This window comes from Anolis carolinensis, chromosome 1, assembly GCF_035594765.1.
Source record: "Anolis carolinensis isolate JA03-04 chromosome 1, rAnoCar3.1.pri, whole genome shotgun sequence".
Taxonomy (NCBI): Eukaryota; Metazoa; Chordata; class Lepidosauria; order Squamata; family Dactyloidae; genus Anolis; species Anolis carolinensis.
Genome location: NC_085841.1, coordinates 208,885,893 through 208,957,981, shown reverse-complemented (window position 1 = coordinate 208,957,981; position 72,089 = coordinate 208,885,893). Strand labels below are relative to the sequence as shown.

General features: G+C 40.9%; 1 protein-coding gene and 1 long non-coding RNA gene across 5 annotated transcripts; one reads left to right on the top strand and one right to left on the bottom strand.

The window, feature by feature from the left end:
• Nucleotides 1-13,077: 13,077 nt before the first annotated feature.
• Nucleotides 13,078-51,948, bottom strand: sp3 (Sp3 transcription factor). 2 transcript variants are annotated; one of them, XM_008118116.3, is made up of 7 exons: nt 51,608-51,948; nt 50,995-51,143; nt 50,670-50,819; nt 30,042-31,392; nt 16,083-16,275; nt 15,345-15,541; nt 13,078-14,786 (listed from the first exon to the last, which is right to left on the bottom strand). In XM_008118116.3, the coding sequence occupies exons 1-7, from the start codon at nt 51,612-51,614 to the stop codon at nt 14,473-14,475; spliced, it is 2,361 nt and encodes a 786-aa protein (XP_008116323.2). In that variant the 5' UTR covers nt 51,615-51,948; the 3' UTR covers nt 13,078-14,472. The 2 variants fall into 2 exon arrangements, with proteins under 2 accessions (XP_008116323.2, XP_008116322.2); XM_008118115.3 differs by lacking the exon at nt 51,608-51,948 and having other exon boundaries at nt 50,995-51,302.
• LOC107983306 (uncharacterized) lies at nt 50,658-69,615 on the top strand. 3 transcript variants are annotated; one of them, XR_010001146.1, is made up of 3 exons: nt 50,658-50,781; nt 62,664-64,091; nt 68,010-69,615. It is a non-coding gene; the product is annotated as an uncharacterized LOC107983306 (long non-coding RNA). The 3 variants fall into 3 exon arrangements; XR_010001147.1 differs by having other exon boundaries at nt 50,661-50,781; nt 62,643-64,091; XR_001730742.2 differs by having other exon boundaries at nt 50,745-50,835.
• The last annotated feature ends 2,474 nt before the right edge of the window (nt 69,616-72,089 follow it).

Here is a 72,089-nt window from a genome sequence, read left to right as displayed (position 1 = left end):
ACATTCTGCCACAAGGGCCAGCAACAAATATACTATAAAAACAAAACAATCAAAACATGATAAAAACATGATAAAAACATAATAAAAAGTATACAAAAATTAAAACGCTGCAAAGCAGCGATATTGCACCATCCTCAGTCATTCAATACTGCTACAATTACAGATTTGCGACCCGATTACAACAGCCAATGAGCTTATTCGCTGAATGCCTGGGCGCAGAGCCAAGTTTTTAGTTTTCTTCTAAATCCCAGGAGGGATAGGGTTTGCCAGATATCGCTGGGGAGGGAGTTCCACAGCCGAGGAGCCACCATCGAGAAGGCCCTGTCCCTCGTCCCCACCAGCCGCGGCTGCGAGGCAGGTGGGATCGAGAGCAGGGCCTCCCCGGAAGATCTTAAGGTTCTAACGGGCTCATAGGAGGAGATATGTTCGGATAGATAGGCAGGACCAGAACCGTTTAGGGCTTTGTAGGTCAAAACCAGCACTTTGAATTGGGCTCGGTAGCATATCGACAGCCAGTGGAGCTGGCTTAGCAGGGGGGTTGTACGCTCCCTGTAAGCCGCTCCCGTTATTAACCTGGCTGCCGCCCGCTGCACCAGCTGGAGCTCACGGGCCGTCTTCAAAGGCAGCCCCACGTAGAGTGCGTTGCAGTAATCCAGCCGGGATGTGGCCAGAGCGTGGACCACCGTGGCCAAGTCAGACCTCCCAAGGAACGGGCGCAGCTGGCGCACGAGGCGGAGTTGTGCGAAGGCTCTCCCGGCCACCGCTGAAACCTGAGGCTCCAGGCTCAGCGATGAGTCCAGGATCACCCCCAGACTGCGAACCTGCGTCTTTAGGGGGAGTGCGACCCCGTCCAACACAGGCTGTAACCCTATTCCCGGTTCAGCCTTGCGACTAACCAGGAGGACCTCCGTCTTGTCTGGATTCAATTTCAATTTATTGGCCCTCATCCAGTCCGACACAGCGGCCAGACACCGGTTCAGGACCTGGACAGCCTCCTTAGTGACAGGTGGGAAGGAGTGACAGAGCTGGACATCATCTGCGTACAGATGACATCTTACCCCGAAACTCCGGATGATCTCTCCCAGCAGCTTCATGTAGATGTTAAACAACATGGGGGACAATATTAAACATTAAATTAGGTTATGATTTTACAAATTAAGCACCAAAACATCATGCTATACAGCAAATTTGATAGAAAACGTAGTTTAATACAAAATAATGCTATGTAGTAATTACTGTATTTACGAATTCAGCACCAAAATATCACGATTTATTGAAAACATCGACTACAAAAATGTATTGGATAATCCAAAACGTTGGATAAGTGAGTGTTGGATAAGTGAGACTCTACTGTAATTTTATTTGAGCCATACACCTGCGCTAAACTACATTTCCTAGAATGCAGTGGGCTGTAGCAGCAAGCCATGGCATTTAGTCGGGCTATAATAAATAAATTCATGGAATTTGCAAAGAGGGGTAAAGTAAGTAATGGTATAAATCTGTGCTAAATTGTAGTTATTTGGTTGTGTCAATAGGGGAAGCATATTAATTGGACATCAGGAAAGTTTGGATTGTGCCTTTCTGCTTGGAAGAAGGGGGTGCATCTAGGTATGGGCAAACTTCGGCCTTCCAGGTGTTTTGGACTTTAACTCCTACAATTCCTAACAGCCGGCTGTTAGGAATTGTGGAGTTGAAGTCCCAAACACCTGGAGGGCCGAAGTTTGCCCATGTCTGGTCTAGATGTCCCTTGATGGTTTCTGTACTATGATTTTTGTTCCTGGTTGATAAATGTCATTTACTAATTGGTTCTGTCATTAAAAACATAGTGAAAATTTATTACACTGGAAAAACACTGTCTTTGCTCAAGGGACATCATCCTATATTTTGCTTTGTTGAGTCTCCACCAATTTAATTCAGTTTCTGCCACAAAGACAAATTTCTGAATTAGAACAACTGCTTTCAAAGTAAAGACCACACAATGAAACAGGGAAAAAAAAACACTTTCAAACCAGGAACAGATTTTCTTTATTATTAAAAATGTTGTTTATAAAAACTTTGAAAATTCACCAAAAATCTGCGGATAAGGCAAACATTCTGAAATGTGGTGAGCTAATAGTGGTAAATGTGTTCTAAAACTGTAGCAGGTTTTATCAGGATGGCTAAAAATGATGGAGAAAGAAGCCCCTTAAGTTTCCCCACTGACGGTAATGTTTTCCTTAATGTCAGTAATGTCAGTCCTTGGAAGGCGTAGGACACAAAGCAGGCTCACACAGGTATTCTGTGGAATGTCAGTCTTTGGAAGGTGTGGGACACAAAGCAGACTCACACAGGTATTCCGTGGATACACTTTATTTAAATTCTTCTTACCAAGATGAAAGTGAAGCTACTACTGACTGAGATTTGTCCATACCTCAGCATATCAAACTACTACTTCCCCCCCGAACCCCTTCCACATCCACACCTATCTATGGATAGTCCTTTCCCAAGCTCGGAGGCCAGAGCAGGCCACAAATCAATCCTCCCAGCCAGATGGCCCTTATCATTTAGATTATCTCCATTCCAATTGCTCTGGCAGGATGAGAACAGGTCAACTTAGTGTGAATGTTGGGCGGTCACATCCTGACATGTGCATGTGTGACTGCCATTAATGAAGTACTTACAAATATTCGGAAGTTTCGTAAAGTTTCAAAATTTTTACCCCTAAAAATTTAGAAAGGACTTTAGAAATGAAGCACCAGTACTCCCTCCTTTTGAACACAATTTAGAACAATTTTTTAGATCACACATGCCTGCTAGTTACAATGTAGCTATAATTTAACTCCCTGTCCAATTGCAGAAACATACCTCAATAGCCAGTCAGCACTCCAGAATGAAAGAGGTCTGCTCTGATGTTAAGCTGGGTACTGCGGGGCGATATGAGCAGCCCCCTTCTGCTAGCTATCAAGACTGTGAGGATAAACAGGCACTCCTGTAGTATTCTATTCTAACTCTTCATTGTAGGCAAAAGTTATCACATTATCCTTCAGCACCTTGCCTGCCAGCAGAACAAATCCTTCTTCCTTCCAATGACTGACTGGAGTTTAATGTAGGTTTCAGGATCATTTGCAGCTGTGGCAATTATATCACAATTGAGAAGATGAAGCAATTTCAATAGCCTAGGTTTATTAGATGACATCGTAACGGATTAATAGGATTCCCACCTTTAACTTTTAAGTTGGGCACAGTGTACTAAACTGAATACTTAACTCCTCCAGTATTCTGTTCAACTAGTTGTCTGTGGTAAACTTTTCATGGGGTCCTGGATGGCCTTGGGAGGATATAACATGCTGGCTGATAGAGTGCATGAGGGCAATTACACCAGAAGGATACCACCTCTCACACTGGAGGTAACATACAGTAATCAGGACTAGTTTCTCCTGCTTGAACTTGTCTAACTCCCTTTTACGATTATCCAATTTGACATTCATTGTGTGTTTTATAAACAAATTGTAATGTAATATTGTGTGAAGAATTTTTCTCCATCTTTCCTCTATTTTGCTTGATTAGATGAGCCTAGAGCAGGGGTCCTCAAACTTTTTAAGTGGAGGGCCGGTTCATGGTCCCTCAGACTGTTGGGGGGCCGAATTATCATTTGAAAAAAAACCAACAAATTCCTATGCACATGTCTTATTTGTAGTGAAACCCCCCCCCCCAACAACAATTATTTATTTATTTACTTACTTACTTTCTACATTTATACCCCACCCTCTCTCACCCCAAAGGGGACTCAGAGCGGCTTACAAGTTTTATGTACATACAATATATTGTATTATTAGCATAGCACAATATTAGCATTATATATTACAGTAGAGTCTCACTTATCCAACATAAACAGGGCGGCAGAACGTTGGATAAGCGAATATGTTGGATAATAAGGAGAGATTAAGGAGAAGCCTATTAAACATCACATTAGGTTATGATTTTACAAATTAACACCAAAAACATCATGTTATACAACAAATTTGACAGAAAAAGTAGTTCAATGCGCAGTAATGCTACGTAGTAATTACTGTATTTACGAATTTAGCACCAACATATCACAATGTATTGAAAACATTGACTACAAAAATGCATTGGATAATCCAGAATGTTGGATACGCGAATGTTGGATAAGTGAGACTCTACTGTATTATATTGTACTATACCAATATACTGTAACATTGTTAGTAATATTACATTTAATATATAAGATATAATTAATATTATTATATTGTATTATTATTCGTATTATATTGTATTACATGATAATATTGGTATCAATATTATATGTATACATAATATATTATATTATTTACCATAGCACAATATTAGTAAATGAAAGAACAATACAATATTTAAAAATAAAAACAATTTTAACCAACATACAGTAAACCTATCAGGATTTCAATGGGAAGTGTGGGCCTGCTTCTGGCCAATGCAATACTCAAGTTAAGTAGAATTGTTGTTGTTGTGTGCCTTCATTTCAGACCTTGGGCGAGCCTAATTCTAAAATTGAGGTCGGGGGTCAGGTAAATGACCTTGGAGGGCCGTATCCAGCCCCCGGGCCTTAGTTTGGGGACCCCTGGCCTAGAGTCTATGTTGTGAGAGAGGAAGGAAAATGTTACCATCCATTTTCTCTAAATCAAGTGTGAGAATCGTGCATCTGTCCAGATGTTGGTCCACAAGCTTATACTATACCCAATTATGACGGGTGCTGGGAGCTGAACCCAGGCTTTGAGCAGGTGTGGGTGGGATTGGGGGAGGGAGGGATATGAGTTTTTATGAGTGTATTTATTGTATTTTAATCTGTTTTTAACCACACTGTTACCATTTAATTGTTTTTTTAACTTTTGCACTTTATAAACTTGACTAAGTGTGGGATTGTTAGCCATCTTGAGTCCCCATGGGGGAAAAGGTGGGATATAAATAAATATAATAATAGTTTAGTTTAAGTTTTATCCGATGCTTAGACCATAGGTCTTTCACATATGAGGCAAACAAATACATCCGTTGGCTCTGTCATGCAATGGATAGCGCATTGGATATTATTAATAATAATCTGGATGGCTACACAATTCTCATCATCGCTCTGCATCCTGCATTTAATATTAACATTTCTATCACGGACTTTGGTTTTCTCCCTAAGCAAAAGATATTAAATCTTTGACATGTGGAGTGGTTATGACCACAGTACACCGTTCTCTTGGTTTGTATTTGGATAACAATTCTCTTCCCTATTATATTAAGTTTCTGTTATGCTCACCAAATAAGCAGCTGAATTATTCCAAATGAAAGAGAGGTCTAGGGTATTGCTCAGATATGTGGAGGAAACTTCTGTCATCAAGATTAATCAACACTAAAATTTGCTGACATCACAAGCAGTTCTTAAAGGGGGTGCTTTTATTCATGTTCATGTGTAGACAATGTGCCCATATTTAGCTCCTTAGGTGGATAACTGTCTTTTTCCAAGAAATTGTTTTGCTATGCATTCCAAATCTTATACAAAACTGAACAGACTTAAATATTGGGTTGCTGTGAGTTTTTCAGGCAGTATGGCCATATGTGGGCTGTATGGCCATACTAGAATATGGCCTGCTGCTCAGTCATTTAGTCGTCTCCGACTCTTCGTGATCAGTCCACGCCAGAGCTCCACCCCCAGTTCCTTCAAGAATATGGGCATACAGCCCAAAAAACTCACAGAAATACAGTGATTTAAGATTTCGACGACTTTAGTATTTCTAGAGATGTTTTGGTTGAACCATACTTGCATTCAATGGCTGTGGAGTAAAGGCCCTCATCCAATTCTAGAAAATTGTGGGAAGCTATAGGTAGAACTGAGGAATCTCATAAGGACAGGTTGCTTACCTGTAACCATGTTTCTTCGAGTGTACTCTGTGAATTCACACTAATGGAAAAGGCTGCGCCTGCGCAGGCTCCAACGGAAACTCTTGCAAGCTAAAAGTTTGAATTTTGGAGGTAACCCCGCCCCTCTCCCCGCAGGGTATATAAGGCAGCCCTGGGCATCCGCTCCCCAGTTCCTGCGCCGCAAAGGCGACAAGAAAGGAAGAGATTTGCCAGTGGTGATGGAAGGGCGGGTTTGTGTGAATTCACAGAGTACACTCGAAGAAACATGGTTACAGGTAAGCAACCTGTCCTTTTTCTTTGTGTACTCTGTGAATGCACACTAATGGAAACTAGCAAGCTGAGGTCCAGGACGGTGGGACAGAGCAAACCTGACGAGTTAAATGTCCAAACCCAATATTTATTAGGTACATAAAAAGAAATAAGATAGAATGCAGAAAAAAGGTTGCAGCACCGACCTAGTGCATATATAGTAAGACATATCAGTGCCAAAGTGGACCCCTTGATACCGTGGCCACCCGGTATGGGCAAAGGGTAAGTGCAAAGAGAGATAACATCTCCACAAGGAGAAACAAGGTGTAACCCGTCCCTGAATTCGGGACAAATATGTAAACAGTACCCTTAAGAGCAAACTGTGTTGCGAAGGATGATAGAGGTGCAATGTAGGCAGAGTTACATCACAGCAGAAACACCCAAACATTGAAATTGTGGAACAGAAATAAAACAATTCAAACCAATAAGAACACTTGGTGTGGTCTTTCCTCCCCCAGAACAGACGGTAAGCACCTCAAGACAGGCAGAAAGACAAGACCGATCTAGCGAATGCAGAGTCCTTATGGGCCTTAGAGTCCATTCTATAGTGGGAAAGAAATGTTAGGGGGTTTGACCAGATCGCTGCCTTGCATATAGAGTCGAGAGGGATGCTCCTGAGGAAGGCAGTAGAGGTGGAGAGACCACTCGTAGATCTCGGACGGACCGAAGGAGGAGGAGGGCACTTAGCCAGCTTGTAAGCGAGTTCAATAGCCTGCGCAATCCAATGGGACAGTCTCTGGGAGGAAACTGGGTTGCCCAGTTTGTCCGGGGCATAAGCGACAAAGAGCCTCGGCATCTTACGTGTTGTTCTAGTCCTGTCTCTATAAAAAAAAGAGCCCTCCTAATGTCCAGTGGGTGGAGACTCTGTTCCAGCGGAGACTAAAGATTAGGAACGAAGGCTGGAAGCACAATGTATTGGTTAAGATGAAAGGCAGAGACCACCTTTGGGAGAAAGATGATGTCCGGACGAAGGACAGTACGATCGTGGTGGAACCAAAGATAGGGTTCATCCACCCTAAGAGCCGCCAGCTCAGAAAGCCAATGGGCCGAGGTAACTGCAACCAGGAAGGCTACCTTCCAGGATAGCAAGTGGAGATCTGCTGACGCCAGCAGTTCAAAAGGGGAGGTCATGAGTTGGGACAACACGAGCTCGAGGCTCCAACCAGGTGCTGCGTCGGCGGGCAGAGGTTATTGTAACCCTTTAAGAAGGTCTTTATGAGATGATCCGTAAACAAGGTTGGCCATGACGCTGAAAATACCAAGACAGGGCAGCTAGACAGGACTTCATGGAAGCCAGAGATAGCTTTCTTTCCGCAAGAGTAAGGAAGAAGTACAAGACCACTGGTACTGGGGTGGGAAAAACGTCGATGTCCTGGGACCTAAGGAAGACACTGAACCGAGAGATCTTGTAGGCGTATGCCTTAGACGTCGCGGGCTTGTGGGCCGCGCGGAGAATAGTCTGGAGATCTGGATGGAGAGAGTTCAGGCAAGAATGCTCCATGCAGTGAGATGGAGAGACGAAATGTCCGGGTGGAGAACCTGTCCAGTCTGTCTGGTCAGGAGGTGAAGAAGAGATGGAAGTGAATGAAAGATGTAGGAGTGCCGGATACCAAGATTGGCACAGCCATGCAGGGTCTATAAGAATCGCCATCGCTGAGGCAAGGCGGAGTCTCTCCAATACCTTCAGTATTAGGGGAAAAGGTGGAAACAGGTGAAGGGGTTCCATCAACCAGTCCAGAAGGAAGGCGTCCCCGAGACACCCGGGGACCGATGCCGGAGGAAGTCTCGCCCTGTATCGAGGTAGCTGCGCGTTGTGGGCAGAGGCGAAGATATCTAGAGTCGGCCATCCCCAGTCATGGAAGACGGAATGGAGAGTCTCATGATCAAGCTGCCATTCGTGGGAGGAGCTCGTCATCATGCTCAGGCAATCGGCTAGTCCGTTTTGGAGGCCCAGGAGGTGGAGTGCCACTAAGGAGACGTTGTGGGCTCTGGGCGGAGTTTTCTAAAACCTGTGCCCTGTTTTCTCGCCCTGTTTGTTGATGTAATACATCGCCAATGTGTTGTCTGTCTGAACTTGGACAGTCTTGTGAAGTATCAATCGGGCAAATGCCTTCAGGGCTTTGAAGATGGCAAGGAGTTCTAGAAAGTTCTTGTGATGGGCCCTTTCCAGGGGAGACCAAAGGTCTTGAACCGTGAGGCCATCCAGGTGAGCACCCCAGGTGTAGTTTGATGAGTCGGTCGTTATGGTGACCAACGGAAGAGCAGGGTGGAATGGTAGCCCCTTGAAGACATTGGCTTGAGACTTCCACCAGAGAAGGGATCGGCGGACGTGTGACGGTACCGAGAGGAACCTTGAACTCAAATGGCGAAGCGGCTTGAAATTGTCTATGAACCACCTTTGTAGGGATCTGAGACATAGTCTGGCGAAGCGAATGACTAGTACTGTGGACGCCATATGACGGAGGAGGACTTGGACGGATCAAGCCAGGACTCTCCGGTTGTGTTCGCAAACTGCTAAGTGATGACGCAGGGCAAGGAACCTGTCGGCCGGGAGGGAGGCAGTTTGAGTGATGGAATCAAAGAGAGTGCCGATGAAGTGAATTTTTCTCGACGGGGTGAGGTGGGACTTCTCAGCATTGAGTTGGAGACTGAGCGAGTCCAACAGCTGAAGCGTCTGGGCGACGTGGAGCTCCAGCATGTCCGGATCGGGACCAACAAGCAGCTAGTCATTCAGATATGGGAAGACCGTGATGCCTTGCTTCCTTACGTGTGCCGCGACGATGATCACAACCTTGGTGAACACCCTCAGTGCCGTCATGAGGCCGAAGGGCAAAACAGTAAACTGGTAAGTTTGGTCGAGGACCTTTAAGCAGAGCCAACATCTGTGGGCTCTCCGTATTGATATGTGCACATACGCATCGCATAAGTCTATGGATGCGAAGTAATCTCCTCACTGAAGGATTGGGAGAATGGACGCAACAGAGACCATCTGGAACTTTGTTGAGTGAATAAATAAGTTCAGAGCACTTAATTCCAAGATGGGATGGAGTCCTCCCCCTCTCTTCGGGACCGTAAAGTATCTGGAAAAGAAGCTTTTCCAGATACATTCAGATGGAGAAGGCCGAATAGCCCCTTTGGTGAGGAGGGAGTTGATCTTGGCGTAGATCTCCGGGTAGGGATCGGTGAGGAGGACACAGCCTGTAGGAGGCAGTTGTTCAAATTCTAAGGCATATCCCTCTTGGACAATGCGGAGAACCCAGGCATCTGAAGTAATGGCCTCCCATTGGTGATAGAAGGAGGCTAGACCAGGGGTCCTCAAACTTTTTAAGTGGCGGGCCAGTTCACGGTCCCTCAGATTGTTGAGGGGCCAGACTATGATGAAATAGTCCAAAATTAGGATTGTTGTTGTGTGCCTTCAAGTCGTTTCAGACTTAGGTCAACCCTAAGTCTAAAGTTTAGGACAGGTAAATGACCTTGGAGGGCCTTAGTTTGGGGACCCCTGATCTAGACGATCTCATAAGACCATAGGTAAGCAAAGAGACCTCCAAAGACCATCTAGATGGTCTCATAAGACCATAGGTAAGGAAAGGGACCTTCAAAGGCCATCTAGATGATATCAGCAGGCCATCGGAAGACTATAGGTAAGGAAAGGGGCCCTCAAAGACCATCTAGATAGTTTCATAAGGCCATAGGTAAGGAAAAGGGCCCCCAAAGGTAATCTAGACAATCTCATAAAACCATAGGTAAGGAAAGGAACCCTCAAAGGCCATCTAGACAGTTTCATAGGACCATAGGTAAGGAAAGTGACCTCCAAAAGCCATCTAGATGGTCTCATAAGGCTGTAGCTAAGCAAAGAGACCTTCAAAGACCATTGAGACGATCCCATAAGGCCATAGGTAAGCAAAGAGACCTCCAAAGACCAGATAAACTTAGGTCAACCCTAAGTCTAAAGTTTAGGATGGGGGCCAGGTAAATGACCTTGGAGGGCCGCATTCGGCCCCCGGGCCTTAGTTTGGGGAACCCTGGGCTAGACGGTCCGTGAAAAGGCAGACATGTAGGGAGAATGGAGGGGAGAGTTCTAGAAGTAGCATGGCGGCTGCAGCGGTACCGGAGGCTGAGAGCGTACAAAGGGGCGTGGTGTCAGTTTCAGCGGTGAGCTTGTGCAGGGGCAGAAGTAGCTCGACCTCGTTGATTTGTCGAAAGGACTGAGGTGGGAAACGGCTAAAACGGTGAGGAAACCAACGGGTCCGCTGAGCGTGAGACTGTTCAACCCCACACTTCGAAGCTAAAATCTTAAAGTCATGGTTAGATTTGAGCTTGTCATCAGTCCCAGCATTTAAGAGTCCCAACGCATTAAAAGGTAAGTCCTCAATGACCTGTCTGGAGGATGAGGAGAGTCCTGACGACCTCAGCCAGGAATGCTGGTGAATGGCGCTCTAAGTCTGGCTGCCCTATTTTTCCTCGCTTGGGCCGTGAGGGCTACGCAGAAGCAGCAGGTACCGACAACGTGGGCCTCGCCAAGGCAAAGGAGACACTTGGCATGGCCATCAGTCAGGAATCTTAGTGGCACACTGAGTGCAGCGTTTGAAACACGTGGTAGACATCAAAAGAACGAAGGGTCCAAAGTGAGCTTTGTGGCGGAAAAAAAGGAACTGGGGAGCGTACGCCCAGAGCTGCCTTATATGCCCTGCAGGGAGAGGGGTGGGGTTACCGCCAAAATTCAAACTTTTAGCTTGGAAGTTTCCGTTGGAGCCTGCGCAGGCGCAGCCTTCTCCATTAGTGTGCATTCACAGAATACACACAGAAAAATGATGCAGACAAAAAAAATCAGAACATAAAAATACAAAATCTTCTCAATAACATAGACAAAGTAGAAGACCACAGGAAGGAAAAGTGTCCTGTAAAAGCTGCCATTTCACAGACTTCTATCCATTCAATTGTTATGTTTGAATATTGGAAGCAAACCCCACAATTTTTCAGTTAAGACAAAACACTTAAAGGGACATCCCAACATTTCCCCACAAGTTGGACCTGTGCCACGATCAAGGAAATAATTGTTCAGCCCAGAGGCTACTAGAGAGAAGAAAACTATGAATTAAGAGAGAAAAATCCCACAATTACATTGTTAATGCTGTGTGCCTTCAACTCATTTCCATTTTGATGTCTGATTTGCTCAGAGGGAGTTTGCCTCTCCCTTGGGCTCAAGTTATAGTTCAATTCACTATACCACACTGGCATGATTATATATTAGTATATTTCAGAAATCATGCTAAGCTCTCAGAAAGCACATGCTAGGAATAGGATGTAATGCAAGATACATATACTATGATTGGAAATAGTACCAAACTATTGGTATTGGGTTCCTCAAGCTTAAAAATTTTGATCCATGCAATTCCCTCACTTCATCATGACTATGAAGAAATCAAATTTCACACCAGCATACTTGAAGTTGGAGTGACTGAAACAATGTAAAGAAAGAGGAGTGGGTTAAAACTTAAATACACACAGCTAAATGTGATGATGGGTTTTTTTTGCCTACAGGACTGGACATTGAACTCATCCCTAATAGAGTTTATTCTCCATTCCCCTCCCCTTGTTCTCTCTTCTCTATTAAGTGTTTCTCTTCAAATGCGTTTCAAGAGTAGACATGCTTTCTGGCGGAAAAAGAGACCATATGTACATTTGTATGCTCGCTGATTTAAAAAATGGATAATATAATCTATAGCTAGAAATGGGAGCATTTGGGTAGGGACTCCAAAACCTAGGTGGTAAGTAGGGGGTCTCATCTTCTCACAAATCATTTGACATTCTTGTCCTGGAAAACAGGACCTCCTCACCTGCATACAAGAGACGAAGAGTAGGTTTGCACATGAAATAATGGGGAGCAAAAGGTTGCTGAATCCGCTTCAGATGAGGTGACTGACTCCTTTGTTGAAAGGCCTATGATCAAAACCAACGGTTTCTTCAATAATGTAGTTCGGACAAGGTAACAAGTAAAATAAAGGCAGTGACACCTTGGGGAAGTTTGGGACTGAAGAAAAAAGCTAAGCTTTAAAAAGAGTTATGTCATCCATTTTCCTTTGTATGGTCCAACATATATTTCTGTACATTTATTGTTATATTTGTTCTGCTTTAAAAACAACTGGCCTGGATGCCATTGGTAGTCTCAACCAGGGGTGACCTACTGAATCAATGGAGTTCATGGAACTGTTCTCTGACCAAATGGTCTTTACAGTTACACAGCCAAAAAGGGTGGAAAATTCAGCATGGAATAAAGCTGAAAGTTAAATACAAAGCAGCAAAAACTGGCTATATAAAATTTCAACTTTAAGCCAATAAAGATGCTCATTAGCATGCTGAAGAGCATCTTTTCTAGATCAATTATTTTACAAAGCAAGATCTGACATTGTGTATTTGGGTTAGAGGGCATGAAATCCCCTCAGTGTCTGTGTGGAGCCATTTGTGTAAAATTGTTTCTCCAAAGCAACCTCTACTGAGCCACGAGATTTCTACCAAGTCTGGTGCTCTTAAGGACCAGTTGTATGAAAGCTTCTGAGCCTGTTACAGAGGTGTAGATATTCTGGAAAACAGATGTGTAAGTGCGAAAAATGGGTGTCCAATACAATCTAAGGCCCAGAATATAAACTCATTATGCTCTGTAAGAAAATGAGAATTACATTCTAATATATGCATTGCAATGCTGCCTATGTCTTGAGTAAATTTGGAAAGAGAAAAGACAGTCTGGTCAATACTGACATTTCAAAAGACTTGTTTTGCTGGAAAATTCTAGAGAAGCCTAACATCTGCTGCTGCCATAATTTGTACCAAGTCACTCGTCACTCTTATGGTAAAAGGAAAAGGCCAAGGAAAACCAGAAATCCCAAGTCAAAAGGAAAAAAATAGTGTTTTATTAACTACCACACTGTTATAATACACTTTAAACGTACAATAAGGTAGCCTTTAAATTTGAGGTGGTTTGAATAAATGAACAGATTTCCAAATGTTTGAAAAGTGTGAACTGCTGTAATTATTGTATGTTTTTCTCTCTCTTGTTAAATTGGCAGAGCAATTACAGACTGGTTATGTAAAGTAAAGTGTGTACATTTTTCTATATTTGAAAATATAAACAGTAATTAAAATAAAAAAGAATTCGGATTAATAAAAAACATAAATGTTTATCAGTTAAATGTACTGGATACATACAATTCAAGGGAAGCGTAAAGGAAAAATGTGGACATTTAAATGCAGCTCAGCTAACCAAAAGCTTGGCAGACAAAAGCGCTGTAAAACCCTTATTTCACTATGACTAATATTGAGTATTGTCTTTATAAAGCAGGTTCTCTACTTGCATGTGTGTGTGTGTTTATATTTCATTGGTAATTTACACGATGGCTTTTAAGGCCATGGCAGAGTAATGTGGTTTTTTGGAGTTAATATTAGATAAAAAGCCACTGCTGAAATTGACACCCCTTAGTTTTTGGTCCTCCAATGTTCAAGAAAAGGGCATCTCTTTATTTTTGTTTCACCACCCAAAATCTACAACTTCTTTTTTAAGCCTTTGAATAATTTTAAACATTGGTTATATTGCCCAAATTAGTTACTGAAAGAATATTAACAAGACATTATTTTGGCAAAATTAAACTTTAAACATGGCTTTTCAATAGGATTTAAAAGGTGACTATCCCTAGAGTTCCATGTTAAAATGTAGTTTTCAAAATCTTACAAGAGTAATGCTTAAAATATTGTACATTGTTAACCTAATTAAAATAATTAGCTTCAAAATGACAACTTGATGAGCTAAGTAAAGCCTATACAATGAAACATTTGCTTGGAAACTTGATTTGTCAGTTATGCATAATAAAAATTCCAGTCATCAAGAAAATTACAAAATTTCTTTTATCATAACATGATTTCTTTTCACCAATCAACTTTTATCTTACAATAGATAAATACCAACATGTTCTCATTTTTACACTAAACCACAAAGGATTGATGCATTTGATTAGACTACCATTTCCATCGTTAAATTTTTTTATACAAGTTGGTAAAATTTAATCTCTTCTAGATTCCAAAAGTACCTACAAAATTCATGCAATTTTACCATTTTAATATACTATGGAGTATCATACAAAGTAAGGCATTTCAGTGTCATGTATAACCAAGTTACTGTCAATCCAAAAATTTTTGCACATCAATAAAAAGATATCTAAGAACTTAGGAACAATATTCTTCTCACTACTGTATAAAAATAACCACAATTAATAGGTATCTTGTGTATATTTATTCCATTGTCTCATTTCCAGAAACAGTAACAAGCTGTAAAGGTATTTCTGCGTTGGTAAGAATATCTTGATTGCTGGTGCCAGTATTTACAGTTCCTATCCCTGAAACAGAACCTTGTTGAATATTAGCAAGGATAAGTGTGGTTCCACCTGCAGTGATCAAAGTATCCTCTGGGGTTGCTTCTACAGAGGCCAGCACTGTACTGCTGGCATGAATAGCCTTTTTATTTTGATGCGTCTTAATGTGTTTGGCAAGATGGTCGCTTCTCATGAAGCGCTTGGAACATTCTGGGCAGACAAATTTCTTTTCACCTGTGAAAAAAAGGACACTCATAAAAGGTCACAAAATTTAATACACCAGAATCAAACTCATCTTTATATAGAACTTATGGAGCAAACAACCAAATAAAAGTATATTGTAAACCCTTATGCTGGCTGAACTGCTGACCTGAAGGTTGGCGTTTGAAATCTGCGAGATGGGGTGAGCTCCTGTCTGTCAGCTCTAGCTTGTGGGGACATGAGAGAAGCCTCCTAGCAGGATGGTAACACATCTGGGCATCCCCTGGTTAACGTCTCTGTAGACGGCCAATTCTCTCACACCAGCAGTGACTTGCAGTATGTTCTCAAGTCGCTTCTGACACAATTAAAAAAACCCCCAACCACTCACCTCCCTAAGGATTAACTTTTTGGAAACATTTAAAACTTAGCAACAAGAATAAATAACTATATTTTAAAACTAGTTTACCGTTCTCTCTCTCTCTCTCTCTCTCTCTCTCACACACACACACACACACACACACACACACACAGAAGCATGCTCTTAACCTCTTTTTTTTTTTTTTAAAGGACATGGAATCTAATCTTAATAACCTGTATGTGTTCTTCTGTGTCTCTGTAGTTCATCACTGCGGGTAAACCTTTTGCCACAGAACATCCAATTACAAATAAATGGACGCTCCCCAGAGTGCCAGCGAAGGTGAGCCCTCAGATGCGACGTCTTTCCATAAACTTTTCCACAACCCGGTATGTGACAGATATGTTGCTTCTTCTTCCCCAGGTTGGTGCCCCTGTTAAAATGTACATGAAAACAAAAGTTACCTGATGCTTGAAACCTTAAATAGAGGATGTTCTCAGGGTCGGCTACTGTATGTACCATAGTTGTTGGCCCTGGGCACATAATGCTGCAGTTACAACCATGACAGAGCTCAGCAAACAATAAAGGCCACAGGCAGATGTTAACTATTGTCAAGATGGAGTTGATACATCTCACTAAAACAGATCAGCATGCAGCTGAATCTTTAATTCTTATTTTTCGCCAACAGTCTCTTTTGCTGAACTGGAAAGGGCTAACATCCAAATAACTCAGTAGACATTTATACCCATCAATGGCACTAATAGGTTCAGGAGTGACAGGAGCTGTCACAGCTGAAGGGAAGAGGCACAACACAGGCCACATCCCTCTGTCAGTCACTTGCTCATTTGCACCGTAAGGACCAAAAGCAGAGATTCCTCACAGTTAGCTACAGGCGCAGAAAGTAATGAGCTCTCTTACTTTTGCCTCATTTATTTCAAGGACGATTACTACATAGGAAGTCGAGAAGTGAATACCTTCCACCGCCTTCTTTACAATTAGGACAAGTGCAAGCGACTCTTCGTAATCTTTTCCCTTCTTGATGTGGCTGGTCCCCTTCCTCGTCTACCACCTGCACCCGCAAATGTGTCAGATCATTGGTATTCAGGGTAGAATCACCCCCAAGCTGCCACTCTTCTGGATCGGGCTCTTCTTCTTTAATCCTAATATCTAAGGACAAGTAACAAAGATCAGTAGCTAGCCCATTAAACTGAGGGAAGCAGTCCAAAATGATCTTACACCTTTTAGCATGTCTTGTACACCACAGTGCGGCAGTTGAAAAACTAGGTTCATAGGTGTTACTGTCAATCTGTGTTGTGGTTATATTCCTACTGGCGGTTCTGTAATTAGACGATATGTCTAGCCACAGGTTTCAAACCCACCAATGCAAATTTTTAAAGCACTATCAAAACTGTTACAAAGTGCTAGAAAAGGGTTTTTTAAATGCATGCTGTGTAACAGAATGGAAATCAACTTTAACTTAATTCAAGTGCTTACCTCAACAAATGCAAACATTTTAATCAACTACTGAATAGTAAGTCAATACTTGTATAAACCCCATTGAGTCCACAGGTGTACTTATGTCTTATGCTGCCAAAAGGCAGTTTTCCTAGAAAGATTTATGCAGAGGGAGTTTGTCTTCCCTTTAGAGTGTGACTTGCCCAAGGCCACCCACTGACTTTTCATGGGTGAATAGAGATCAGAACCTGTTCTTCAGAGCATTCAAACTATTACACCATACTGGATCTCATGACAGATTTACAACTAAGTATTTTTAACCTTCAAGTACAAATAATAGTAACATTTAAAATCTTAACACTGAAATATGAAAATTTCTTTTGCTAGAACCAGTAGTTTTTTTAATCCTGTAAATTACTATTTTGAATAGGCATGGGAAGTGAACAAAACTGTCTATCTGAACTGTTGACACAATCTAACAATGCAACTTTTGAATAAAGTATGCAAACAAAATAAAAATTAGATAGTTTATAATTAGAAAGTTTGAAATAACATTTTAGAATATAGGACAAAGTTGATATTTTTTGCACTATATCTCTTCAAGGGACAGGTCTTCTAGTGCAGGGCTGTGAAACTTATGGCCTTTTAGATGCCTCTACACAGCAACTCCCATCAGTTTTAGCCAACTTAAACTCCCAAGGGCTGACCGGGACTACAATTCTGCAACCTTTAGAAAGCCAAAAGCTGGTCGGTGCTGGTCTAACAATCGCCTTCTTATGCCTGACTTGTCTGTTCTCTGCTAGCTGGAGCCCTACAAAAGCCCATCCCAACACAAAGGAAGATTAAACACTACTTTCATGATTCTAGTATCTGGAACAGAAAGAAGACCAACATGAATGCTGTGAGCTGCAAAGCCAGGCACAGGAAAGAGACACTACTGCTCCTACATAGGAATGGACAAATTCTTGGATACCAATAGCAAGTTTTCAATGAAAATGTTTGGATTTTTCCACACAAGATCCAAGGGAGTTTTAAAAAAAAGTATTATGGTACAAAAGTCACTTCCTTTGCTCACATTTATAGAACTACGGTAGCATTTGCAATTGTCACAATGAGCCTATTTTTGTGTAGTATCCATATTTACCTTTAGCCCCATATCTATTCTGAAATTCAATAATATTTGCTTAATACATCTCTGTGTGTATCTGCACTACACAGTCATAGCCACTGCCATGCTATGGAATCCTGGGATCTGGAATTTGCAGAGAAACTTAAAATACTCTGCAAAGGGCAAATAGATGCCTGTAAGAAAGAAGTCTAAGCATCTCTCCAAACTACATCTCTCAGAATTCTACAGGGTGAAGTCATGACAGTTAAAGTGGTACCAAACTGATATAACTGTGTGGTGGAGATGCACTACCCGAATTCCTAAAATGTATTTCAGATTGTAAAAGTTCCAAGTGTTAATTGTGTCTTCTTAAAATAGTTTAAAGTTTGAGTTATTTAAGGCACCCACTAACAAATGGCATGGCAGTATTAATACAACTTTAGGGATTCAAATGCAAGAAATATTAAAAGAATAACAAACAGTAGAAAAAATACAATGTACAGTAGAGTCTCACTTATCCAACATTCATTTATCCAACATTCTGGATTATCCAACGCAATCTGCCTCCCGCCCCAATCCACAGCTATTTCTCTAGGCAGCAAGGACAGAACTTTTTACTAATTTAATTTCCAACAAAGTTGTTACTGTAAGTTCATTTTATGCAATTCTATTTTTATTTGTAGTCATATTGTTAGTAGCCAATGTTTTTGTAGTCAATGTTTTCAATACACTGCGATATTTTGGTGCTAAATTTGTAAATACAGTAATTACTACATAACATTATCATGTATTGAACTGCTTTTGGTGTTGATTTGTTGTAAAACATGATGTTTTGGTGCTTAATTTATTATTTATTTATCTCATTCCTATCCCATAAAAATCATAACGTAATTTGCGGTTTAATAGGCTTTTCCTTTATCCCTTCTTATTACCCAACATTTTTGCTTATCCAACATTCTGCTGGCCTGTTTATGTTGGATAAGTGAGACTCTACTGTATTGAAATGTTATTATGGTCTGCTCAAAATTTGAACAAATCTATTATTTGCATGGTCACAATGTCAATTGTCTTTTCTACAATTATAAAGATTTTTCACCCTACCCCTGGCACTAATTCACTTCACTTCACTTTATTCACTTCACTTTATTTCTTAATTAGTCGCTCTCCAGCAGAGTGCTCCAAGCGACTTACAATTTAAAATATCATTCCACAATATAAAAACATTCAACATAAAAACATTCAACCTAAAAACATCCAACAGTGACTATTTGGCAAATTAGATCTGATTTACTTAAATGCACAACCAAACAGCCAAGTCTTGAGCGCTTTTCCAAAAGGTCGCAACTCCGATATTGCTCTAACATATGGAGGCAATGAGTTCCACAGAATTGGAGCATGGGTCGAGCATGGGTCGAACGCCTTGTAGCTTCCAGGTGTGCCTCCCTGGAGATTTTCCTGGGAGAGTCGAGGTAACCACTAATGGAAGAAAGGAATGAGGCGGTCCCTAAGATATAATGGTCCTTGGCCATTTCGAGCTCTAAATGTCAGGACCAGTATCTTGTAAGAGATCTGATGTTCTATTGGTAGCCAATGCAGTTGTTTCAGAATCGGTGTAATATGGGATCTGGATTAATATGGAATAATTCAGACTGCTTTTTCATTTAATTTTTTGTGTTTGACCAGTGACCTAAAATTGTGTTTTCCCAAAGATGTGTCTTCAAATTAAATACGATTTTATATTACAAACTTAGTAGAGATACAAATACCATCCAATTATAGGGTCACCAAACAACATAAAACAGCAGTGTCCTCCCTTCTGAACCATATTTTCACCTTCCAGGGATGGTGATAAGGATTCCTGAATACAAACCCAGAACAAAAACCCTATATACATGTGTAATCTTGTTTGACTGCAGCTACTTTGCGCCATTAAGTCTTGCTCATGTCAAATATCTACTTTGATTGATGTTCATAATCCAGAGTAATTGATTAAAATCAGATATACAAGTGATTCTTTTACATAAAAATCCTACCCATGTTTCCTCAAGCTTCCCTTCATAGGGCACACAACCCATGTAAATTAGGTTAATACTACCGCCTTAGAGGTGGCCAGAGACTCCCTCTGTACCCATTTGCTGTTAAGTATGAGTTTAATAGAAATCCAGATAATCAGGATTTTACAATGGCCATGTGGTGCTTCCATGTGGACCCAGAATAGCTTTCCCTTCTAGCCACAACATCTCACAACAGAACAGCATACTGCCCATGTCCCTTGAAGCACATGAAAATCTTGGGTATCCCAGTCTATACACTATTCAGAATGGTTGTTCTGTGTGACTCCTGCGCAAGAAACACTTGCATGATACAAAGTGCAAGCGACTTTGCTATCCCCACCCTGGTCTGATACATTTGTGTTTAAGGGGAAATTGAGAAATTATTTTTACAAATAAACACTGTTATCAACATCATTACTACAGCTGCAGCAGTAAGTTTTGGGAAATCTCAAATCTATGCAATTAATTATGGGATATAAGGGTTAAAAACCATATGGTTGTTTCAGAGTGGTCTGTAAGTACTCATCCCAGAAGTGTGAAAAATCCAAGAAACCTTTTTACTCTTATAATGGATCTTGAGTATTTTGGAAGCCTCAATATTTTTTTTGTTAATTGCTACAGATAAATCTCATTTTATTTTTTCTAGGCATAAAAGTTATTTTGGTAAATGAATGTGGGCTTTTCGCAAAGATTTCTTGCATTTTGCCTCCCCCCCCCCCCCCAGCTGTCAAGAATCATTAACAGACTGCTTTTGGAAAGTGCAGAACTAGTGTGTGCACACCACTGGAACCCAGAAAGTCCTAAGCAATGTGATACACACTCCAAGACTTATACACCTTATCTTTAGGCTGCAGGTGTTTGTACTGTAAGGTTTTGCTGAACTTTCAGGAGTAGTTTCTCAGATACCGCAAGAGTTGCAAGGGGGGAAGTGTTTCCTGTACAGCTCTTTCTCTGAAGTTACAAACATGCCATCTGTACTTACCATGATGAACTGGGTTATTTGTGTATTCTAGCCTGAAGTCAAGGAAAACCCAGACATATTTGCATATTCTTCTTGATAGTCTGCACAGACTTTGATTCAAATATGTGCTTTACAGTTTTCTTTTCTGTAAAGCCTAACATCTATTTTTCTAGCTCTATGATTTATTATCCCACTAGATTTTAAGTAGTCTACAACTAGAACAATTGCATTACCTATTTTGTTATTCCCAATGGTACAAGTTATATCTGCCAAAAGATGCCATCCCTCTGCTATCCTTACATGTACTAACATTTGAGCCTAGGAAAACAACAAATCCTTCACACCCTGATTTGCATCTTTCTATTGCTATCCACCACATGCATTTAAAAAAGGGCTCTCTATTTGAATCTACTTTTCTTAGAAATCTGGAGTGCAAAATTACTTTTAATGTCATCTGCTACACTCCAGATAGGCAATCTGCTTCCTGTCTTCTTGTTCTCCAGATGCCAGTGGACTTTAACTCCCCAAATCTCAATCTTAGCGCTGCTGCCTAATAGGAATCAAAATCAAACAGCAGCTAAAAGATCATTTACAAATCTGAAACACCTGTTTACCTAATATGCAAGATAGAGGCTATATCCACTATTAATGGATATCAAAGTTTTCCTGTCTTGCTTGACTAATTTCCTGGTCGCTACTACTACGCAGCAAATCTGGAGGGGCATAAGAGATCTAGAGGGGAGAAGCCAAAAATTATAGAATCACCAAAGTGATTTCATGAGCAGGAGCCGCAGTGGCGCAAGGGGTTAAACCCTTGTGCCAACTAAACTGATGGCCTGAAGGTTGGGTTGCTGACCTGAAGGTTTCTGGATCAAATCTGTGAGACGGGGTGAGCTCCTGTCTGTCAACTCTACCTTGCAGGTATATGACAGAAGCCTCCCAGCTAACACATCCAGGCGTCCCCTGGGCAACATCTCTGTAGACGGCCAATTATCTCACGCCAAAAGTGACTTGCAGTCTGTTCTCAAGTTGCTTCCGATACGATAAAAAAAAATCTCACAGGCAATGTAGGATCCCCAGTTAAAGCATCCCTAACAGATAGCTATTCAACTTCTTTTTGAAAATATTTGAGGAGACTCCATCACCTCTCTAGGCAGCTGGTTCCATTGCTGAACTGCTCTCACAGTTAAGACGTTCCTTCAAACATTCAATTAAAATCTAATCGCCTTTAACTTCCATCAATTTGACTTGGTTGTAACCTTTAAGGCAGCACAGAATAGGTCCCTTCTTTCTGTGAGTCCTTTGAGGTTTTTAAAGAGCACAGTGATGTCACTACACTGATCAAATCCAGTTTTTTCAATTTCTCATGTTTTGTATGTCTTTCGGGCTGTGTGGCCATGTTCCAGAAGTATTCTCTCCTGACGTTTCGCCCACATCGATGGCAGACATCCTCAGAGGCTGTGAGGCATGGATAAACTAGGCAAGGAAAGGAAAAAATATATATATCTGTGGGTGTCCAGGGTGTGGCAGGAGTCCTTTGTCACTGGGAAGCCAGCATTAATGTTTCAGTTAATCACCCTAATTAGCATTGGAAAGGTTTTGTCTCTTGCCTGGGGGGCATCCTTGTTCAGTCATTAGCCGTCCTTAGGGCTCCTCTGCCCTCAGAGTGTTGGTTCCCATCTACTGTTTTGATTTTAGAGTTTTTTAATACTGGTAGCCAGATTTTGTTCATTTTCATGATTTCCTCCTTTCTGTTGAAGTTGTCCACATGCTTGTGGATTTCAATGGCTTCTCTGTGTAGTCTGACATGATAGTTGTTGGAGTGGTCCAGCATTTCTGTTTCTCAAATAATATACTGTATCCAGGTTGGTTCATCAAGTGCTCTGCTATGGCTGATTTCTCTGGTTGAATTAGTCTGCAGTGCCCTTCATGTTCTTTGACTCTTGTTTGGGCGCTGCGTTTGGTGGTCCCTATGTATACTTGTCCACAGCTGCATGGTATCCGGTAGACTCCTGCAGAGGAGAAAGGATCCCTCTTCTCTTTCGCTCACCGTAGCATTTGTTGGATTTTCTTTGTGGGTCTGTAGATAGTTTGTAGGTTGTGCTTCTTCATCAGTTTGCCTATGCGGTCAGTGGCTCCCTTGATGTATGGTAAGAACACCTTTCCTCTGGGTCTTGACGCTCATGGCTTGTTCTTGGCCTTGCAGCTCTTCTGATGTCTGTGGTGGAGTATCCATTGGCCTGTAGAGCCCAGTTTAGGTGGTTTAGTTCACCTTGGAGGAGGTGAGGTTCGCAGATTCTTTGTGCAGTCTGTCAGGGCTTTGATTGTGCTTCTTTTTTGACTTGGGTGATGGTTGGAGTTTTTATGAAGGTATCTATCTGTGTGTGTAGGTTTTCTGAAAACTGTGTGACCCAATTGGGTTTGCGGATAACCAGAACATCTAGAAATGGCAGTTTTCCTTCCTTTTCTTTTTCCATGGTGAATTGGATGTTTGGGTGGATGTTGTGAAGGTGGTCCAGGAACTTGCTGAGTTCTTTCTCTTCATGGCTCCAAATTGTGAAGGTGTCATCTACGTATCTGAACCAAACAGTTGGCTTTTTGGTGCTGTTTCTAGGGCTTGTTTTTCAAAGTGTTCCATATAGAAATTTGCTACTACTGGGCTGAGAGGGCTCCCCATGGCCACTCCATCTTTCTGTTCATAGAATCCATTGTCCCATTGAAAGTAGCTAGTGGTGAGGCAATGGTGACTGAACAAAGGATGCCCCCCAGGCAAGAGACAAAACCTTTCCAATGCTAATTAGGGTGATTAACTGAAACATTAATCATCATCATCATCATCATCATCATCATTTAATTACTTATAAATCGCCCTCCATCCACGATGGATTTACAAGATAAAATTGTAAAGGATAAAAATACATACATACAAATACTGATAAAATTAACATAGATTAAAAGCTCTAGTAAAGAGCCAGGTCTTGAGTGCTAGGGTAAAAGGCCCTAACTCACGCATGGCTCTCATATAGGGCGGCAAGGCATTCCATAAGGCAGGGGCAGAAATAGAAAAAGCTCTGCATCTGGTCCTTTCCAAGTGCACTTCTCTAGGACCCGGTACATAAAGTAAGTCTCGTTGGGATGGTCGTTGTGACCTCCGATGATGGGAGAAGGAGAGACGGTCCCTAAGGTACGATGGGCCCTGGCCGTAAAGAGTTTTAAAGGTCAGAACTAGCATTTTATATAGACCACGGTAATCAGTTGGAAGCAAATGCAGATGCTGCAGCACTGGTGTTATGTGGCATTTCATGGGTGTTCTTGTGAGTAGCCTGGCTGCCGCATTCTGAACAATACAGAGCTTTCGGGTCGTGGACATCGGAAGGCCAACATACAGGGCATTGCAATAGTCCAGCCTAGACGTGACCGTGGCATGGATGACTGTTGCCAGCGCCTCATCAGATAGATAGGGTGCCAGTTGCCTCGCTTGTCGTAGGTGGAAAAAGGCCTGTTTGCTGGCAGCAGCGACTTGAGCTTCCATTGTCAGCTGCGAATCTAAAATGACACCCAGGCTCTTAACGGTAGGCGAAGGAGATAGAGCAGCACCATCGAAGGTGGGTAGCAAATGGGTCAGACCAGTCGAGTGGCCATGCCAGAGAATCTCAGTCTTCACCGGGTTCACCTTCAGTCTACTAGCACGTAGCCAGTTCGACAGAGCCTCCAGACATAAGGTGAAATTGTCTGGTATTGACATTGCTCCAGGCTCCAAGCGCAGAAGGAGTTGGGTGTCGTCCGCATATTGATAGCAGTCTAGGCCGAAACTCCGAACCAAACTAGCAAGGGGTCTAACGTAGATGTTGAAGAGAAGAGGGGAGAGAATTGCACCTTGGGGTACCCCACATAGGAGGGGAGATCTGTCAGAGACTTGATCCATATACTCCACGCATTGGCTCCGGTTTCGCAGAAATGAGTTGAACCAATTGAGGGCCTGACCGCGAACTCCGGACATGGCGAGACGGTGAATCATTAGATCGTAGTCAACGGTGTCACACGCTGCTGTAAGGTCGAGAAGTACCAGTAGCGCTGATCCGCCGCTATCAGACTGGCGAAGAAGTTCATCTGTAATGGCAACCAGGACTGTCTCCGTCCCATGGCCAGGGCGGAAGCCTGACTGGAAAGGGTCCAGGCCGGCTGTATCATCCAGAAATTGTTGCAATTGTCCCAGTACAGCCCGCTCTATCATCTTACCCATGAATGGGAGGTTGGAGACAGGACGATAGTTGACAAGGGTCATGGGATCCAAGCTAGGCTTCTTTAGCAAGGGACGAACCCTTGCCTCTTTTAGGTTGTCCGGGAAGATCCCCTGTTCAAGAGAGCTATTGATTATATTACTCAACAGATCGAGTAGACTTCCAGGCAGCTCTTCACCAGCCAGGAGGGACACGGATCAAGGGAACAGGTGGTTGGTTTTGCAACAGCTAGGATTCTAGCGACATCTTCCTTGTCAAGCGGAGTAAATCGGTCAAAGATAGGCCCACTAAGCGGCCACAAAGTCTCAAGCTCACTTAAAGTCAAGCTCACTTAATGCTGGCTTCCCAGTGACAAATAACTCTTGCCACACCCTGGACTCTCCATAGATATATATATTTTCCTTTCCGTGCCTAGTTTATCCATGCCTCACAGCCTCTGAGGATGCCTGCCATAGATGTGGGCGAAACGTCAGGAGAGAATACTTCTGGAACATGGCCACAGCCCGAAAGACATACAATCCTGTGATCTCGGCCATGAAAGCCTTCAACAATACATTCTAATGTTTTGTTTTCCACTTCTCACCACCCTCACTGTCCTACTTTGAACCTGCTCCAAATTGTCCACATCCTACCTAAAAGGGACACTTAAAACTGAATGCTTTTATTAATGCAGGCTAAAATTGTACTTTCCTGCTTTGCTGCACCATCAGTATGTTGGTTCATATATTGAATTATGAATAACAATAATCCCAAGATCCTTTTCACATGTAGTACTGCTGAGCCAGATATCCCCTATCCTATATCTGTTTTTGTGGCCTAAATGTAGAATTTTGTATGTCTCCATTGAATTTCATTTTAATTTTCTGCCCAATTTTCTAGTTTATCTAGATCTTTCTGAATTTTGTCCCTTGTCATTCCTTCCAATTTGTGTCATCTGCAAACTTCACAAGAATTCCCTCCATCCCATCATCGAAGTAATTGATAAAAATGTTGAAGAATAATGGACTAGCATAGAACCCTGGGGCATTCCACTCGAGACCTTCCTGTAGTTTCATGCACAGCCATTGATAATGACTGTTTCAGCATTTTTCCAACTTCAAATGTCTCCAGGATGTCTCAAAAATGATTTTGTTGCGTGCCAAGCAATATGCTGGTGTGTAGCCATAGCCTGCTCTAGCTTCCTGCCATTTCACAAATCCCCAGGCTGGCTCATTTTATATATTTACACTGTATATAATAGGACATGAGCACCCACAGTCTGGTATCCATGGGGAATCCTGGAACTAAACCCCAGCAGATACCAAGGGCGTAATCATACTTCATTTTGCTCTGCCCCGCAATAGCTAATTCTACCATTACTTTAGATTTACTTTAGTGACCAATCCTTCCCTATTAGTTAGAATGAAGTCCAGGATTGCATATTCCCTTGTACCTTCCTCTTCCTTTTGAAATAAGAAATTTCAGCAATTTGTTGGACAGCCTATGCTTAGCAGAATTAGTCTCACAGTAGCTATCAGGGTATTTGAAGTATACCATAACTGGCTATTCTTGCATCTTTGAATTTTGCATCAGAAAAGCATCATCCACCACTGCTTCTTCGTTTGGTGACCCACAGTAAACTTGTACCACATTGTTGCATTTATTTATCTATTTATTTTTACTCAAATGTTTCAACTTGTCCACTCTTATCTCTCATGAATTTCTGTACAAGTGAATTTGCCTTTGACATATAATACTACCTTCTCTCCTTTTCTGTCAATTCTTTTCTTTTAAATAAAACTTTCAATTTTAATATTCCAATGATGGGGGTCATCCCTCCAGGAGATCCCACAATTAGATAATCCTGAATCACAAACTAAAAAAACTAGAACTCATCTCTTTAACCAGGATAGGTTTGCAGAATTACCCATCACTTCCCTTGGGTTGAATGGCCATTTACTTTTTCTTATCTGTGTCAATCAGTATTTAGAAGGTGTGGAAAAAATCTTAAAATTTAATTTAAAATTTAATAAAATCAAGATAAATACTATGAGGCTGAACTAATAATTTATCAAAAAAAATCCAAAAACATTAATTACCAAATTAATGTGGGTTTTTTTTATAAGGATTAATCTGATCAGCCATTTTTCTCAACCCAGTGTCTGTTTTGATGTTTTAGATCAGTCCCAGTCTTTAGTTTCAAAGAATGAAAGAAACAACCGTAACCAATAAAAAGAAATATGGAAAACTTTCATAATTCATAGCATATTGCCATACTGCTTGACACCGATGGTATTATAGTTTAAAATATACAGAGGTACCAATGAGGTCTTATATTAAAACGAAAGAATAGTCTTTTGTTCCAACTTTTACATACCGGATTTACTCGGGTTTAATGCGTCATTGAATCTAAAGAACACCTCAATTTTCAAAACCCTGAAACTAAAAAAAAGTATTTCCTGGCAAATGTAATGTGCAGCAGCAAAAAGTGCACTCTGTAATTTGGCCCAAAAAGATGTGCATTACAGCAGCTGCATGCTTATAATTTGGTCTTTAAAAACAAAAGCTTGAGAACACCACAGCTTTCAGGAAAGAAAACCTTGGGGTGCATCTATGTTGTAGAATGAAACCATCCTAACTGCCCTGGCTCAATGCTATGAAGTCATGGGGGCTATAGTTTGGGATCATGGAGGCTGCCAAAGAATGCTGATGCTTCACCATACCACAAATCCCAGGATTGCATAGCAGAGCCATGGCAATTAAATTAGAGATGAGGTTCCTCAAATAGAAGCTCCAGGTGCAGATCCTGAAACAGCTTCCCTGTACAACTGGGTAATAAGTTTGAATGAAATATGTCAAAAACTCTTCCCAATCTATCAGACATCAGGCTAACTTTCAAGCATTAATTAAAAAACAACACGCTTCAATCTTTATAAAAGTATAATAAGGACATCAGATATTTCTGTAATATCTTCTGGAGATGGAACATAATGTATACACTGTTTATTTAAATCAGTGGTTCCCGAATCAGTTTTTGTTCAACTTTAGATTCGGTTTGGTTATTTGGGGTGCTGATTCAGAAAACTGCATTGGATAGACCACATCAGCTCGGGTTTCTGATATGCCACTCAGTAGTTGCCATCTGCTCACTCACAGAAAACCACGGAGTCTCAGTTATCTGACATAAACTGGCAGGCAGAATCTTGGATAAGCGAAACTCTTGGATAATAGGGGGATGGCAGAAGAAGGAGCCCCTTCCCCTGTTGCTGGGGAAGAGGCTACTCCTCCTCTTCCTTGGCAGGTTGGCCATCGAGGAAGGGGAGGAGGAAGAGGACAAGCAGCGGGGGCAGTGCAGCCCCCAAGCGAGGTTTGCAGGCTACCCCCACTGTTGCTCCTGGCAATCCTCCTCCTCCTCTTTCTTGGCAGGCTGGCCATTAAGGAAGAGGAGGAAGCTTCTGTCGCTGCTGCTCCTTTGCTGCCCACCCTCCCTCGGTTGCTGGCTCATTCACCGGGCCGGGTTCCGGCAGCAATGATGGTAGTGGTGGCAGAAACAGGCCCCAGCCTGGTGAGTGAGCAAGCAAGCAAGCAAGGGAAAACAGCAAAGGTGGTCACTACCTTTGCTCCCAGGAGGAGCAGGGTAGGGAGCTGGGGTCCAGAGGAGGCAGGAAGGGGAGGCCAGGCTTCTGCTTCTGCCATCTCTGCCGCCTTTGCCACCCACCCTCCCTTGCTCACGCAGAACCAGGACCCAGCTGGCCCGGGAGGGTGGGTGAGCAAGAGAGGGAGGATGGTCCCAGGTGTCGGGTAATACGAGTGTTGGAGCGAAAGTCGGATAAGCGGGACTCTACATTTAATAATCTAGAGCTGATGTGGTCTATCCAATGCAATTTTCTGAATCAGCACCCCAAATAACCACAGGAACAGACCTAAAAACGAAGACACCAAAGCACCCCCACTTCCAGGTGCCACATAGATGAGCTCCACTTAGGGGGAGGGCGAAGGAGAAGCAGCAGTCAGGAGGCTTGTTGTCATGCCTTTCGTGGATAGTCAGTCTCTCCACTCCCAACATCCTCATTGCCTCGACACTATAAGAGGGTTTCACGAGACCAGTCGCTCTTATTGCAACGGTGTAGTAACAGTGGGCCCATGGATTATATTTTAGTTCTTGGGAACCACAAGTGGTCCAGACCACAGGTTGGGAACCACTGATTTAAATAAACAGTAGTGAAGCAGTTCTGCTACATCAGACCAAGGGGGTATTTAATCCAGCATCTCAAATAGATCATTTCAAATAGAGGCCAAACAGATGCCAATGAGAAACCCACATAAGGGCAGTAGCAATTTCCTACTTTCATTTTGAATGATTGGGAGTCAGTGATCCTAAAGATATACATGGACATCATGACTAGCTGCCACTGAGAGACTAAACAAGGAATGTGACTAACCTTCCTTCAAAGCAATTGTTGGTCACCCACACATCTTAAAGAAGTGAATTCTTTTGCTTTGACTGTGTACTGTGCGACGTCCTTCTTTCTCTCCTGACTCACCATTCAGCTTCACTGGATGACACTGGATTCTAATATGGTGGCAGGGGGAAGATTCTTCTATATCCAACATATACAATTTCATATAATGTTTTAGCCTTGATCACCTTCCCCACCCACATTTTTTCTAAACTCAATAGTCTCAAACAAAGTAACAGCTTCTCACAGGAGTGCTCTTCCAGTCTCCTGAACTGGCCATCCTTTTTGCATGATTAAAACTTCTAGAAGATACTTTTAAAGGTGAACTTAGACCTTTTCAAACTGATGTTCACATTTTGGTTTTTGTATATATTAACTGCTGTAAAAAAGGGGGAAAAAACAACTGCAGAAGTCAATAAAGCCACCTACTATGGGAGAAATCCTAAACTTATTAAACATAGGCTTCCTCTAAAAGGCTGCTTAGTCTTATGGGAAAGAATATCCTTCAGCATGTTGGCATATTTGTCCTTTATATCCAAGTGGTAGAAGAAAAGCAAGATAAATTTATATGCGAGAAAATTAAGTCCATAAGTGGGAACATAAAATCTTATATGTTTCAATGATAAGAAAATATTAACTTTCATTCAAACAACAACATTGTAATAATATAAATACCTGCTGGACTGTCCGCACTTTCTCCTGGGTGCAGCTGAATGCCGCCAGAGTCTAAGGAATTTATTGTAACTGTCTGTAGATTTGGCAATTGAGCAGTATTTAGACTAACAGGAGTTGATGCCAAGGCCCCGCTTGCTGCAACTTGTCCAAGAGTGAGTGTCTGCACAGGTGTCAATGTTATCTGTTGGCCCGGGGCATTCTGCAGCTGTAAGTTCTGCAAGTTCTGAACTCCCTGTACTTGAAACGTTTGCCATGTTATCTGTCCAGATGGGGTCACTGTTTGTGCCTGGATTAAAAAAGTTCCAGGATTCAACTGAAGCTGAAGATTCTGCAAAGCCTGCTGCGATATACCTTGGCTGGCTTGCACTCCATGGATTGTCTGTTGTGTAATACCTTGTACAATTTGGGCTTGACTAGTTTGATGAGACTCTTGAAGCTGTATATGCTGTACAATAGGCTGTGCTGTGGAAACCTGAATATTCTGCGCCTGCGTCTCATCTGAGACCGTTGTTTGGATGTAATTTCCCTGAAGATCAGAACTGTGTACCTGCCCAGCAGTTGTAGACAAGCTATTTGCATTTTGTTCCAATATACTACTACCGTCTATGGTAACAGGCAGTTGTGATGAAGAGGATGTTGGCACAAACAAGTCTGTATCAGTGGTGGTTTCTGTCATTTCAGGAGAAACCTGTTCAGCAGTCCTATCAGAAGTGTCTGAACTATCAATTGCCTGTGCAGTACTTATCAAGTGCCCATCAGCATTAATGCCTGCAGTCATGGTTTGAGAACCACTGAGTCCCAGAGAATCTAGATCAACACTATTGATGGGGACAAAAGCAATGTTTCCTGGTAGTCCAAGAGGAACATTAGCAACTACCTGTGCTTGTCCAGGAAAAGATGAACCACCAATTGTAACCCCTTGGACTTGGCCAGACTGTGATAAAATATTCTGAAGACTACTCGAAGATGTTCCAGAGGCGATGATGGTTTGATTGGAGCCAGGAATGATTTGAATTTGACTAGTTTCTTGATTTACACTACAATTATCAGAGGAGGTTGCAAAGCCAAGCTGAACTTGCTGACCATCTGCTGTCTGAATCTGGGGTATGACTTGATATTGGACACTGGATACAGTACCATTCGATGAATCTGATCCAGTAGCAACAGAAAATATCTGTTGATTCTGCAGACTCTGAAGGGGAAGAACATATTGCCCACTTGAAGTTACTGTAGCAGCTCCTGGGATCTGTACTATATTGCCAGCTTCATCTTTGATAGTTGTGGAGGTAGTAGATAATACTTCCCATCTATTTGGAGTTCCTGCTAACTGTACAGTGGTCAACTCTCCGGTCTGAATAGAAACAAACAAGAAATAAAAACAAAGACAATTGATTTCAATACAACACACAGCACATAAAGTGGCTGGTTTCATGGGTGATCACATACTCAGCACATTGCATAGCATTAAAATCTGTGCTACACTATCTCCAATTACATTCATTGCTGCCTAGTTCAGATATATTAACTTCTGTGTTTTTGTTGATAATTTTTATCTTCCCCCCTTTCCCCCTTATTTTTCTTTCCCCCCCTTTTTTTAAGAGAGAAAGATGTATAAAAAGAGGGTGCAGATAAGGCAATGTTACATGGAAATGAAGTGTGTATAAATATGAGCACCAATGGAAACTAAGTGTAAGCAAGATATTGTAAAATTGAAACAATAAATATATTATTTAAAAAGCATTTTATTGTCTAGTTGCATTAAAGTAGTCTTGGTAAAAGCACTATTACCATGACAATAGTGTTCATCTTTTCAGTTAAGATATAAATGAAACTACTCTGCCTAAACAGCAGAGAGACAACATAGCACCTTTCCACCTGTACCACTGTAGAATATTGCTCTGAACTACATCATAAAACATTAGAGGCCTCAGTTTCATTACTTTGACAGCATGTCTTAATCTCTTTACACTTTGCATTCCCCAAATATTGTTAGAAGTTAAGGTTTATATATAACGACCACATTATTTGCTTGTAAAAACTGTAAATTTATAATACAGCTTAAGGAAACTTCTAATACTGAAATTGATAAGAGGGAGCAGGCCCGTTTTCTGCTGCTCTGGAGACCAGGACTCAGAGCAATGGGTTCAAATTACAGGATAGCACATTAGGAAGAACTTCCTGACCGTACAAGCTGTTCAACAGTGGAACTCCTTGCATTGGAGTGTGGTGGAAGTTCCTTCCTTGGAGGCTTTTATACAGAGGATGGATGGCCATCTGCTGGGGATGTTTTGATTGTGCTTTTCCTGCATGGCAGGAGGCTGGACTAGGTGGCTTTCTTCCTACTCTATTACTCTATGATTCTAAGACTATAAGAGCAATTTCTTTAAAATTAGTTTGCTAATCATTTTTAAATGTGTATTGTACAAGCAAAACCAGCAAAAAAAAAGGCAAGCAGGTATAACAGTGTTCACTCACCCTTCATATAAAACTGAAAAAATGCCACTGTCAGGCCCTTCTTCAAAACCCGGAATAATTTGTCACACAAACACTGTTTCTTTATTTAAAAACTGGACTTTTAAGAGTCTGTTTTAAATAGGACATATATTATTCAAGATTTCTAGTACTTTCAAGTGTAGAAATACTGAGTCACTCCTATGACTCTTCTTTTTGGAATAAAAGTGGGGGAATTCTTATCAGAAGTAGCTCCCCAACCAGTGTATCGAAATGTATCACATTTTATTCATGCAACAGATGGACAAGACAAAAAAGAGAGCCAGTTCTTGCACCAATATGATACACATTCTTAAAATCTAAAGGAATTTCTGCCTATTACTAGACGCATGCATTAAAGAATTTTCTTCCAGCAAACAAAAAACAGGCAAATAAATCAGTGGCTGATATCTACAGTGAAGAATTCTGACAAGTTATCCGTATAGAGATAAATATAGAATTAAAAATATCACTTATGAATGATCTCTTTTTATGAAATAGACAGAATAAATAAGACTAGCACGGATAATAACATAAAACAGAGTGATCAGAAAACATAAATACTGCCACTGCTATACATGCACAAGAGACTTGATCCCAACTTTCTGTTCTATGGACAAAAAATATATTTCTAGATGTAGGCAACTATGGCCCTTCAGATGTCACTGGATTTCACATCCCATAATCCCATTCACTATGATGACTAATTCCAATGAGAGAAACTCTAACAGCTGTAGTTGGCTGTCCCTGTGTTTGGGTCTGTGGAGAGATCCAGCTGGGAAAAGGAAGACAGATTTTTGTAATTCCTCTCCATGTAGTCAGTGCTGGGTTCTCTAGACCAGATTTTTGGGAAGGTGCAAGGGGGTACTGGTGAGAATGAAATCTGTTTCTATCCCACTGAAATGCTAGCACAAATTAATTTGGAAATTACTACAGGAGTTAATTCTATGACCAGCATTGCTTCATACAAATGGAGAACACATAAGAATAACAATAAAAGGATTTTCTGAATTTGAGTTTTCATGGTCTTTCTTTACTTTTTGAAGATTGCCCTGATCTGTCAATCTGCTTCTTGCATAGTGGTTTCAAGAGGCATGGACACTGTACTACAAACTATCTTTGCATGGTGAACATTAAGCAATTAAGATCAGTGGCAAAGTTAAATTTTAATTCTGATTCCACTGAAAGTCACACCCAGAATACACGTATTTTACGTCTTGAGAACACTGGATAGGATTTACTGTACCAGCAGTCCCCAAATTACAAACATCAGACTTACAAATGACTCATAATTAAGAACAGGGAGGTGACAACAGGAAGTGGAAGAAATCTACCCCTTGGAAGGGAAATTCACTCCTGGAAGAGTTATCTTGGGGAAAAGGTATCTCCACCACTGAAGCTTTCTCACCAGTCCTTGTTTCCACAACAAGCCAATTTTTTTCAAAATCCAGTTATCACAGGGACAGAAGGTGAGGTGAAAATCCTCTGAACAGTGTTCACAGACAGCAAAAGAAACGTTACAGGGGTGTTAACTCTTCCCTATGCTATCCAAAGCTGCATGGAGAGATAGCAATTACATTTTTAAAATGTGCCTGTTCTGACTTACAATTAAGAACAAACTACAAAGCCGTAACTTGTTCGAAACTTGGGGACTATCTCACTCATGTGTAAGTCAACCCCATTTGGAAATCAAGAACAGGTTTGGGTGCCAAAATTATGGATTTTGCTTTGACTCATGTTTAAGTCAAAGATAAAATGCAGAGGCATCTAATTTAAAAAATGCATAGAAGGAGCATACTTAGGAAATGCTCAAGAAAAGGACAAAATCTGTTTATTTGAAGGATTACAATTAGAACAGTAAAACTGCATGGCCAATCTTACGACATAGAATCATAGAATAGTAATCACAGAATAGTAGAGTTGGAAGAGACCTCATGGGCCATCCAGTCCAACCCTCTGCCAAGAAGCAGGAAATCGCATTCAAAGCATCCCCGACAGATGGCCATCCAGCCTCTGCTTAAAAGCCTCCAAAGAAGGAGCCTCCACCACAGCCCGGGGCAGAGAGTTCCACTGCCAAACAGCTCTCACAGTGAGGAAGTTCTTCCTGATGTTCAGGTGGAATCTACTTTCCTGTAGTTTGAAGCCATTGTTCCGTGTAAAGGTGAAGGCTTTCGCCTGACATTAAGTCTAGTATGTCTGACTCTGGGGGTTGGTGCTCATCTCCATTTCTAAGACGAACAACTGGCGTTGTCCGTAGACACCTCCAAGGTCGTGTGGCTGGCATGACTGCATGGAGCGCTGTTACCTTCCTGCTGGAGCAGTACCTATTGATCTACTCACATTTGCATGTTTTCAAACTGCTAGGTTGGCAGAAGCTGGAGCTAACAGCTCCTCGGATTCGAACCACCGACCTTTCGGTCAGCAAGTTCAGCAGCTCAGCGGTTTAACCCACTGCGCCACCAGGGACTCCTTACATCTGTAAAAATACAGATCTGTAAAAATATAGATAAGGACAGAATTATAAAATTAATACATGGCCTTGAAAAAAGGGAGTGCAAGAAAAGCAACCTGTCTCTATTAGAGGTCCAATGGAAGGGGAATGACAACAAGAGATGAGAAGTACCACTTGGCCATGACAGGAGGGGGTGGAAGCGGCTCTCCCCATTCCTCCTCTGTGGCCCATAACACAGGAGATATAAAGGCAACACTTTCTACTTTCTCCATCTTTGTTTTCAGTCTGAGCATCGAGGGGGAACCCAAATAATGAGGTGCACTTGCCATTTTGGGTGCTTCATGTGGAGTGGAATGGCAGCAGCCATTTTTAACGGGACGTACTGTGTAAGCTTCACAAGGCTTGTCAGTCCCTGTGATCGAGGTGACCACCCTCCCCCCCAGGACTTTGTAAAAGATAGTTCAAAAATCAAGACTTTATGTTCTATATTCCATATATTTATAGTAGAAGGTGATTGAGACTTTTTACTGGAGTTTACTGTGGATTATCCCTGCACTCTGAGGCAAGAGATAACAACTTCATGAATTGTAAAATTATGCTGCTAAAACTCCACTTTTATGAATTTCCATGCTGGGTTCTCCAGATGTTATGAACGTCGTTCTTATCAAATATTTTCAATTGTTTATATCATTCATGATTCCCCTTTATGCAATGTAACTCACTTTTATGGATTCTCCCTTATTTCCATGAAATCTATCTGTCTGCCTATATGTATTTGTACTCTTTGGGATCCCCGGAAAATATGTATTCTTCCCAGCAGGGTTTATATTCCAACTTTATTTTATTTTTCATTTTATTTCATATAATTGTCAAGTCATGAAATCAAATAGGAAATATTTTGAACTCAACCTGAACCCCAGAACCTATCCCATTTCCTATGACCCAGGCTTCCCTTCCCAAAAACAAAAGGATAATCTGCCACCGCTTAACCCAATCAAATTCAGATTGCATGGACAATATAGGGCTTGAGTCGCCGAATTCGGAGTGTTGTCCTAAAGGTGATTCGCCTCAAGGCAAACATTGTCATATCTCACCCAAAGAAAAAAACCAGGACACCTCAGGAAGGCGCCCTGCAGAGCCTGTCAATATGGCTCATCACCACCCCTCTTTACTTCCACCTCTGACACCCCAAGGCATATCTAAAATCTGTATACGTGACAGAAACCCGGACATCCTTGATTGCTGCCATTAATCCCTTTAGAAATCGGTCTAGCAGGAATTAATCCGATATTTCTTGCCCTGTCACCCCATTGTTTCAATAACTCCCGCCTTCTCTTTTCTGATTGGCCCGAGTAGAGACAAAAGGTAGCTTCCTATTGGGCCAACGGAGCAAGGCGGGAAACGAAAGCCCGCCTCGTTCAACCTTTCTAGCCTATCAACGATCAGATGGGCGGGGGAGCGGGGCGGGAAATTCAAAGGGCTGTCAGACTGAAATTTTGTATAAATATGGCTTTATTTTGATTATGTGGTACCCTAGTAGACTGAATGATCGCTACTAGAGTCCTCTTCAGCTGAATTGCTCAATAAAGACTCCTTGGCGGATTTTCCTTCAACTTTGGCGGACCTTCTTCATTTCGGCTTCAGGTTGTATTGCGGCTCATATTTTCCTATTGGCTCCGCCAAGGTCCGTTCTCTCAGGACCGGATCGGGTCTCTCCTTAAGGGCCCGATCCCCTAAAACGCGGTCGACAACATCCCCATCTAGAGACTTTATACCAGGGGTCCTCAAACTTTTAAAGCAGAGGGCCTGTCTACAATCTTTCAGGCTGTGGAGGGGCCAAATTATCATTTGAAAAAAAAAAATGAACAAATTCCTGTGCACACTGCATATGTCTTATTTGCAGTGCAAAACAACATCAACAATGAAAAAACAATACAATATTTAAAAATGAAAACAATTGTAACCAACATAAACCTATCAGGATTTCAATGGGAAGTGTGGGCCTGCTTCTGGCCAATGAGATAATCAAGTTAATTAGGATTGTTGTTGTTGTGTGTCTTCAAGTCAATTCAGACTTTGGGCGAGCCTAAGTCTAAAATTATTTATTTATTCATTTACTACATTTATTTATTACATTTATATCCTGCCCCTTTTCACCCCAAAGGGGACTCAGAGCAGCTTTATGTACATACAATATATTATATTATTAGCATAGCACAATATTAGCAATGTAGTTATATATTACTACATTGAACTATACCACTATACTGTAATATTATATGTAATATATAACATATAATTAATATTATTATATGGTATTATTATTAGTATTATATTGTATAACATTATAATATTATTATCAATATTATATGTATATACAATATATTATATTATTAAAAATGATATAAAATATTATATTATAAAACTGAGGGCAGGGGCCAGCATCCGGCCCCCGGGCCTTAGTTTGGGGACCCCTGCTTTATACTATGCCCTTATACAAAATAGCCCACTCCACCTCAAGCCCCCCAAATGGACTTCCTCACATTGCAACTGAACACATGGGTCTAAAAGAAAGTGAGGACGAAGAGTCCTGCCTTTCTTTCTCCTGTTTGGGTGAGGGAGGGGAATGGTGTGGGAGTGCTGCTTCCACACCTGTTATGCCAAGAGGAACTTTGCACAAGGTTTCTGTTCTGTTTTTTTTTTTTTTACTTATTTACTTTTTTACTTATAAACTGCCCCTGAACATGTCTGCATTATCACCTATCCTGCAGATCTGGCTCCTTTTCCCAAATGCCACATGTTTCTGTTCCTCCCTTCCTTTGCCTAGGCAAAATAGACATTCACAGCACACACAAGAAGTGGAAAAGGACCAGGATCTGTAGTATAAGTGAAGCAGGACACAAGACAATCTCCATCTCTTCCTGCATGTCAAAAGTGTCTGTTTCATTGGTATGCGTTGTTCTTTATACTGTTCAGCTATAACCTCCAGTGCTCCGCAGCATCAGCTATGATGGCTAGTCTCACTATGTTCTTGAAGTCTAATAACATCTTGAGTGGCACAGGATTTCCACTCCTGCTTTAGAAGGAATCTGTATGTGTTGCTCATATTCTAAATGGATTTGGGGTAAGTGGTAGGTAGCTCAGAACCTTCAAACATCTTTCTGGTGATCAATTAGTAGTGGTGATTTGGTTAAATTCCACTTCTGCCAAAATTATTTATATCACAGCCATGCTACCTCTGACTTAGCCTATTCCCTCTCAAAATAACAAAATTCAGAATGTATGCAGCTACAAATATTTTACAATTAAGGTACACACATAAACCAAACTGCATCTTATTTTGAGCACTATTTGAATATTTTTATTAAGAAAATACAGTAGAGTCTTACTTATCCAAGCTAAACGGGCCAGCAGAAGCTTGGATAAACGAATATCTTGGATAATAAGGAGGGATTAAGGAAAAGCCTATTAAACATTATGATTTTACAATTAAGCACCAAAACATCATGTTATACAACAAATTTGACAGAAAAAGTAGTTCAATACGCAGTAATGTTATGTTGTAATTACTGTATTTACAAATTTAGCACCAAAATATCACGATATATTGAAAACATTGACTACAAAAATGGCTTGGATAATCCAGAGGCTTGGATAAGCGAGGCTTGGATAAGTGAACCTCTACTGTAGTACAAAATAAAAAGGAGATTTTGTATAAGATTTTGATATCATGTCTATATTGTTGCAAGCAGATGGTGACATAGAGGCGGTCAGGGTCTCTAGACATCCATGAGAATTACATTTTAAATAAAATACAGATCTAGGAATTTAATCAGTCAATCCTACTGATTCTGAGGCTTATGTCCATCCTTAGGATAGTACAATGGTGTAATTCAGATAACATGTTAAATGATTCCATGTGACCCAGAGTGAGCCGTGGGTTCATATGTTCTTTCTTCCATTGTTGACACAACAGGGGGATAATAACATATACCAGTTTCACCTTTGATTATACCAGCTGCTCATTATTTTAGATAATATCTTTTATTCAAAGGCTTGCTAGAATCAAATTAGCGTTGGACAAAATGATTTGACTCAACTAACCATTTAGTTCCCCAAATTTATAACAGGAAACTGTTTTGGTGAGTCACAATCAGAAATATTTTTTTCTTTCTGATGCCTAAAAGAAGGAATCTTAAGGCTTGCTATTGCACATTAGCCATAATGTAAATAATGATGAAATTCTTTATCATTGACAATGCAATTCAACTGCTCAGAGTTACAGTCCAACAGAATTTGCCAACTAAGTATAGTTTGTGTGGCTCACTGGTCACTTCCAGTCAGAAGGCAGTGGGAGAAATACAGTAGAGCCTTAAAAACCTTTTTGACACTATCATCTCTATGCAAACCACAGTCGGCTCAAAACTCCTCTGTTTTAGGGGCCAAAACTAAACAATCTCAACTGCTATAAAGGGCTAAAAATGATGCCTCATCAGCCCAAAGCTGACTGAAAGTAATATGGGTCTCTTTCAGTTGTCCAAAATGGTAGTTTCCACATATCTATGGTATGATGGAAAGACATTTAAACAGTATCTTTTCTGTTTTAGAACAACAGTCCCCAGGAACAGTCCCCAAGAACTATTTCAATCTAAATCTAGAAATTATAACCACAGCTAGCATGACCAACATCAGACATAAGCTTTGAGGGTTCTATTTTGCCTCCAGGGATTGATTCAGCACCTTAACTTATGTAAGATGCAGTCTCAAAATAATTACACACCCTCTATTCAAAGTATGTTTACACCAGATTTCAGATCCTCACAGTATATCAAGGACTTAAGTACCCAATGTTCAGTGGGTCACACAACTTCCTTATGAAAATACATAATTAAAATTAAGACATGTTGCAACTATATAATTGGGGCAAATACACATTATTATAGTGCGCTGTAAACATTGTTAGATTTAACCTCAATACCAAACGTGTTTAATTAGAAGGAAATCCCATCAACCTCAATAGAACTCAGTGTCCCAGTTAAGCTGCCTGAAAATCACAACCTCAATATTCTGAGCATCCTGAAGAGCTATGAATGTGCTCCTTCTTCTCCACATTTGTGGGGCAGGAGGACAGAATTTTGTTCTCTCTTTTGTAAACTAGAACATTGGGTTTTTATCTACATATCTGGATAATTCATTCCAAGTATGCAGAAAATCCAAGTTTACTTAAGAATCAGTTGACATCTTTGCGTGGAGCCTAGAACTCCTTTTTGAAATGATACAAGGCATTTCAGTAGCCTAGTGCATTTAGACTATAGCAATGATTACTGCAGTTCATAGTTTGATGGGCAGAAAACTGTTACATGGATGGTCCACGCCAAGACACATTCCCCAACCCTATGAATATATTATACTACTTGAACAAGCCAGATAAGCCCATTATCTCATAGATTATGCTCTCAAAAACATTAGTCTGTGTTCAAGTCCTTTCATTGAAAAGATACCATAAGACAGAAGTCCTCAAGCTTTTCAAGCAGAGGGCTGGTTCATGGTCCCTTAGACTGTTGTATTGAAAGAATAATACAATATTGAAAATTAAGAATTATTTTAACCAATATAAACATATTTCAATGTGAAGTGAGGACCTGCTTTTGGCTAGTGAGATAGTAGTGAATTAAATTACTGTGTTGTTGAAGGCTTTCATGGCCGGGATCACAGGGTTGTTGTATGTTTTTCGGGCTGTATGGCCATGTTCCAGAAGTATCCTCTCCTGACGTTTCGCCCACATCTATGGCAGGCATCCTCAGAGGTTGTGAGGTATGGAGAAAACTAAGCAAAGAGGTAAATATATATCTGTGGAAAGTCTAGGGTGAGAGAGGTCAGTGTGAATGTTGTAGTTAATCACCTAAATTAGCATTGAAAAGCTTATCTGCTGTCTTCTTCTTGCCTCTGGGGAATCCTTTGTTTAGAGTAGTTAACTGCCCTTGGTTCATTCATGTCTGGAAATCCTCTGTTTTCAGTGTTGCTTTTTATTTATTGTTCTGATTTTTGAGTTTTTAAATACTGGTAGCCAGATTTTGTTCATTTTCATGGTTTCCTCCTTTCTGTTGAAGTTGTTCACATGCTTGTGAATTTCAATGGCTTCTCTATGTAGTCTGACATGATAGTTGTTGGAGTGGTCAAGCATTTCCGTGTTCTCAAATAATATACTGTGTCCAGGTTGGTTCATCAAGTGCTCTGCTGTGGCTGATTTCTCTGGTTGAGTGAGGATGCCCCAGAGGCAAGAAGAAGACAGCAGATAAGCTTTTCAATGCTAATTTAGGTGATTAACTACAACATTCACACTGACTTCTCTCACCCTAGACTTTCCACAGATATATATTTACCTCTTTGCTTAGTTTTCTCCATACCTCAAAACCTCTAAGGATGCCTGCCATAGATGTGGGCGAAACGTCAGGAGAGGATACTTCTAGAACATGGCCATACAGCCTGAAAAACATACAACAACCCAATTAAATTATTGTTGTTATGTGGCCTTCAAGTCATTTCACGCTTAGGGCAACCCACAGTCTAAAGTTTAGAACGGGCAAATGACCTTGGAGGACTGTATCCACCCTGCAGGACTTAGTGTGTGAGCCCCCTGACCGAAGAAATATAGGACTTGCTCAACCAGGATTGAGACATTCTGTTTCCTACCAGATTATGGGTTAATTTCTGAAGTTTCCATTCTTAAGATGTAATGAACATACTGATGACTGTCCACTGGAACATGTTAGATTTAGGTTCTCATGCTTCCCAAACTATATCATAGGTAAAGATGAAGGTTTCCCTTGACATTAAGTCTAGTCGTGTCCAATTCTGGGAGTTGGTGCTCATCTCCATTACTAAGCTGAAGAGCCGGCATTGTCCGTAGACACCTCCAAGGTCATGTTGCCAGCATGATAGCATGGAGCGCCGTCACCTTCCCGTTGGAGCAGGACCTATGCATATTTTCAAACTGTTGGGTTGGTAAAGCTGAGGCTAACAGCGGGAGCTCACCCTCTCTCTGAATTCAAACTGCTGACTTTTGGTCAGCAAGTTTAGCAGCTTAGCGGTTGAACCTGCTGCGCCACCGGGAGCTCCCTAACTATATCATACAGATTTATATTGACTAGATAAGAGGTGTCCTAATCATTACTTTGCAAATCAGGAGCAGATCCACTGAAACTCACTACCTAATTCAAATCATATTGATAATGATATTCCTGTAGTTGAGCCTCCATCCCAGACATTCTAATTCCCTTCCTTTTTTCTTGGTTTATGACTTCCTCCTGAATCACAACTAGTCAAATTTCATCTTCATGCAATCAATGGTTTCATTACAATGAATGTCAAAAAATTCAGACTGAACGATGACATTTTCAAACTCCAATGAGAATTACTTGGGCATACTCAAAACCAGACATTTGTTAGAATATACCTTATTTGGTTTGTGTAAAAATGATCATATATATTGCATCCAAACATCTAGGGGACCAGGAAACTTACACTTTTTGCAATATGGGTACTTCTTGACGAATACCAATGTATTCCCAATGGAAGAAATACCCTGGGACATTTTTGGTCCATTTTTTTATTTGTAGGAAAAAACTTAAATTATGAGATAATTGTTCAAGTGACAATGCCACACAATTCATGCATTCCTCCTCACTCTAGTTGTGTGGACGGGGACAAACCATAGTGCATGAGGACAGAATCTGAGAAGGAAAATGTAAACATGGGAAACATTTGCCCAGATAATATGCCACAGCATGCTTAAGATCATGGGAAGCCGAAACAGAAAAATTGGGATTGCAGGAGGTAATACTCACATTCAAATGTGTTAAGAGGTGAGGAAACAGTTTTGGCCTCTCAACTAGTTTTTAGTGATAATCACACTGTACCAATATTGGGTTCTAATTAAATGGGTTATTTGGTATGGTGCACTGTATTACATTTACAGCAGAATACTGCTATTGGCAAGAGAATTACCTCAGTTCTCAAAAGTGTATAGATGAAAAGCATACAATCTAGCCCATAGTAGTTGCTTGTTCATAATAGAGCAGATTAATTGTTTCAAGTAGATCGAAGCTGCATAATGAACTTTGAAAAACTGGGCATGCATCGTTTCAGAGATGTGGGGAAAACCCTAAAGTGCCTTTATAGTTTTATCTTAAATGTTGACCATTCATTTCTGGGAACAACTTTCAATGCGCTAGATGTGGAATTTGGCGTACAAGATTTTTTACTTCAACTTTTTATTAGTAACTAGTTGTGCCCGGCCACGCATTGCAGTGGCATTGTGTGGGGGTATGGGAAAAAAAGTAATGAGGAACTGGTAGTATTCAATATACATTATATGATTGTATATATACCATAGGTGTTTTTTATATTCAGTGCTATTCATGCTGGCTACCAATGGTTTGCCCTAGGTAGGAAGTAGTCAGGCAAATGTGGTTTATATCCCTGTGGATTAATGTTCATGGTGGGAGAAATAAATCTTGTGTGCTGGAGGCAAGTATGAATGCTGCAATTTGCCACAATGAGGAGGATGTAATGGCTTTTCAGTTTCAAAGCCTGGTGCTTCCTCCCTGGGGGAATCCTTTGTTAGGAGATGTTAGCTGGGCCAGATTGTTTCATGTGTGGAATGCCCCTGCTATCAGAGTGTTCTTGATGTACTGTTCTGATTTTATGGTTTTTCAATACTGGGAGCCAGAATGTGTTCTTGTTAACTTTTTAACGGAAAAAGTTCCCTCCTCAAAACACTCAGTTCCTGGAGCAGGCACTCGAGCCTGAATGAGGAGAAACAATGCCTCAGGTGGAAAGGGGCTGGGGAAATGGAAGGAAGGCATGGCCAGGGCACGTGGGATGCCCTTTTCCATGTTTCCCTCGAGTGGCTGTCAACGGCCACCTATGCCATGCCCTGCCCACCATGGCGACATCATCAGCCTAAGAGGGAAAATGGGCGGGAAAAGGGAAGCCACGCCCACGGCACGCGGGACAGTCAGGTCCTCTGGATAATATAGTTGTTTTAGTTCCCAGGGGGCCTCTGTACATGCATGATAAGCAATTTTGTGGGTTTTTTTTTGGGGGGGGGTTCTGTTATATTTCTAGGTTTCTTTGATTGAAAGACATAGATTGGATGACAGTGTCTTTTGTGGCCAAATTTGGTGTGATTTGGTTCAGTGGTTTCGTTGTTTACTCCATGGGAAAAACACACATTACATTTTTAATATATAGATTGTAGCAGTGCAATAATGAGAATGATTTAAAGTGATTGATTAAAGGACTGTCTCTGGACTACGATTCTGAACTTGCATGATTTTAATTGATTTTTTAAATAATTTATATTTTAATACTTGATTTTAATTGCAATTGTTCTTTTTAAATTGTATGTTGGCATCAAATTGCTGCCTGTTGTGAGGTCGCCCTAAGTCCCCTTCAGGGTGAGAAGGACAGGGTATAAGTATGGGAAATAAATAAATTTATACTAAAAGATTCACTTTAAAAAGATTCATGCTAACTTTCCTGTCCATCTCTCAACTACCATCATTATTGTTAGTGCGCAGAAAAGCAGAGGTCCAGAATTACAAGCAAAATAAAAATAATAGAATGGCATGGAAATATCACAGCCCCATCAGTCAATATTCTCTAAATCAGTGTCTCTCAAACTGTGCTTCCCAGGTATTTTGGACTTCTGTTCCCTGAAATTCCAGCTATCTTACCAACTGTTAGAAACTATGGGATCTGAAGTCCAAAACATCTGGATGAGTGCAATTTGAGAAACCCTACTCTAAATTATTCAACTACAATGTCCATTAGTCCCAGTCATTACGGCAGTAGTCTGGAAGGATAAGAATTGTAGTCCAAAAATATAAGGTGGCAGTTGCAAGTACCCTAACATGGAGGTAGTACAGTGAGAAATATGGGCAAACCACAGATATAACTATTGTACTACTGAAATCATCTAGCCCCCAAATCTTCAATGCATATCTGATTGTGAAAAGACACAGAAAAAACACTTTCAATGTATGTTGCCTCTATCCTACATATCTTTTTCTGTGTGTTGAAAACAAATCTAAGCTAATATAAAGATTAATTTAAAAAAATACACATGTAATTTTCTTTAAGTACCATTGTAGTTTCTATTTTTATGAGCCCAGGATGGAGAATTTCAGCCACGTCAAAATCTTGCTTCAGGCTGTCTGAGAATCTGAGACAACATTGCTGCACTATTTTTCCTTTACGTCATATTTGGAAGGACACATATGAACAAGTTCAGTTTTGGCTTTGTTCCAGACTCTGACACTCACTGAGGCTGTGGGCAAGTGATTAACCTGAACAGCATCTTAGCTTCCTGGTGTGCTGTAGAGATAATAAATACTGTCTTTCTACTACAAGAGACTACAATCCTTAATCCACTGGCCTGGCTAGTAAACTCTACTGAAGTTGATATGGTTTATAGTAACTCAAGTGGGTACAGAAATACAGATTAAATTAAGTGAACAAATTAAGCAAACAAAGAATAGCTCATTTCAAAATGTTAACAACTTTTTCTACATTACACTGAAATTGTGACCTTATGCATATTTATCAAAAGCATAAACATAAAACCTAAATAAAATTTCAATTTAACAAATAGAGAACACTCAGAAGGCACAACATTTTAAAAAAAAACCTGCAGCAAAGGTACTGTCTTTCACTTAATATACAGTAGATTCTGAGACTGGATCTACACTGTCAAATAAAGCAAGTATATACCGTATATACTCGAAGATAACCTGAGTTTTTCAGCCCTTATTTATGAGCTGAAAAAACCTCCCCCGGCTTATATTCAGGTCAAGCTCAAGCCAGCAGCGGAGCCTGGAGGCCAAGGTATGTTTTCTTTTCCAAAACCTCCCTCCTCTGCTTCTCCTCCCAGGCTGGTTATCTTATATTTTTTTGAGAGAGAGACAGAGAAGAAGCGAATGTTTTCAAAAGCGAAAGAATGTGAGAGAAACCCTTGCAAACCAGATTGTATGGGCAGAAGGGGAAGAAAAAAAGATATTCTTGCAAATTTGCACGATTCATTGCTATTACTATTATTATTATTATTATTATTATTATTATTATTATTATTATTACTACTACTACTATTGCAAGAACATTTGAGTCCAAAGGGAGGGAAGAAGGGGAAAAGAGAGCTACAGAAGGTGTGTATTTATTTTTATTCCTAAGGAAACAAAAATGAGGTGGGTTTTTTTGGGAGGGGGAGTGAAGTTTTAAAAAGCCTTTTCTGGCTACTTTTAGAGTTTGAAAAAGGGAGAAAGAAAATAGGTGGGAAAGGGCAGGAGAAAAGAGGACAAAGTTGTTTTTAGGGGGGCTTTGCTTGCATTTCTTCCTTGGGTAAATGCATGCCCCAAAGCTTCTAAATATTTATATAGATGTTCCCCCTACAAATACATTTATATATGAATTTTCCCCTCATATGTTTACAGGTCTTTGCAAATCCTATGTAAATATAGATAGAGATATCCATGTGCCTTTATATCTGTTCCTATATGTATACATTAATTTTATATGAATTTTACCCTCACGTTTGCACATGCAGAGGGAAAATGCACGTGCGCGCGCGCACACACACACACACACACACACACACACACACACACACGTCTAGATAGATGTAAACATTGATAAACCGGGCTTGGAAATATTGCAGGAGGAAAATGCACAGAGAGAGGATTTGGAAAGATTTCAGGGGGAAATACACATGTGAAATTAGTATATATAATGATAGATCCATATCTAGCCCTGCATTGTTTATGTAGGCATTGTATGTTTGCCTGTTACTATGTTGGAAGCTGGCCTGAGTCCCCAGGCGGAGATAGATAGGACAGGGTACAAATGAAGCTGTTGTTGTTGATGATGATGATTATTATAACGTTATTGTTGCTTTTCCACTTATATTGTTAATTTACTGTTTTTCTTTGAAATACAGTAAATATTCAAAACATTTAACCCACTGATGCCTCAATTAATGTAATTTTATTGGTATCTAATTTTATTTTTGAAATTGACCAGTAGCTGCTGCATTTCCCACCCTCGGCTTATACTCAAGTCAATAAGTTTTCCCAGTTTTTTGTGGTAAAATTAGGTGCCTCGGCTTATATTCGGGTCAGCTTATACTCGAGTATATATGGTAGTCAGAGTGGACCCATATAACACAGTCTGAGCTGCCCATATAAAATTTTTTTATCATACAGTAAAACTACAGTAGAGTCTCACTTATCCAACACTCGCTTATCCAACGTTCTGGATTATCCAACGCATTTTTGTAGTCAATGTTTTCAATACAGCGTGATATTTTGGTGCTAAATTCGTAAATACAGTAATTACTACATAGCATTACTGTGTATTGAACTACTTTTTCTGTCAAATTTGTTGTATAACATGATGTTTTGGTGCTTAATTTGTAAAATCATAACCTAATTTGTTGTTTAATAGGCTTTTCCTTAATCCCTCCTTATTATCCAACATATTCGCTTATCCAACATTCTGCTGGCCCGTTTATGTTGGATAAGTGAGACTCTACTGTATATTACATTCAGTCTGTCTTTGTCTTACATTGCTCTTATTTACTGTATTCCAATATTAACATCAAGTCCATACCAAGTTTATAGTATAGAATACTGGGGTACAGTACTAGGCCTATTTTAACAATAGCTCTCAAGCAACCAGAAAAATACATCTATTCAGTATCTGCCAATTCTTTTACTACCCGGGCATCTGAGGGCCCTTCTCTCAGATGCCAAATAACTTGGAATATCAAGGCAGAAAATCACAAAATATCTGCTTTGAGTATCTGAGTCCACACTGCCATATAGTCCAGTTCAAAGCAGAAAATGTGGGATTTTATTCCGCTGTATGGAAGGGGCCTGAGCGCCCTTCCAGACAGGCCCTATATCCCAGGATTTGATGCCAGGTGTTCTGCTTTAAATTGGATTATATGAGTCTGCACTGCCAGATAATCTGGGATACACAGAAAACCTGAGATCAGATCCTGGGATATAGGGCCTGTCTGGAAGGGCCCTGATAGCCTACTGTACAATTTTAACTTAAAAACCAAAACTAGAGCATAGGCAGAGGGCTCCATAAAAAACCCTTAGTACCCAAGGTACTAAATTTATTTCAAAAGAAGAAGCTGCCAGTTTTCTACATTACTGAGAAACCATGGCAACAATCAGAAAACCCTAAAAAATACAAAATACACCCCTAATGTGACTATATGTACCACACACACACACACACACACACACACACACACACACACACACACAGACTTCTAATCTTGGACATGCTTAAAATTTTATATAATGTGATTTTATTTTGCAATGGTATCTGTTTTATATGAATTGTTGTTTTGTAGATTTTTTATATGAATTGTTGTTTTTACATTGTTTTTAGGCATTGAATTTTTGCCTATTTGTTGTAAGCCGCTTTGAGTCCCCTCGGGGAGAAAGGTGGGGTAAAAGTGATGTAAATAAATAAATAAAGCCAGTAAACATATCCGACTAGGCAAAAAGTGGGTTGTTGTGAATTTTCTGGGCTGTATGTCTATGTTCTAGAAGCATTCTCTCCTGACGTTTCGGCCACATCTATGGCAGGCATCCTCAGAGGTTGTGAGGTCTGTTGGAAACTAGGAAAGTGGGGTTTATATATCTGTGGAATGCCCAGGATGGGAGAATGAACTCTTGTCTGCCTGAGACAAGTTTGAATGTTGTAATTGTTCAGCTTGATTAGCACTGAATAGATTTGCAGCTTCAAAGCTTGGCTGCTTCCTGCCTGGGGGGAATCCTTTGTTGGGAGGTGTCAGCTGCCCCTGATTGATTCATGTCTGGAATTCCCCTGTTTTCTGAGTGATGTTCTTTATTTACTGTCCTGATTTTAGAGCTTTTTAATACTGGTAGCCAGATTTTGTTCATTTTCATGGTTTCCTCCTTTCTGTTGAAATTGTCCATACGTTTTGAAGCTGCAAGTCTATTCAATGTTAATCAAGCTGGCCAATTACAACATCCACACTTGCCTCCAACAGACAGGCGTTCTTTCTCCCACCCTGGACCTTCCACAGATATAACCCCACTTGCCTAGTTTCCAACAGACCTTACAACCTCTGAGGATGCTTGCCATAGATGTAGGCAAAATATCAGGAGAGAATGCTTCTGGAACACTGCCATACAGCCCAGAAAACTCACAGCAGTTTAGGGCCCTTCCACACAGCCATATAGCCCAGAATATCAAGGCCGAAAAAACCACAATATCTGCTTTGAATTGGAATGTACGGCAGAATGTATGGCCCTTCTACACAACTGAATAAAATGTCACATTAACTGCTTTGAACTGTAATATATGGCAGTGTGGACGCAGATAACTCAGGGCCCTTCCACTCAGCCCTACATCCCAGAATATCAAGGCAGAAAATCACACAGTATCTGCTTTGAACTGGGTTATCCGTGTCCACACTCAGATAATGTGGGATTTTCTGCCTTGATATTCTGGGATGTAGGGCTGTGAGGAAGAGCCCTCAGTTCAAGGCAGATATTGTGGGATTTTCTGCCATTATATTTTGGGTTATATGGTTGTGTGGAAGGGCCTCCAGTGATTCAGGCCACAAAAGCCTTCGATAATACAGTAGAGTCTCACTTATCCAAGCTAAACGGGCCGGCAGAAGCTTGGATAAGCGAATAACTTGGATAATAAGGAGGGATTAAGGAAAAGCCTATTAAATATCAAATTAGGTTATGATTTTACAAATTAAGCACCAAAACATCATGTTATGCAACACATTTGACATAAAAAGTAGTTCAATACGCAGTAATTTTATGTTCTAATTACTGTATTTACAAATCTAGCACCAAAATATCATGATATATTGAAAACATTGACTACCAAACTGGCTTGGATTATCCAGAGGCTTGGATAAGCGAGGCTTGGATTAGTGAGACTCTACTGTACATAGGCAAAAATCCTTTGGCCCCAAACTGCTTCCTTAGGAACTAGTTTCCCTCCGGGAAGGGGGGGGGGGGAATAAAATATTGAAAACTCTAAATATGAGGGTAGTATAATATACTGGAAGCTCTCTTCCCTGAATGCCCTTCAAGGGCGCCCAGAGCCGCCTTCTCAACCACTGCTTTCCTGCCTCCTTTGCGCCAGGCCGCCTTTTTCAAACAGCCATTTTATCCCCTTAACGGGCACCCCCTATCTTTTTCCTGTGGGGGCCTCCAAAGTGACAGCTGACACTGTTGTTTTTTTAAGGGGAGGGGAGCCATTCCCTGAGGGAGAAGGGGTGGGGGTTAATTCCCGTTTGAATGTCACCTCCCCTGCTGACTGGGAGAGAAGAGAGGCGTGAGCGGGAAAGCTTCCCGCCTCTCCCCTCCGCCTAGAAGGCCGAGGGGAAGTCCCACTCCCGGCGCCATCCTCGCCCTCCTTCATTCCCTCCCCCTTTAGGGAGGCCCTCCTGAGGCAGAGAGCCCGGGGACCCTTTGCCTGCCTGCTCGCCTCTTAGTGCCGCTCCCATCGTCCCTCCTCCGGGCGGGCGGGCAATGCGGAGCGTGTCTCCCTATCCTATCCACCCACCCCTCCGTCCCTCCATCCATCCATCCGTCCGTCCCTCCCTCCGGGCGGGCACTCACCGCTTCCACTGCTTCAGGAGTCTCCTCGTCGGGCTGCGGCTCCTCTTCCTCCTCGGCGTCCTCCTCCTCCTCGTCCACTTCCTCCGGCGACGGCGGACCGATCTTGCTGCAGGTAGCCGCCAAGAGCGCCAGCGGGGACGGCTGGGTGTCCTAGAGGCGCAGCAGGGTAAGGGAGGGAGGGGAAAGGCAGGCCGCGGTTAGTACTTCTCGCTGTGTGTGTGTCCGTCCGTCCCCTTCCCCCCAATCAGGAGGGCCTCCATCGTGGCCTCCTCAGTGTCCGTGTGTCCCCTTCTCCACAATCAGGAGGGCCTCAAAGGGGGCTCACCTGCGGGGTCTCGTCCGAAGCTTCTCCTGAAGCGGTGGCGTTATTGTTGTTATTTCCGTGCTGCAGGTACTCGCCGCTGCTGTTGCCTCCGCCGCTGCTGTCCACGTCCAAGGCAGCCATTTCCTCTTGTTTCACAGGCTTCTCGGGAGCTGCGGGCATAACAGAGAGGGAGGGGGAAGGAGAGGGGAGAGTTTGGGGTTGGTTTTTTTTGGGTTTTTTTAAGAGGGAGGGAGGGGAAAACCCATGCCAAGAAGGAGGGAAGGGAGGGGGGGTCAGAGGAGCCCGCAGTCAGTAATAGTTATGGGAGGGAAGACGGGGGGGGGGGGGAGATGAGTGCCAGCCCCCTCCCTTCCCTCCCCGCTTTCCTCCCGCCCTTCTCGCCTGCCTTCCTTCCCGCCCGCGCGCAGGGGCCTCCTCCTCCTCCTCCTCCTCTTCTTCCTCCTCCTCCTTTCCCTCCGCCGCTGCTCCTCCTTGCTTGCCCGCCTGCTGCCCCTCTCCTCCTCCTCCCTCTCTCCTCCTCCCCCTGGCTCTGCTCCTCCCGCCGCTCAGAGCCAGTGCCGCTCCAGCCACGCTCCGAAGCAGACCTGCCACGACGCGCAAGGCCCCCACGTACCGGTCATAGTGCTGGAGACAGGCAAGCGAGGCAGGGACGGAGGGAGGGAGGGCGGGAGGGGGAAAGAGGAAGGAAGCGACGCGCTGGCTGCTCTCCGCTCTCTCCCGCGCAGGCCCCGCTAACTGGACTCCGCTAGGCGGCCCTCTCCTCCTCAGGGGCCATGCTTATGGTACAGGCGTGAAGAAGGAGGGAAGGTGGGTGGCAGTCGAGGCCGCCCGGAGCCCGATTCCGGGGCTTCCCCCTGCTTTGATTGACGGAGAGAAGGAGCCCAAAGATGGGGCTTGTGCGGCAGGGGGAAAAGCGCCGCCGCCGCCGCCACTACTACTACCACCGACGCCTTGGCCCGCCTGCCCGGAACTCCCGCCTCCCCGCGCGCTCATTGGCCGCCGCGCTCCTCGTTCCGCGCTCCCATTGGCCGCCCTGCCTTGTCGCTCAGCGCCCTCCGCTCTGGTTGGGCCCCTCTGCTCTTCCTCCACCGCTCTCTTCCCCGCCCGCGCCGAGGCGGCTTCCTGTTTTGCCTGGTTTGTGTGAGAGACAATGAGCGGGGCGCCCTCCGCCTCCGCCCCGGCACCAACTGAGGCCCAAAGCGGCTCCTCGGGACACACGTCCCGGGCGCTCTCACCATACCCAATCCCCCAGTCTCCGGAGCTTCGACGTCGGCGCCTCACGGCCGGGACTCCCGCTCTCGCTGTCTCCGAGGCGGGAAAAGATGCCAGTCAGGGCGGCTGGTTTCTCTCAACGGGGTTCTGAAATCTCCCGCAGAGGTTGTGAAAGCGGCCCTAGGGACGGGGAGCAAAGCCCAAACAAATGCTGTAGTTAAAATGTCAACTTCCCTTTTGAGGCCTTGCTGGTGGGTTGTGAGGGAAGGCCCTGAGTCCACACAGCCATATAGCTCAGAATATCAAGGCAGATCATCCACAATATCTGCTTTGAACTGGGTTATCAGAATCCACACTGCCATAAAATCCAAAGCAGAAAATGCGGGATTTTATACAGCTGTGTGGAAGAGGCCTGAGGGTTCAAATACACTGAGGAATTAAGGCCATTTTCTTTAACTACCAAGGCTCCGATCTATGGAATTGTGGGAGTTGTGCTTCTACCGGGCCTTTGTCCTTTACCAAAGAGCACTTCTGTTAACCAATGTACAACGCCCAGGATCCCACAATATTGAACCATGGGAATTAAAGTGTCAAACAGCATTACTTTTACATTGTGACCACACCCTGAAACCCCAGGGTGTCAAACATTCCGGTCCATCTCATTGAATAGCCATCTGAAGGTCACTTTTTCAAAAGGTTCAAAACATACATAATACTATCCTATACATTGCACCTTCAATATCCCCAGGAATTTGGTTTCAGGACCCCAATGGATATCTAAGTCTGGATGCTCAATAATAATATAATCATTTTATACCCCACCACCATCTCCCCGAAGGGACTCAGGGTGACTTACAAGCAGGCCCAGGACATACTACAAAATTCACCAACTAAATTAAAAACATAATGACATAACAGTTCAGTTAAAACAGCAAAATCTAAAACCACGTTAAAACTATCAAACAAAACTCAACAAACCAGCAACCAGGAATACGACTACACTCTGACTACAAAGGACCGGACATACTTGTGCAAAAAGCAGACTATAGGGCCTGGGCAAGGGGTAAAGCGCTGAGTGCAAGATGCAATGGTGTAGTAAAATAGTGTCCCAATTATAAAAAATAGCAGAATTAACATTTGTTCTTGGGATTTCTTAAAAGAAATTCAAGCAATGGATGGTGGAATTCATGGATACAGATGGTCACCTGTATATTGGTTTGTGCCACAATTTTGTCCTTGGAGAGATATAAATTAGCATATTGATTTCAGTTCAGTGCATCATGAACACCCCAAAGCATTTTGTAAAGAACTGACAATACTTTAAAGTTTCTGTCTGGATGCTTATTTAAAAATATGTTTTGATTTAACTTATCATGATCCAACAAAGCAACCTGTCTTGAGAGAAATGAGCATTAGAGACATAATCATTAAAGTGAATGGCAATTCTGCCATTGATTTTAATGTTTCTTAATTGTTTCTTCAGGGAAAGCAATCCATTCTCTCACTGAGATCAAAGGAAAGCATTCACTGATTATAATTAATAGGGTCCTTACCCTCCAGTAGTTATGGATTCCCTTATCTGTGGATTTGATATCCATGGTTTCAGTTACCCACCCTCCAAAGTACATTCCCTCAGGAGTGTTTGTGGACCTTTCTAGGTCCTCCAGTGCAATTCTATGGTATGCTTCTTGTCAAATATAGTGCTCACTATTACCCATGAATTCTTTGGGGGCAGTTGTGTGTTAGAAAGTATCCCTGTGGATAAGGGGAGTCATGATGTACTTTGTCAAGTATGTATGTTAGAAATGTGAGGGTTTTTAATATATATATATATATATATGTGTGTGTGTGTGTGTGGAATTTTTGTATCCAAACTTTCACACAACAGGATATAAATAGCATGGTTCTTTGTTTTGTTTTGTTTTACCTTGTTTATTACCTCACATATTAAATTTTTATTGGTTTGTCTTAGGGGTGCTGAACAATTTCAGATGTGCAACATGATAATTTGCATATTTACTAAGACCTAAGAATTGTTGAATGGGATCTACAGTGCACTTTGTTTATTAAGTTTATTGCTTTTAGATTATTATGATTGCAGGAAACATTATCTTGCAAATTTGAGCAAGATTGCAATAGCAGTGTTTCTGTTTGGGGACAGTATATTCTACATGTCTTGTTTTGATGCAAATAACAAGTCTAGCTCTGGTAGCTGGTGTAATACAGCAGGAATAACTTGCACACTAGATGAGTTTATGATGCTTCCAATATTCTGCTTGTAGAGGCCATCAGAGAAATTCAATAACAGGCATGCATGTTTTCTGTGCCCATTTGCAACTGGCCAGTTATGCCTCCTTGATAAGACTAAACATTTTTGTTTTTCTTTTGGATGACTTTCATGGCTAAGGGCTGAGACAGTGAAATAAAAGGTAGTATTATGTAGTAAACTGTAATATATTCTCTAAATATTTTCATTTTTAAACATGTATTTTTCTGCCTCAAGTCACCAGGAAGCCAGATATATGAATAATTAGGGGCTTGTTGTACCACTTGACATATTATGTTAACACATGACAGTGGCTTAATAGTATGCCAGTAGGAAATTAATTATTGGTTCGCTGGATGTTTGTGGCAACTGATAGAAAAGTAGATGTTTAGCTATTTGGAAATCTGTGGTACTTCTTTAGATCCAAGAATTCAGTTAAGTTGGAATAAGTTCATTCAGTTGTCCACCATAACTGAGCATGCTATATATACAGAGATGTTGAGCTATAAATATATATTAAAATAAAATAAATTGAGTTAGTTAGTCTTGAACCTGCTAAGGGCATAAGACATCTTGTCAATTCAACAACTGACTTACTTGAATAGCTGCTGAGGTTCCAGTGTCTTGATAGGGTCTACCACTAACATCTGCTTTAAATTCCCTTTTCCTGTAAAAGTAGTCTAGTACCTTATTGGGGCCGGGCTGTGGCGCAGGCTGTTGAGCAGCCTGCTGCAATAAATCACTCTGACCATGAGTGGCCAGCCCGTGGCGGGGTGAGCACCCGTCAATTAAATTTTTTTAAAAAAATAGCCCCTGCTCGTTGCTGACCTAGCAACCCGAAAGATAGTTGCATCTATCAAGTAGGAAATAAGGTACCACTTATAAAGTGGGGAGACTAATTTAACTAATTTACGGCATTGGAATGAGGAAGTGCCATCACAGTGGATGATAAAGCAGCTGCTCCACCCTGTGGCCAGAATCGAACATCCCCTCAGGAGAAGGTTAAATTGCCTCTGCGTCTGTCTGTCTCTGTTCTGTGTGTATATGGGCATTGAATGTTTGCCCTATATGTATATAATGTGATCCGCCCTGAGTCCCCTTCGGGGTGAGAAGGGCGAAATATAAATACTGTAAATAAATAAATAAATAAATGTTCGTACAACCTCAGTTCAGTGGTGAAAGGAAACTGTGCACAGTCATACAGCATCACTCTCTATATGTAACTTCTGGTCCAGAAAGGAATCCATGCATGAAGCCTACTTCTATGTATGGGTCACTCTTGCAGGGTCATTACATTTCAATTATATTTGAGGTGAAATTTCACATCCTATTTGTTTGGCAAACTTTTTTCATGTACAGGTCGAGTATGCCAAAATTCCAAGCTACAGGCAATCCCCAACTTACAAATATCCAACTTACAAACAGCTCATAGTTAAAGGGGAAGAGACAACAGGAAGTGAGAGAAATCTGCTTGGAGGAAGGGAAATTCACTCCTGAAAGAGTTACCATGGGAAAAGGTGTCTCCGCTGAAGCTTTCTCAGCAATCCTTGTTTCCACAACAAGCCAAATTTTGTAAAATCCAATTATCACAGGGACAGAAAGTGAGGTGAATTCTTCTGAACATAGGCACAGACAGCAAAACAAACACCACTGGAGTGTTAACCTTTCCCTATGCTATCCAAAGCTTACATACGTACGTGTGTGTGTGTGTGTGTGGAGTTACACTTTAAAAAGAACCTGTTCCAACTTACAAATTCAACTTAAGAACAAACCTACAGAACCTACCTTGTTTTTAACTTGGGGACTGCCAGTACTCCAAAACAATCTACAAGAGTGGCTGAGAAAGGGAATTCTTTGCTGTCTGATGGTTCCATGCACACTAACTTTGTTTCATAAAGAAAATTATCAAATCTATATATATAAATGAGTGATGGCATCAGGGCAACCCACAAAACAACAAAACTACAGGCTGCCCAACCTCGAAATTTGACAACACAACCCATCATCCATGGCTCCAGTAAGATACAACAAAAAGAAAAGAAAAATAAAGTCCTAATTAGAGGGAGAGCAATAATTGTTTTTATCCAATTGCTGCTAGTTTAGAGGGCTAATCTCTGCCCACTTCGTCTCCTAGCAACCAATTCAGCCAAGCACAACCAGGGTTCAGTTAGGGGACAGGCAGATTTAGGCCTCATTTAGGCTTCTTCCACAGATTATCTAATTTGCACTGGATTATATGGCAGTGTAGACTCAAGGCCCTTCCACACAGCTATATTACCCATTTATAATCTTATATTATCTGCTTTGCACTGGATTATCTTGAGTCCACACTACTATATAATCCACTTCAGTGTGCATTTTATACAGCTGTGTAGAAGGGGCCTCATATAATCCAGTTCTAAGCAGATAATATAAGATTACCAATATGCAGTAGAGTCTCACTTATCCAACATAAACAGGCCGGCAGGATAAGTGAATATGTTGGATAATAAGAAGGGATTTAGGAAAAGCCAATTAAACATCAAATTAGGTAATCTTTATACAAATTAAGCATCAAAACATCATATTATACAACAAATTTGACAGAAAAAGAAGTTCAATGCTCAGTAATGCTATGTTGTAATTACAGTAGAGTCTCACTTATCCAACACTCGCTTATCCAATGTTCTGGATTATCCAACACATTTTTGTAGTCAATGTTTTCAATATATCGTGATATTTTGGTGCTAAATTCATAAGTATAGTAATTACTACATAGCATTATTGCGTATTGAACTACTTTTTCTACCAAATTTGTTGTCTAACATGTTTTGGTGCTTCATTTGTAAAATCATAACCTAATTTGATGTTTAATAGGCTTTTCCTTAATGCCTCCTTATTATCCAACATATTCGCTTATCCAACGTTCTGCCAGCCCATTTATGTTGGATAAGTGAGACTCTACTGTACTGTATTTATAAATTTACCACTAAAATATCACAATGAATTTAAAACACTGACTACAAAAACATTGCTTATGAAAAGGCAGACTGCGTTGGATATTCCAGAACAATGTATAAGCAAATGTTGGATAAGTGAGATTCTACTTTAATATGAAATAATTACTGGGATAGAATAATGCAGAACAATATAATCTCTAAAACCAGGACAGTAAATAAACACCAACAGTCTGAAAGCAGGAAAATTGGAAATTCCACAAAGGAAACAATCAGGGCCAGCTAACACCTCCCAAGAAAGGATTCTTCCAGAAAGGAAGCTGAGAAGGGAGTGAAGCACTGTGTATTACCAAAGTCATTATTATTACTATCATTATTATTATTATTACTGTGTTGCGGTCAACCGTGAAAATGAATACAATCTGGTTCCAAGTATTCAAAAACATTAAAATCAGAATATATAAAATTAATGTGGTATAATAAAACAGAACAATACAATCTCTAAAATCAGAAGACTAAATAAAGAACAACACTCTAAAAACAGGGGAATTCCACACAGGAAACAATCAGGGCCAGCTAACACCTCCCAACAAAATATTCCCATCATCAAAGTCTAGCAAATCCTCTGTTTTCTCAGGGCCACAGACAGTAGAAGCACGTAAAATATCGCAAACAACACCACTCTGAAAAAAGGGAATTCCAGACAGGAAACAATCAGGGCCAGCTAACACCTCCAAACAAAAAATTTACTCGGGGAGGAAACAGCCAGGCTTTAAAGCTGCAAGGCCATTACATCCTAATCATTTTTCCTAATTGCAGCATTCATACTTGCCTCCAACAGACAAAAAAAAATCAGAAATATTGTATATTCACAACCTTTAGGAAATAATATCCCCTGATGGTGCAGCGTGTTAAAACGCTGAGCTGCTGAACTTCTGGACCGAAAGGCCGCAAGTTTCAATTGGGGGAGCGGAGAGAGCCCCCACTGTTAGCCCTAGCTTCTGCCAACCCAGAAGTTCGAAAACATGCAAATGTGAGTGCATCAATAGGTACTGCTCCGGCGGGAAGGTAACGCCGCTCCATGCAGTCATCCCACATGACCTTGGAGGAGTCTACGGACAACGCCGGCTCTTCGGCTTAGAAATGGAGATGAGCACCAACCCCCAGAGTCGAACACGACTGGACTCAGAGGAAAACCTTTACCCTTTACCTTAACTACCACCAATTCCTCAATACTTTATTTCCCATACCACCAGACTTCGCCACAGCAACACCTGGCCGGGCACAGCTAGTATATTGTATAAAATTACCTTTGGCCCATGTGTATGAGGTATATATGAAATGTGTTCCATGTTTAGTCTTGGAAGCTATCTTTATTGTGTGTGGATATATGTTATTAGATATTATAGTATTATGGCTATAGTTGTAAATACACATATTCCAAAATTCTAAACCCTTCTAGCCCCCAGAATTTTGGATAAGGCATACTCAACCTGTAAGTAGTATACTTTTGGAATCAGGGCCACGCAGAAGATTTGTTGATTAATGCCAAGGTGCAGTGAAAAGATCCCAGCTGACACTGAGGATAAAGGAAGTGGTGGGGGAGTAGTGTTAGGCAGGTACTTGAACCAAGTAAGCATATTTTACAAACTATGATAAAATTTACCATTATGTACAAACTCTTGAGGGGGTAGAGCTTTGTGGACGCCCCATAGTCTCGCTTCATGGTCTCTGAAAAATGTCACCGGGGTGGGGGGATGCCTTCCTTTGCTCAACACAGGGCCAGGACAAAGTGCCCCATCCCCTTGCCACAGCTCTTTTCAGCATCTGAGGTGAGCAGACCTCACCGTCCCTCTCACCTGCAGCAGAGATGCCTATGACAGGGGTCCTTAAAAAATTTAAGCCCTGTTGCCAGTTCTTGTAGCAAACCCACAGCATGTATTCATTTATTTACTTCATTTTTATCCCACCTTTTTTTATAAGGACTCAAAATGGCTAACAATAAATATAAAACAACTAGCTTTGTCTGGCCACGCATTGCTGTAGCATATTGGAATCATTTGTTGGCCAGGTGGAATAGCAGTGAATAGCCTTGCAGCCTCAAAGCCTGGCCGTTTTCTGGAGTAGCACCCTACTAAGGAAGCCTGACTACTTCCTTAGTAGGGGAATCCTTGTTTGGCCAGCTTGAACTGCACTGAATAGTCTTGCAGCTTAAAAGCCTGGCTGTTTTCTACATAGGGCATCCTTTCTAGGCCTGGTTGTTTGGGACAGAGTAGCCTCGTGACTTCAGAGCTTGGGGGTTATCTATCTAGGGGAAATCTTGGTTGGCCAGGTTGAATAGCACTGAATAGCCTTGCTGCTTGCAAGCCTGGCCGCTTTCTACCTTGTGGAATCCTTGGTTGGCCAGGTTGAATAGCAATTAATAGTCTCAGTGTGGCAGGTATGAATGATGTAATTAACCACCTTGATTAGCATTTAATGGCATTGCAGCTTCAAAGCCTGTTTACTTCCTGCCTGGGAGAATCCTTTGTTGGGAAGTGTTATCAGGCCCCGATTGTTTCCTTTCTGGAATTCCCAATTTCCCTGCTTTTAGAATGTTGCTCTTTATTTAGTGTCCTGGTTTTAGAGATTATATTGTTCTGTATTATTATACCACAGTAAATATTTCATATTACAGTAAAGTCTCACTTATCCAACATTCGCTTATCCAATGTTCTGGATTATCCAATGCAGTCGGCCTTTTAGTAGTCAATGTTTTTGTTGTCAATGTTTTCAATATATTGTGATGTTTTGGTGATAAATTCGTAAATACAATAATTACTACATAGCATTGAACTACTTTTTCTGTCAAATTTGTTGTATAACATGATGTTTTGGTGCTTAATTTGTAAAATTATAACATAATTTGACGTTCAGTAGACTTTTCCTTAATCCCTTCTTATTATCCAGCATATTCGCTTATCCAACGTTCTGCCGGGGTATTTATGTTGGATAAGTGAGACTCTACTGTATATTTATAATCGTATATTATCTGCTTAGAACTGGATTATATGAGGCTCCTTCTACACAGCTGTATAAAATGCACACTGAAGTGGATTATATGGCAGTGTGGATTCAAGATAATCCAGTTCAAAGAAGATAATATAAGATTATAAATGGGTAATATAGCTGTGTGGAAAGGCCTTGAGTCTACACTGCCATAAAATCCAGTTCAAATAAGATAATCTGTATTTTATAGGCAATGTGGAAGAGGCCTGATTGAAGAGGCCCTTGGCGCCATTACATGGCTGAGTGGGTTGCTAGGAGACAAAGTGGGCGGTGCTTAGCCTTCTAACTGGCAGCAATGGGAAATAAACAGTTATTCCTCTCCCTCTAATTAGGACTTTATTTTTCTTGTTTTTTTGATGTAAAAATACAGTCCGGATGACCATGTCTTTTGTGGCCAAATTTGGTGTGTTTTGGTTGTGTACTGTTGTTTAAGTTAAGGGAAAAACTATCAGAACATTTATATATATATAGATGTTCATAATACAAATAAATATAATATACATATATAATTTAAAAAAAACATTTAAGTTTATGATGTTAAAATCAATGACATTGAGAATATAAAAATGTATTAAAATTTCATCTCAACTTTAAAATCTCAGCCACACCATCTTTTTAAAACCTCAACCATTGTAAGTGTATAAACAAGGGTTGATGGCAGAGAAATGTTTTCAACTGCCTGTCAAAGATAAGCAAGGATGGGGTTACCCTGATCTTTCTAGAGAGGGAGTTCCAAAGTCTGGGAGTAGCTGTTCCCATTAGTCTAGCTTGAGAGGGTGGTGCAGCAGAGAGAAGGCCCTTTCCAGAAGTAAACTGGGCCCAATCTGTATAGGACTTTATGGGTCAAAACCAGCAGTTTGAATTGTTCATGGTAACAGATTGGCAGCCAATGGAACTGTTGCAACATGGGAATTAATAACCTGGTTAATAACCTGGTGTTCCGATAATGCACATGGGGCATTCTTTCCCTTCCTTTGTGTCTTGGTTCTTTTTAAGTTGATGGCTGTGAAGGGATAGATTCTGTTTTGCTTACCTGATTCCTTCCATAAAATATGTCCTCACTTCATAACCTGTGGCCTATGATTAGCCCTTCCAATTGAAGCTGTAAGCTCGTTGAGCCAGGGACCTGTCCATTGGTACTTGAGCACATGCTCAAGACTGTAAATTAGGAATGTCATCAACCTGGAAGCACCTAGGCCCCAGGAACAAAATTCAAGCCTACAAATATCAAGGCATTGGATTCACTTTTTTTTTCTAGGAAGCAGTGAGGGTGTAGAGTCATAGTAATTGCTTTGCTATTATCTTTCTTTGTTTTGAACTGCATTTTTGTGATTGGCTCATTTTTTAAAAACTACTTTTTTGTTCCAGAATAAAATACGGCTACAGAAAAGCAATCAAAAAAGAAGTGCAGACAATATAGTGTGGAACATATGAAATATGGATTGGTATTAGCACCAAATAACCAACAACCAGTGTGCCCTTTGTGTGTGAAAGAATCTTTCAAACAAAGTCATGAAGCCTCCCTGACTTCCTGAGCATTTGAAGAAAATATATTTTGATAAAGCAGACAAAAACGTAGCACATTTCCACTTTGAGAAAACTTTCAGAAATAGAAAGCCATTGAAAACATGCTTGCTAAAACTTCACAGCACTCAAGTGGTGGTTTGTGTGCATCGTAAACACGTTATTGCTCATACAATTGGAAATGAGCAGTAGCACACCATACAATTGGAAATGCTCCCAGTAGCAAGTGAGGTCACTGCTCCCAGTAGCAAGTGTCAGTAGCTGACACACTTAGACGCAAGTCACTTGAACAAATTATTGAACTGCTCCCTCTCAGTAAAATTTCTGCTAATAAAAAAGAATGGATGAAATGTCTGAAAACACATGATATGATTTGCTAAGGACAACACCATAGTAATAGTAAGCTATTAAATAAGTCTATTTTGCCAGGCGATGAAACTTTGCTTCTTGCCTATGTTAGTGTCATCAAAACTAAAAGTTTGGTTCAAGAGCTGTTATTTGCAAGAGTACTAAGACAAAGGGGAAGTTCGTATTGTGTGTTGTTAAGAATTATTTTAAAGAGAAAGACATCCCACTTAGTAACATTCTTGTGCACCAAATGGGACACTATCAATGAAATATTGTCATCATGGCTTCATTAGTTTTTTTTTTTTTTTTTACAGCTGTATCTTGTATCTTTACAGAATGCTGTATAATCCACAGGCAACAATTGGTTGCAAAAAGCCTTAAGTGATGGATGCCATAAATCGTTTAGAACCGTTATCACTGCAGCAAATAAAATCAAGGCAGATACTCTCAATTACTCACTGTTTCATTACCTATGCACTGAGAATGATGGCTGTATTTAACATTTGTTGTTACACAGCACAGTCAGATGGCTGTCAAAATGAAACTACTGACAATGTTCTTATTTCACTTTTTAAAGCAGTTGCTGAAGTCTTTCAAGATACCAATTTTTGAGATCACTTCTAGTGAGCGAGCATGGCGGCAGGCTGGACTTTCTGAAGGCTCTCAGAAAGCCAACTACATAGAACGACCTGGTAGAGCTCTGGCTTCCTCTCCCCCCCCCCCCCCCACAGATCAAGTAGGGAGACGCTAAACCAGCCAGACCCCTTTAATGGTCCCATAAGACCCCTGCCCCTCAAGGACAGGGATCTGGTGGATCCGAAGGACTGCGGCAAGCGGGTTGTCTTGCGGGAAGGGAGCAAAGGCTCGCACGTACTGTCTGCCCCGTTCATTTTAAAAGAAGAAAGAAGAATAAGAAAAGAAGGAGGCGAGCATTGACTTGCCTAGCTGGAAAGAAGGAGTTTCTTCTTTTCAGGGTAAAGCTTCCCCTATTTAACAACCTACATAAATCAGTAGATTTGATAAAAAATATTTGTGATTTGATACAGAATTAAATTAATTGACTAACAAATATGGTCTTACGAATTTGAAGACCAAGATATAAGTTGAGATTCAATTGAATTAATGAATTGTGTTTACTTAATAGCAAGAATTTAATAACTTGATAACTGAAATAATTGCTAAACAAATGTGGAAAAAAGTGCAGAAAGTAAAGGAAAACTGTTCTGGACTTACGTGATTTCTTAAATAAATTGTTGAGCCTAGACGAAGTGAGAAACATGCTAGTAAGGCTCTGGGTGGAAGATTTGGTGATTTGACCTTGAGAGAGCCATATTGTTGAGTCTACAAAAGTCTTCATCAACAACAGCCAGGTAGAAGGAGATGCCTGAGGGTGTCTGGAAGAGGAAGAGAAGTGAGCACAAGAGAACCCTTATGCTCAGAGAAAGAACCCAGAAGAGCGTAAAAGCAGCGACACGTACTATAGAGCAGATAACAGGAAATGGAAGAAGCCAGCGGAATCTTCAAGAAGACAGACTGGGAGGACTAATAGAGGATAAACCATAGAGAAAAGACACGATAGAAGCAAGGAAAAACAACAACATTTAAAAAACGGGGGAAAGGCGATTTAAAATCAGGCAACAGCTTTATCGGTGACAGTAACGGGTGACGGAGTGGACAATCAACAACGACGGGGTGACGCGACAGCGAGACAGGACAGCGGTCGGTGCGACAGACGGCTTCGGGATAAGAGAATGGTGGAAGAGGTTAGAACAACAGAAAAAAGGGCTGGTAGCCAGATAGAGACATTGGGCTTATTAGATCAAGTTTCTAAGGAAGAAAAGGACCAAGGAAAATATTAATTAAATCAGACCAGGAGGGGAGCCCCAATTAATCTTTCCAACATAATCAATTAATTAATTACTTATTATCCGTTTTATTAATTCATCAATTGAATCCATTCTACTTATGATTAATGCTCAAACTAATTAATTAGAAATTGAATTATTCAAGAATCAATTGGACTTGACAACTTGATAAGTGATCATATTAAATTGGGAAAAATGGCAGGACCAAAGCAGAGAGACTCTAAAGCAGGGGTCCTCAAACTTTTAAAGCAAAGGGCCGGTCGTCAATCCTTCAGACTGTTGAGGGGCCGAATTATCATTTGAATCAACAACAATGAAAGAACAATACAATATTTAAAAATGAAAACAATCTTAACCAACATAAACCTATCAGGATTTCAATGGAAAGTGTGGGCCTGCTACTAGCCAATGAGATAGTCAAGTTAATTAGGATTGTTGTTGTTGTGTGCCTACAAGTCATTTCAGAATTTGGGTGAGCCTAAGTCTAAAATTAGGAGACCCGGTGGCGAAGTGTGTTAAAGCGCTGAGCTGCTGAACTTGCGGACTGAAAGGTCCCAGGTTCAAATCCCGAGAGCAAAGTGAGCACCCGCTGTTGCTCCAGCTTCTGCCAAACTTGCAGTTCGAAAACATGCCAATTTGAGTAGATCAATAGGTACTGCTCCGGCGGGAAGGTAACGGCGCTCCATGCAGTCATGCCGTCCACATGACCTTGGAGGTGTCTACGGACAACGCCGGCTCTTTGGCTTAGAAATGGAGATGAGCACCAACCCCCAAAATCAGACATGACTGGACTTAACATCAGGGGAAACCTTTACCTTAAGTCTAAAATTAATTATTTATTTACTTACTACATTTATTTACTACATTTATATCCCACCCTTCTTACCCTGAAGGGGACTCAGAGCAGCTGTATGTACATACAATATGATATTATTAGCATAGCACAATATTAGCATTATACATTACTATATTGAACTATACCACTATACTGTAATACTATATGTAATATATAACATATAATTAATATTATTATATGGTATTATTATTAGTATTATATTGTATAACATTATAATATTTTTATCAATATTATATGTATATACAATATATTATAGTTTTAAAACTGATATAAAAATATATTATAAAACTGAGGGTGAGGGCCAGGTAAATGACCTTGGAGGGCCGCATCCAGCCCCCGGGCCTTAGTTTGGGGACCCCTGCTCTAAAGATATTAAGATGTTTGCCAGACGATTCTCTCAAGCTGAAGAAATTAACATTGGCGATATTATGCGTGAAATACAGAAATTAGGTGACAAACAAGACAATCTTCAGAAGTAATTGCAGAAGGAAATACAAATTATGTCTGATAAACATGAATCACAACAGAAGCAACTCCAGAGGGAAATGCTGGGAATGAAGAAGGAGATAAAAGAGGAAGTGGGATCCATAAAGGGAGACCTAACAAAAGCCCTAAATGATATTTCAGCATTGAAACAGGTAAATATCAAATTGGGAAAAGTTCAAAGTAAGATTCAGAAGAACGTAGACACTCTACAAAGTAAAAAAAATGACAAACTTGAAAAAATCCAGGAAAAAATTGAGCAAAATGAATTGGAGTTCCAACTCAAATTCAGAAATATCCAGGAGGATAAGAAAGAGGATATTTGCCAAATGATAATACAAATTGTGTCCAAGAACAAGAATGTGAAGCTGAAATTGATCGCATGTATCGCATACAAACTAACTATGCCAGAAGAACTCGGGAACCTAGAGACACCCTTGGGAAGCACCCCATGAGCGCTGCTGCCTAGCAACGCTCACGGGGCGCTTCCTCCTCCCTCTCCTCTCAAGCTCCCTTCACTCCCTTCCTCGGGCTGCCCGAGGAAGGAACTGGAGAGAAAGGGAGAGAGAGGGAGGGTCGCCCCCGGCGGCACCACGAATAATACGGAGTGTCAGTTAACCCAGTCTACTTTTACAATCTCTCAGTTTTAATCCATGTTTTTATTAGTTCTTGTTTTTTATTGGCTAATGTTTTATTTTTATTTTTTATTTTTTTTATTGTGCAAGTTGTTGTCTATTGCTGTGTTTTATACTGCTACTGTTTTTATTCGGGCTTGGCCCCATGTAAGCCGCCCTGAGTCCCCTTCGGGGAGATGGAGGCGGGGTATAAAAATAAAGTTATTATTATTATTATTATTAACCGGAACTCAGTTAACCAGAACTCGACTGTATCAAGAATGGCATTGATAGATTTACTAAGTTCAGTATAGTTACTTTGTAACGGCGAGGAAATTAAATTAGCCTATCCAAGTTAAATGGGTCTCTCCATGTTTCTGTCCAAGGTCACATCTATACTGATCTGTTATTCTGAAAGAGGGACCAGTCAGCTCCAAGCTAAACTCATGGAGCTGATTTGGATAATGGCCTTGAATTACATGAATCTATATTCAAATTCTACCCGAGAATCTAAACCAGGGGTCCCCAAACTACGGCCACATGCGGCCCATCGAAACCATTTATCCGGCCCCCGCAGTGACAGCTCACTCCTCCTCCGCCGAAGAAGGCGCGTGCGGTGCAAGGGAGGATGGAAAGGCACACGCCTCCTCCCTCACCCGGTACGCACATTCCAAAGCTTTGCTTGTTTATAATGGTATTTTAATTATTTTTTAATTAATTATTACTTTTTAAGGGGTGCTTTGCTAGTGCTTCTGGGACACAGAGGCAGAAGGGAGTTGGACTAAATAGTACAAGGGGTCTCTTCCAATCCTCTTTATTATTATTATTATTATTATTATTATTGACACAAAGACAAAGTATAACACAGCAAACAAGATATATATACTGGATTTTGAATCAATAAATCACAAGTCGAACACTTCCCATGCGTTAAGGACTGTGCAATGTATTATTATTGTTATTACTATTATTATTATTATTATTATTATTATTATTATTATTATTATTATTATTATCATCAACATTGAGGCTGGGTGGCCATCAGTCAGGGTGCTTTGTTTGTGCTTTTGGTGCACAAAGGCAAAAGGGAGTTGAACTAAATGGCCCAAGGGGTCTCTTCCAACCTCCTTTATTATTTTTATGATGATGATGAGGATGATGATGATGATGAACATTGAGGCTGTATTTGTTCCCATTTTGTTTTTTTGCTTCAAGATAAGATATGTGAAGTATGCATAAGAATTTTTCATAGTTTTTTTAAAAAAACTATAGTCTGGCCCTCCAACGGTCTGAGAGACCATGAATTGGCCCCCTGTTTAAAAAGTTTGGGGACCCCTGATCTAAACAGTCAGGATTCCCAGCTCTGCAGCATCAAATCCATCTCTGGACTGATTCAGAATTTGCCACTTCAGATTGGCCCCAGGATAAAGAGTCTGCAAAGCTATCCCAAGTTATAGTTATTCAAAAGTAACACAGGCAGTTGTAAATTCAGTTTCCAGGCCGCTGTGAATTAAGAGATATGCATATTGGACAATAACCTTTTAGTTTTGAACACCTGGATGAGCTGCATAAAGTCATGTCTGAGAGATTTCAGGCTCTTTCTTTGCTTAAAATATGAGATTGTGAGATTAGTTTATTCGTAGATGTCAGCAATGAGAAAAAAGGAATAGTGGAGGAAGAACTGGCTTCACTCCAAAATGACATTGATGCCCATGTTTTTTTAAACCTTAATATTGATGTCAAATACATGCAGTGTGAACTCATCTCTCCTAAAATTTAAAAAGGTAGCCAAGTATTTTTGTGGACTCACAATGTTTCTTTAGCTAAATAAAAAATACAAATAAAAATATTATTTTTTTGCAGGTGCTGTTTGTATAAAGGGTGTTACAAGATGATGTTCAAAAAAATTGAACTATGGTTGACATTGAGTGTCCAGAATCACCATCTCCCAACATACAAAAAAATGGAACTTGTGTGTTGTCTTCCAAGAAGTTACTGAAAAGTCCAGTGCAGTCTAGAAGAACTGAAGATACATATCACTGGCACAACAGTAAGAAATTGCACTAGGTCAGGGGTTCCCAAAGTGTACACTGTGCTGCTTCCCTCTTCTTCCTCCTCCAATCGTTAGCTGCTAAACATTTGTTGAAATGAAACTGTGACTTAAGACCTGCTCTGTAATACCCGAGAATCATCAGCCATCAACCAGAGTTCAGTCAAAGGGGGTAACAACAGCTGTAACCTTACTTTTGAAGAAGATAGTGCAAATTCATTGGGTTTGAGTTTAGAAAAGGCTGCACATGATGGTGCTTCAGAGTCTACGATGCCTAGTGAAGAAGTACCAAAAGAAAGTGAAAAACGAACATATTGTGATTCATATTTGGACATGGGATTCACTGAATTTGCTGGTGGTTGTCCACAGTGTATGATATGTAACAGTTTTGCCCAATAAATCAATGTTCCCTGCCAATCTTAGGCAGCATTTTAAAACTCATCCTGACTTTAAGGTGCATAGCTACAAAAACTAAACTACAAGAACACAGACAAATCGAACTAAACACTAAACATTTCTTGGGACTCTACAAGAAATGTGCTTCAAAAAGGGCTCAGTGGCTGAAAAGGTTTGGGAATCGCTGCACTAGGTAGAAATTCAAATACCGCAAAAAGCCCTTCCTCGACTGTATAATTGTGTAACAGATGTCAAAATGGAGGAATCCAGAGTCTTCAATAAAGGATCAAATTATACCAGGAACAGCCAGTGGCAGCTGGTGGATTCCAGTGCATCTGTTATACTTAGTTTGACTTTTAAACGAACTAATTCAATGCATTGAACTAAGGAATAAGACTATGCACTTTAGATTGTTGCTTGAAATTTGGAGTTTAGGAGGAAGGGTTCCTTACCGACACGGAAAACAATAGCTGCAAAGTGCAAAGGGCTAGTCTGAAAATGCTAAAATGTAAGGTGTTTCAAAAAGATGGACCCAATGTATCACTCTTTAACCATAAAGCACCCATAAATGATTTTTTTAATGATTTGAAAGGGTGGGCCTTAGAGTTTCAAATGATGACCGCTAGGTGCCTATCTGAACGTACAAACAGGGGGTTGGACTGGATGGCCCGTGAGGTCTCTTCCAACTCTACGATTCTATGACCTTAGCCACAGTCATTTGTAGGGTAGCAACCCTGCAACATAAAGCATAATGAGATATACCCCATTTGCAAGATTATTTTCTAGATTTGTTCAAAACAGTTAGTAAAACCTGATAACTTATTTGATAACTCATTTAACCTGATAACTTATTTAACCGTTTGTAACTTTTTGTGTAGTTGTAATGTGTTGCCATTGTGAAGTATACTGCTTTGAAACTGGCTCCATTTTGAAACATCTTTTGTTTTGCATTGATGTGCATGTGTGATTTGTTCTTGTGACCTTAATATATTTTTATATTCAATAAAGTACTATTTTTCTAAATCTTTTGTTGTCTCTCTGTGACGTGATGTGGAAGAAAATAGGTTGATCACGAGGGCCCAGAAAATACTGATCTGATATCTACACATCCAATTAAGTGAAAAGGTAATAGGGTGATGACAGGCAAAGGGCTGGTGGAAAGAAGCCAACCACTGAAACAGTTAAAACTACCGTGAGACTGCCATTGGCATGAGATTTTAAAAAATACCAAACATTAAACTAGTGAACAAACAAGCTATCTAGTTTATATATGTGTGTGTATATATATTGAGAGGGTGGGGGTTGATGGAGCCAATTCATGTGCTATTTTTTGATGCATTTAGGAACCACAACTTGTTAGAGAGGACATAGACAGGACATTTCTACCAGGAAGTTCAAGACTTCCATTTCCAGCTAAACTCCCAATAAAAATCTCCTTCCTTTGTGCACATCATTCTTAGGGGAAAAGCTGCTACCTTTGAAAGGGGATACAAAAACTAAAAAGTTCAACACATTGTTGAATTTCTTGACCATAAGCCTCAATGAGACCACAGTGTAAGCAAAGCAGGTGTGAGAATACTGTGACTCTCCAGGTGCTTTTGGATTGGAGTTTCCCGCATTCCACACCATTGACAACATTAGCTGTGTATACAACTGATATTTTAAGCCTATTAAATTGTTACTCATACAGCTTTAGAAGACATGATGTCATAACCTTTGCTGTCATTCTTATATTTACCTACGTCCTGCCTCTCCCAAAATTGGGACTCAGGGCAGCTTACAATTTAAGAAGAAAAATAGAGCTAAAACCATACAAAGATCAAACTTTTCATAGTATTAAAACGAGAATTAAGTAAGAGGTATTTAAACAATGCACAGAATAACTACATAACCCATGACCCCATCTTTCTGTCTTTGCCGGAATAAGCAAATGCAAACTTTTTCTACTACATATCCCCCCCCCCCCTTTAAGATTGAGAATCTCGTGTGGTTTAAAAGTTGAACTAAACCAATTTCATTTTTTTACTTGTTTTTTCCCCCACGCAATTCTTGTATATATTGTATGGGATGAGAACTCAATTGCACACACGATCCTTACATTGTAAGGGTAGTTTGGGATGGAATAAAGACACTACCCTGTAGCTATCATGTTTCAGTGTTTTGAGTATTGTCCAAGACGTTAAGAGACCCAGGTCCAAATCCCCACTCAGCCATATAAACTCACTAGAGGACTGGCAAGTTACATTCTTTCAGCCTATGAGGAAACCCAGCCTCTGAACAAACCGTATGGTTGACATGAAAGCATACAAAAACATCAGACTGTTAAAATGCTTATAGTCGATGTGACATATTGGTTTGAACATTGGACTACAATTCAAATTCCAGCTCATCCATGAAATCTCAATGACTGACTTTGGGCAAATCCCACCTCAGAAAATCCCATGGTAGTGTTGCCATAAATTGGAACTTATTCAAATGTATACAAGATTAATAGAAATACATGTGCCACCTTGGGAGACTTCTGAAAATAATTAGAAGTTTGATTTTAGATTTGCAGTACATTATCCATTCTACTTGTCTAAAGTTGGAATAACGACACAGTCATAATCCTTTCAATGAACTCTCTGAATCACATTCCTATTGAAAAAATAAATTTCTGCAATGGAAAAGATTTGTCTCAACTTTCAAAAGCAGACTGAACTTGGAAATGATTGCTTTATGTAATGCAATAGAGCTTGAAATAATTACATTTTTCAAGTACAACACCCAGAATTGCAGAGCTGTAGCCCAAAAATAGTGCTTTGAAGTCCTGATCTACACTAATTATACTGTTAAGTTTTTCAGAGCAAGACTGTCTTCTTTAATAAGGAACCTGAGTCCCCTCGGGTGAGAAGGGAGGGATATAAATGTAAGTAAATAAATAAAGTTCTGTTTTTTTAAAAAAAAATTGAAGAAATTTACTCTAGATTTTGTTAAACTGCAAGTCCCATCAGCCTTGCCACAGTCAAGGATGTGAAATGCTCAGATCTGCAGTCCAACATCTGGCAGGTCTCATGCTAATGATTTCCCTTTGATTTACATAATTGTGATGCTTTAACTGATCCTTCACAGTTGTGTGGTGTTTCCTTAACTAGGGAAGTAACTGCATGTTCAAGACTAAAGAGCCAAATCTATTGTCTTTTGTAAAGCTGATTAATATTATTGGGCAAGAGGGAAACCTAGATTTTTGATTATTACAATTTTTTTTTTTGCTTTTACATGATTTCATCAAAAAGCAAATGAACTGATATTTTTTACTGAGAAATATGAGCTTATTTTCCTCTTGTATTGTCAGCTTCATTTGGTTTGGTAATGAGTGCTAGAATGCCCAAAGCAGAGGTCTCCAAACTAAGGCCCATGGGCTGGATGTGGCCCTCCAAGGTCATTTATCTGGCCCCTGTCCTAAACTTTAGACTCCGTGTTGACCTGAGTCTGAAATGACTTGAAGGCACACAACA

Coding starts and splice junctions, on each gene's coding strand:
- sp3 (XM_008118115.3), bottom strand. CDS start 51,153: ATGCCCGCAGCTCCCGAGAAGCCTGTGAAACAAGAGGAAATGGCTGCC. Junction 50,820..50,994: donor CTTCGGACGAGACCCCGCAG/GTGAGCCCCCTT, acceptor CTGCGCCTCTAG/GACACCCAGCCGTCCCCGCT. Junction 16,276..30,041: donor AAGTGCGGACAGTCCAGCAG/GTATTTATATTA, acceptor ACTTGTCCTTAG/ATATTAGGATTAAAGAAGAA.